Here is a 72,089-nt window from a genome sequence, read left to right as displayed (position 1 = left end):
ATCTCCCAGAGATGTAAGTTTCAAATCACATGGTGCTTTTTTTTTTTTAAGCACTTGAGCTCAAGCAGGAAGAGATTCCTTTTACGCTGGAAAGGAATCAGGGATTCGGGTCGCATTTTAGCTCATCTTTCATTTTCAAGCACTCCTCAGACGTTAATAAGCGTAATCCCCTAATTTGGCGAAGAAACCCAGCCCCCCAATACCGGGCTTTTTCCTGGGCTCTAACAAAGAGAGCAGGTCCGCCCCAAAGCGGGGAGGGGCTGCGGACTCCCCAGACCTTTGACCACCCTTTTGCCCCAAGCTTCAGCTTTTCAGTTAGGAAGTTAAAGAGAAAGAAAGAGAAAACATATTTAAAATTCAATCCCAAGAGCGTCTACGCATCATTAAAGACAGACCTTTGTTCCGTCACTTTCCGAACTTTAAATGTGAATTCTTCTTCTCAAGATTACTGCTGGATTTTGTTCTTCTGGGGAAAAAAGAGAACACTTTAAGCACCCTAAAATGAGGCTTTCACCTGATACTAATTTTCTTCTTAGTTATAAAGGCTATTGTTTGTTTGAACAAAGAGAAATAGGAGCTATTAGCAGCTGTTTACATTATAGGAATGAGGGCACCGAGGGGGGAGGGGAGGAAACCTCCTTCATTAACGAGCAGGGGACGTTGATAACTGGGGAACTGCAGGCCCGAAAAAGGAAAGACAATGCTCATATTTTCTAGTCCTTCCACCCATCCAAGGCGCTATATTTACCATCTCTTAAATGCCACTAACACATTTTAGATAGATCTAGGTTGAGTGTGAAATTTTAGATTAAACAAGCAGGTAGAGTCTGATTTTTAAAACAAAAACAACACACCACCCTAGAACTCTGGGATCAGGCTTGTGTGGAAACACTCACTGCAGGGCCAGGCTGAGCACACAGGGCGGCCGGGCGTCTGTGCCATGTCGGGGTCGCCCCCCGCCCAAGGAATCCTGGCCTTTGAGGAGGCGCCGCAAACCAGGCTCTCGATAAATATTTATAGAACAAATGAGTGAATGAATTTCACTTGAATTAAACATGACTCCTCTGTGCCCAGCATAATTCACTTTCATTTCAGTGATTGGAAGCTTGGCTGAAGAGTGTCCTTCTGAAACCTTAGAGCAGAAGTTTCCTGTACTGCCCAGCTCCCTGGAGAGCCTCCAACCTGGCCAGAGGCCGAATGAAGCCCTAACGCACAGCCCTTCATCTGAATATTTTTATTAAGGAAAAAAAAAAATCGCAAGCGATGATATCCGGTGACTGGCTTCTGCCACCCACCCATCTCGCGTTCCACCTGGTCATGTGCTGGTTTCAAACTCAGGGCACAAGCAACACAAGTCAGAATTGTTTCTTTTTTTAATCTTTGGGGAAGAAACAGAAATGGAGGAGAGGGAAGAGTAACAGGGGCGGATTAAACACGAGGCAGGTCCAGGCTTTTACTATGACTGTTGCTAACTCACCAGCTAATCAAAGCATTAAATGCAGGCGTAATTTGTCCGCGGAGGTCCCTCCATTGTTCCCTGAAGCATCAAGGGGGGTGGGAGTGGGATTCAGTGTTTACATCCACGAATCCTAAAGGCAAGGCTAATGCCCTTTGCCATTAAAGCTGCGGACCTTGCTGTATCTCTCTTGAATGGAACAAGCTACGTTTTGAAGGACTATTGTCTTCCATGTGGAAATATTTATTTGCTGGCCACTGCAGAGCTGCCAGGAAGGGATAAAGCATCTCCTGGAGTTTCAGAAGCCAGTCTCCAACCGCTCGATTATGCTGTGTTCTTTGCCTCTCCCTCACGACTTCATCCATTTTTTTTTTCTTTTTACTATAAGAGACTTTCATTTATTGCTTCTAGAAAGCCAGGTGCATTGCAGTGGATCTCTTTGGCGGAATCCTTGTTTCATTATGGAGCACCTAAGGTGTGCTGGCTAGTGGCAGCGGGATGCAGAGAGGAGGGGCCCCTGGCCCACCTCTTCGGGGCCACCTTGAGCTGGGAGGGACTCAGCTTTTCCATGACACACACTGACTTAAGTCCTTCAGAGATTTAAAAATCCCCTCTGTGAGCCCAAACTTTCCCGTTGCTGGCCAGAAGAAGAGAGTTCCCAGGAGTTTCGGTTCCTGATGCTCCAGGCAAACAGCATTTGCACAAAATGGGCCTGGGGGGGGAGGTCTCAGAAGTGCCTGTTTTGCACGGTTTACAAACACGCTCAGGTTGCACTTAGCCCTTGTGCTTGCTTTTAAAAGTGAAATGCTGGCATTTTGCATTTAATCCACACTAAAGCTCTTTGGTATCGGGACTTAAAAGGTCTTCCAATGGCCAAGACTTTGCAGCTTGGATAACATCTTTGGAAAGGTTAGATGAGGCCATTTTCTAAAGCCGTTGTGGGCACAAACACAGGACTTTCTGCCCTGCTGGAAAGGCGGGAGGAAACGGGGTTCTGCCGGCCCAGCCTCCGCTCCCGTCTGTCCGCCTCTGGGTCCGCGGGGAGCTGCGGGCGCTGCAAGGCTGCGGGCACTTGCACGAAGCATCCCGGCTGCACCGAGGAAGGCGGGACCACCTCGGTCCGCGTGGCCGCGGCCTCCCAAGAAACCGAAGCCGGATCCGGAGCAGGCCGAGGAGGCGCGGCCCAGACCTGCCAGCAGGGGGCGCCGCGGGCCCCTCCGAGACAAAGGCCCACAGCCCAGAGCCGGGAAATGGGGGCGGCGCCCGGGGCCGAGGTGGGCTGCCAGGGGGGCGGGGTCTGGTGGCCCCCTCCCAGCGCCGCCCCTCCCCCTCTCGAAGCCGCAGCCCAAGCCCGCCCGCGCCCCGGGGCCCTGACCCGGTGCAGCCCGGCGCCCCCAGGGAGGGGACGAGGGATGACCTGGTGTCTTTCCTAAGATGGTTCCCGTTGGCTGCGCGGTCGCGGGCATCTGCCCCCGTGTCACCGACGGGCTTCCCCCCAGGCGCAGCGCGGCTCCACTAGTGGCCGCGAGGAGGGGACCCCGGGTCCGCATGGGCACGGCCGCCGAGGCCTGCGTGCTCCCTTAGGTGTCCGGGGGCACAAACCCCAGCGTCCCGACCCGGCGAGCAGGCCGGGCAGGTCCTCCCTCCCCGGCCCTGCCGGCCCCGCCGGCCCCTCCCAGCGGTGACCTCATTCCCAGGCTGGGGAGCGGGGTGAGACCGCCGCCCGGGCCCGGGCATTTGCAGGCACGCGCAGCGCGGGCGGCCTCGGCTTGTCTTTAGAGACACCGTAGTTTTGTGTGGCCCAGGCCACCTTCCCGACACTGGAGCCCAGAGCACTGACAGACTCCCTTCAGTGCTGTGTCGCGGGACGCCCAGGGCCTTTTCGCACTTTGCACCAGGCGAGAGCAAACCCTGGCCGCCGCGCAGAGACCCTCCCCGCCGTCTGCACACACGTCCCCAGCCCGCGGCCCGCGAGGGCTGAGGCTGCTGCCCGGCTCCAGTGCGAGTCGGGTCCAAAAGGCTTGACCGGATCTGCTGAGGGAGACCAGGGCCTCGGGGGAAGCTGTGCGGAGTCCTCAGCTCCCGCCGGGTGCTCGGAGGACAAAGAGGGGCCTGTGAGTCAGGCTTCCCTCCAGCCAGTGGGAGACACACCCGGAAGTATCTTCTCCCACTCAGGCCACACCTGTGCCAGCCGCGGTGCTCCCTGCGCTGCGGCCGCTAGGAGTGCCCGGCCCCTTTGTCACGCTGCCCCAAACATTGGGGAATCTAATACAAACGTTACTTTCCCTGGCCACATAGCCAGGTCTTTCCCAACTTTGAACGGGTTAGCTGGAAAAAAAAAAAAAAAAATCAAAGCCAAGTTTGGGGATTAAATTTCCTGTGTAGCTCAATCCGTTACAACGGAAATCCAGAGGGGAAAAAAGAATTAGGAACAAACTTCTTCGGTGCTTTTCGCCTGTGCCCCAGTGAACCCGAGGCACCCCTCCAGAGCCAGGGAAGATCTGAATACTGTGATTATGACAGACTGCATTGGATACATTTTCTTTTTTAAGATAAAAGTTTTATTTCACAGAGAAGCACAAAGCCGCCACTGTCGTGAACAAGCCAGGGCCTCGAAGGGACTCAAGGACCTTCCAGAGGGGAACAAAAGGCATTGGCTCTTGATTAAGGAAAGTCATTGGTGGCCCAGCCACTGGGCCTCTCTTTCCCTCCTGCACTCCGGCCCCTGGGCTCTCCCTGCAGAATTCTGGGGGCGACAGCCCCGCTCTTTCCCTCTCAGACCCCTTACTCTTGCTAAATCACCCCCAGGCCTCAGCCAGCCCCTGCCCCTGGCTGTCATCCCCGTTACCCCCCAGGGTCCTTGGCCTCCTTAATCGACAGAAATTGATCAGAGGCCAGACAAGAAATTCAGGCAAGGCTTTATCGGGGCCCCTGCTGCAGCACGAGGGAGTGAGAACAAGCAACAGATTCCCTTGCTGGCTCACTCAAGTGGGGCGGAGCTGGTTCCTTGCACGGGGTGAGGGGTCGGGCTGGAGGGGTGTCTTAGGTGGTCTGCCCACCCCTTTGGCGGTGTTGAGTGCAGGGGGCATGTGCGGTGCCCTGCTTTTGCTCCCAGCTCTTCAGAAGTGGCAGTTGGGCTCTTCTGGTCTTTTTGTATCTTGTTGTACGTAATTTGCCCCAGCTGCACATGCACAGAGTTACTTTTGGTCCCTTATAGTTTCTTTGTATTTTGTTGCTGGAGGAGAAGTTTGTCCAGGTGCAAGCACTGCAGCAAAGGGTCCCAGGTCCCAGGTCCCAGCCTGGCTCACCCCTGCAGGACTGGGTTCACCTCCTGGGTTCCCACGAGATTCTCCCCATCACCCCGTAGAGCCCCAGCCTTGACCTTCCTCCATGCTTCCTCTGGCCATTGCCAACTTGGGGGGACCCCACTCAAACATTCGCTCCCACGACATGTATGGATTGAGCCCCGAGTACAGTCTGAGCACAACTCACTGCCCTGTCTTGGGGGCTTCCATCTGCCCTTTCTCTAGTTCACCCTCAGCTCAAGTCCCAGAGCCAAGTAGCCTGCAGGGGAGGGCGTCCTGGACCCTGACGCTTCCAACTGCCCTGAGTCTCTGTCCATCCTCACAGGTGGGCTCTACCGTCTGACCGTCTAACTGACACCGGTCGTCCCCGATTTTCTCCAGGTTTCTGGAATCTCCAGTCCTGGGCAAAGGAGGCAGGGTTCTCTGACTGCTGGTTCAGGGAAGTGATTAAAGCCTGGCTCAAAATTCCTTCTCTTTTTTACCCCTCTCTCCACCAGTTATCCTCCAGAGATGTCGTTTTTAATTTCATCCCAGGCGCTCATTCCTCTTCTTCCTACAAAGTGAGCACCCTCTCCAAGCCTTAAACAAACAAACAAACAAACAAAGAAGGACCTTCCCTTTCCCTTCACCACCAACATCTTGAAGGGAACAGTTTCCAAGCTGCTTCAGCTCTGTTGACTTAGACCCCTAGAATCTGGCTTCTCACTGAATCCTTCCGTCCTTGTACAAAATTGCTGTCTCAGGGAATTCCCTGGCAGTCCAGTGGTTAGGACTCGGTGCTTGCACTGCTGAGGGTTCAATCCCTGGTCAGGGAACTAAGATCTCACAAGCCACGCGGCGCAGCCAAAAAACAAACAAAAAAAATTGCTGTCTCAAAGATCAGAGTGACCAAATAGCCTATGTTTAGTTTTAATTCGGGTTTAGTGTTCAATGGGCAAGTCACTGTGTCCATCGTTAAGCACTCTTGTCACCTCCAGGACACTCATCTGAAAGCAGCCTCCTTGTGGAAGGGGTGGTGTGTCCTGGAAATACCAAGGGCCTCCAAGGGGACAGGACCAGAAGTGGGGTTTAAATCCAGGTATAAAACCAGAAGTGTAGACTCTGGGACACCAAACCTCACAATCCCAGGTACATTAGTTAGCTATTGCTGCATAACAAAATATCCCCAAACTTAGAGGCTGCAAACAATGAAAAACATTTATTGTCTCACACAGCTTCTATGGGTCAGGAATTCAGGACTGGCTGAGATGGTGTTCTGGCTCGGAGCTGCTGCAGAGATTGCATCAAGGTGTTGGTTGGGGCCATGGTCATCTGAAGGCCACATCCAGGACCGTCGACTCACATGGAGCAAGCTGGTCCCGCATGGTGTGAAGTCGGCACGGGGCTGTTCGTTCATCCCCACAGCTGGCGGCTGTCTCCCTCCAGAATTAGTGATTACAGAGGTCAAGGCAGAAGCTGCAGTGTCTTCAAATACCACACCAGGCACATCACAGGACATCGTTTCTGCATTGCGTGTTCAGTTACACAGCATGGGCGGGATTACCAAGGGCGTGGATACCTAGGGGCAGGGTAGGTCAAGGGCCATTTGGGGGCCCCAGCAGGTGAAATGAGCCTCTGGAAGGCGGAGGGAACACAGCTTTATAGGACTACCTAATTCATAGTTTTCAAACCTTTCTTTATCTCTCTCTCTCTCTTTTTTTTTTTTTCGGTACACGGGCCTCTCACTGTTGTGGCCTCTCCCGTTGCGGAGCACAGGCTCCGGACGCGCAGGCTCAGCGGCCATGGCTCACGGGCCCAGCCGCTCCGCGGCATGTGGGATCTTCCCGGACCGGGGCACGAACCCATGTCCCCTGCATCGGCAGGCGGACCCTCAACCACTGCGCCACCAGGGAAGCCCTCTTTATCTCTTTTTTGAAAGCTGAACGCTTTTATCGAAATCCCTTATGTCAGAATCACAGTTTACACACAAAGAAAAATAGAGCCTCCCTCGCTCGAGCCGCGCGGACGGCTGGGTCCCCTCCCCAGCTGTCCCCCACCACCACCATCAAGGTCCTTGAAGCTTCTCCACAGGACCAAGATGTCGACCCAGAGAGCGTGAGGAAATGGGTCCTGCCTGCACCGCCGGGGCCACTGGATGTTAGGAACAGTTTGGGGAAAGCAATTTGGTGACAGCTATTAAAATTTAAGTACACATGTCCTTTGTCAGTTTTACTTCTAGGAATCCATCCCACACATAAACTTTCATAGGTGCACAGAGATGTAGGTACAAGGCAAACTTTTAGAGGCACTTAAATGCCTGTTTATAGAGGACTGCTTACATAAGTGATAGGACATCAGGCTATTACGTGCCTATTAAAAAATTAGGGATTTTTCCATGTATTAATGTGGAGACATCTATTGTTACATTAGAAAAGCAAGCTGCAGAATACTACTTACAGTTTGATCCTCTATATGTGCACATATAGACTTCACGGTCAGAAAGAATTTCTGGAAGGTGGTAATGTGGTTTCCCTTTGGGAAGTGAGAACAAGGAAGATGTAGGTCAGTGAAGGGATCAAGAGGTTTCTTCTTCCGCCTCACCGTGTGGCATGAGGGATCTTAGTTCCCTGACTCAGGGATCGAACCTGGGCCCCCTGCAGTGGAAGCGCGGTCCTAATCACTGTACTGCCAGGGAGTTCCAAGAGATTTCAACTTTAACCTTACACCATTTAATATTTTTTAAATTGCTTCTGACCACCTTTTGAAGATTCACTTTCTTCTGGTGAAATACAGTTCATATACCATAAAATTCACCATTTTGAAGTGTACAATTCAGCAGTTTTTAGTTCACTCATAAAGGTGTACAGCTATCACCACTACGAATTCCAGAATAAGATGGACTCATTTTACAATAAACATTGTTGAAGTAGAATGGGAAAATCTTCGATTATTATCTCCTGGTGTCCACGCTTGCTTTGGTGGGCAGGTCACTTAAAAGGACGGCCCGTGGAGGGGCAGTGGCCATCGCATCCCCACTGGGACCTCTCCCCACACTTCAGACTTTTGAAACTCTTTCTGGAGGCCGTCCCCCTACCTCATTACACACCTCCATCCACAGGTGCTCACGTTGTGTACTTTGTTTGCCGGGCGCCTCACTGATTCTGGATTTCTCTCCACCAACTGCCATCGTGCCATCCATTACCGATGGTCACAGCCAGTGATTTTAACCAACCCCACCACTGCTCATCCTTAGGTATGTTCCTGGACATTGCTGATCCTCCTAGGGACTGCACCACGGGTTTTCTAAGCCCTGAGTGCAGGGAAGCAGGAAACACTGCATAGATCCACAACAGGATGAGGAGGAGGTATTCACCAACACAGCCGGAGCCTACGCTTTCTCCATCACTGCTGCGATAGTGAGTAAGGATGACCCTCTGTCTTCTGTTTCAGTCCTCAGGCCCCTCAGATCTTCGCAGCTGTGTCACCTTCCTTCCCAAGTTCGGTCCTGAAACCGCTAGTGACAGTCCAGTCTTTGGGAACGTGGGCTATCAGAAGGCCAGGTTATCCTTGGTCAGACCCTGGCCTTTTCCGTCTTGACTGAGTCTACCTTTGGTGTCTGGGTTCTCCCTGGTGACAGCTGCAAACCCCCCATGCCCAAGCTCTCCATATCGGGGTTCAATCCCTCCCACCAACCAACATCTTGGGTTTCCCCGAGGGCCTACTGCATTCACGTCTGTGGGTCCCTTCCTCGGGCCCAGCTCCGACACAAGCCCTGGACCAAGGCTCTGGACCTGTGGCTAAAGGCATTTTCCCCTCATTACCCTTTCACATCGTACATCAAGCCCCTAGTTTGGGAACTATTGGAGCATGAAGCCCTTCCCTGGAATCACCAGGTCCCAATCTTATTTCCACATTCCTACACCAAGTATATAAAGGTGCTTGGATTCGTAATCCTGGTGCGTGCAGAGGCTGGCCTGACGTGCCACCAAACAAACCCAGAGGGACAGCGACCACTGCCTAGTGGTTGGTATCTGACGCACAGAGAGACTGTGCGCCATTTATAAACGCCACGCAACATGTAATGAAATTGCAGAACCTGTGAGGCTCAGGACACTTAAATGTGTTCTGAGTCATCTTGGTGCCTGTCTGCAGAATCTTAGCAGGAAATGTACTTGAGGAAACAGAGAAAAAGGAACTCAGAACAAAATAAAATGTCAGTGAAACAAAATGTTTTTGCTGGTTCATCTTCCAGCCAGGAAGACCCCAGCAGGACTAGCTGATTTCTTGTACGTTTTGAAGGGCATTTGTATAAATCCAAGGGTAGAGATCACTTTAGACAGAAGAGAAACCAGAATATATAACTACGAATGTTTCAGTACTATCAAATTAAGTTCAGATTGTTTTGGTTAGTTTACTTCCTTATCTTCACACAAGGGAAATCAAGGGAAAACTTTCAAGGGAAAATTTGGGCCCCTAGACCTCATCCTAGTGGGTTGCTGGTTTTCTAGACTCTCTTTTTTGAGATTGCTTTTGCCCATCCCTGCAAATTTAGATGATACCTTTTCTTTTAACCTGAAATTGTGCAGGCTCTCTCTGTTCCTACACAGAAGAACGTGAGCTGCCTCAGCAATGCTGAGTTGTTTGTTATATCTTTTTCTAAATTAAAAACAAAGAAATAGAGTTCAGGTGACTGTAGGAATGGAAGCCCTCAAAACTGCTTTTGTGAGGACTGCCCTGGTGGTCCAGCAGTTAAGACTCTGCACTCCCAATGCAGTAGAGCCCAGGTTCAACCCCCGGTCAGGGAACTAGATCCTGCATGCCGCAACTAAAAGATCCCGCGTGCCTCAACAAATATCCCGCGTGCCGCAACTGAGACCCAGCTTAGCCAAATCAATCAATCAATCAATATTTTTTAAAATAATAAAATAAAAATTCCAAAGACCTTAAAGGTATTGCTTTTGCATCCATTGGGAAGAGGCATTGGATCCCCCAGTGGGGCTCTGTGGACAGAAACAAGCACGTGCCGGTCAGTTGTGGTTTTCTCTGGGGAGCAGTGCAGACTCTCCTTTGCAAAACAGAGACTCCTCACATCTGACTCGGGAGGGACAGCTCTCCAGAGATGCACACGCACCCGGTCATAATCCCTGCTTCTGTGCTCCTGAACTCCCTCCCTTTTATTTACAGGGAATGATATCTTTTAAAAGCCTGTGGGTGAAACTCAACGCTCAGCATTGAACCTGAAACGTGGTCCAGCACTGTGACCCGAGGCAGCATCCCGACCTCCTGGCTCGTGGTCCCTCCTCTTCCCGCTTCCCCGCTTCACCCCCTTCTGCATCCTCCGCGCTCCTTTCCTGTCCTGGGTCTCCCCACCGCCTCCTGTTCTGGAACCACGTCACCGTCCACAGCAGCTCCTGCTTCCACGGGCCTTGTGACAGCCCTCCTGGGATGGGCAGGGCAGCACGTCGTCTTCACCGAGAACCGCCCAGCGCCCCCCATGGCCAGGCACGTGTGTCCTCTTTCACAAACGGGAAACCGAGGCTTGGCAAGGTACTTGCCCCAATCTCAGCTCAACAGAGGCCGAGTCAAGACTTGAAATCAAATCTGTCTTCCGATTCCGTGCCCTCCACCTTTGCCCTATCACCTCCGGTTGGCCGTGCATTTTCTGGAATAACTGCAGCTACGACGTAGTGAGCAGTCACTCAGTACCAGGCGTGGCCTTTCTGGGGGCACCGTGGTTGCCTTCCCCTCTCCTTTACGGACTAGAAGGCGGGCTCGGATGGATGCGCTTGCCTGTGGCGGCCCCTCTGTGAGAGGGGAGGTGGGCTCGTCCTGGATGGCCGGGCACCAGGCTCCAGGCTCTGGACTCCGCTCTTCCTCTCTTTGCCATGAGCGGAAACTCACTGCGTGGAGACCTGGGTACCAGGCCATAGTGGAGAGACCGAGCATGCAGCCAGGGCTCCGTCTCTACCTGCCCTCCTTGAGTCTTGGTTTGCTGGGCAGTGGAAGAGGAGGGTCTCCCCTGCCTTACACAGTCATCGCCCGGTTGCCCCCAGCAGGCTTCGGGGCACTTAGAAGGCGCTCGTGAGCCTTAGGGCTTTTCATCGCTCTCTCTGACAGCCATCCTGCTCGCGGACGCTAATCCTTTGGTCCCTACCGCAGTCGCTTCTTCCAGAAGGACTTTAAATGTTTCCCAAGTTCCTGAGCGGGGGCGGCTAGCAGGGTCGAGGGAAGAGCACTGGTTGTAGCGACATAGAGAACGGCCCCTCCCCCGTGCCTTGGCGGCTGAATGCCACCGTCAAGTTCCCTTTCTGCACCATGTGGTCCCTCCAGCCTGCGCCCACCCTGGCTGCCCGTCCTTCTGCATCCCCACTGCAATGACCCTGGGCTCGGAGGAGGCCCTCCTGGAATCAGGTGACGGGCGCATCACAGGCGTCGGTGTGAATATTGGGGCGGGACTGGATGGCACCCTCTTCCTCTCCATGTCCCCACGTCTCTGTCGGATACGTATCTAAGTGTGAAAGAATCTGTTTGTGTTTAGAGCTGCCTCCTTTGGAAAGGCTTTGGTCAAGCTGTCTGGGCAGTCAGGCTGGGAGGGGAGCTGGGGCGGGGGTGGGCAGCACCCCGGGGGGGCAGGGGGCCTTCCCCGTGCTCCTGGGGGTGCACTGCATGGGTCTCCCGTTATCTTCACGTTTCTCTTCCTCTTCTTTGCTTTTCTCTTTGCTTCACCCAAATTAAATGCCCACGATCATCTACGCTAGTCCACATATACCAATATGGAAATCTCTCTCATCCTAGATGGAGGAAAGGATTCTGTTTCGGGTGCCTGCCCTTGTCTGGGATAGTCAGCACAGCCCAAGACCGGCCAGGACGCGAGAACACTGGCCGCAGGGGCACCGGCCACCAGCCGGAGGGCGCAGCTTCAGACACGTTGGCACTGAGCACCAGATGCCTGCATTAGACGTGTCCCCGGGCTGAAAAACACAAATCCCGACAGCAGTAACTCCGTGACAGTCCCCTCCACCGACACACACACGGGCATGTGCGCGCACACACGGGCACGCGCGCGCGCACACACACGTTGCTTTTCTTGCATAATTTACTCTTCCCTCTGACTCACAGCATTTTTCCCTAGTGCGTAACTGAAACCAAACACCTCCCATTACACACCCTGGGAGCACACAACTCCTAAAGGGAGATGCTCAAGTGCTTACATGGTAAAAGTATGTAGTCATTAAAAATAATGTTTTGAAGCCAGAAATTACTTATGCACTGACAGTTTACAAAGGGAGACTGAACACCTTTTTTCCCCAGTTATTCACAGTAATGTCCTACTGTTACCATAGATACAGATCCACCGAGGATGGCGGACTCCTTCTCAGAGATCCGTCCACTCCCTCAGCCCCAGGTCAACAGGAGGGCATGTGGAAGGGGGAAAATTCAAGGGCCACAGTCAACCAACCCCTCCAGCTTCCCTGTTTTCAGTGGATGGCAGCTGGGCTTCAGGGGACTTGCAAATGTGGACTCATACGAGGTTGGCAAAAGTGACACACTCAGAGGAATTGACCGTGACTCGAACCAGGTCATGCCCCCCACCCCTGGGCTCTGCTCAGTGGGCAAGCCCTCACTTGGCCGGCAGAAGCCTTGTGCTCCCCTCCAAAGGCAAAAGCAGTCGTGGTTTTTAAGACTTGAAATAATGCACCACCGTGGCTGTCACACTGTACTGACTCTTGTCAGTTCTGTATTCAATGTATTGTATTCTCTGGGAAAAAAATGATTTCAGAACAAAACAAAACAACAAACACTGGGCAAGTTAAGAACCTCTGGAATTAAATACAAGGGGAATAGCCTAGGCTTCCAGATGATGTGACCAAATGAATAGAAAAGCATTCAGAAGAATAGGGCAAATTCAGAAGTCGGTGGGTCCAGGTGAACATGGACCCCAAACTCTAATTCTGGGTTTTGCTTTGAGCTGTGAGTTAGTTCAAAAACCCAAGAGTTTCGTGTTCGTAATAAATGTATCATGTTGATACCCATTACAGCTTGCTTCTTATTCTTTTATCTGCTTAATTAAGTCTAGGACTACGTATTTATGGCATTCAAATTTGTCCTTTGAAGTGATGAAAAAGTTTTGGAAAAGGCTAGTGTGGATGGTTGCACAATGTTGTGAATGTAATTAATGTCACTGTACACTTAAAAAAGGTAAAATGGCACCTTTTATGTTTATATGTCTTCCACGCTAGAAAAAATATTTTAAGTAGCCACCCAGAGATCGAAAAAATGTATTTTGTTTTGCTTAACTAAAATTAGAAACAGAAAAGGAAACCAGAATGGTATGGTTGGTTATCATGTATTTTGTTAGATGCACGTAACAGAGATCACTTTATTTTGCCCAGAGCAATTCAAGAATAAAATGGATTTACCTAAACAAACAAACCTAAGTTGCCCTTTGAGTGCCACGGTTGGAAACAAACAACAGAAGGCAGTATCTGCCCAGTGGAGCGTGCTTCTCTTTCTGCTGTGTTTTAAGGTCTGTGAGGCTGTGTTGCCCAGTGGCCCTGGGGCAGGGATGCTCAAGGTTTCAGGTGTTTGATCCCAGTCCCTTGAGTTTGACTCCACCTGCCCCATCACCTGGGCAGCTAGTGCTGCTGTCTCTGCAGGATGCCATCCAGGCGACCCACAGCTGCCCTTAATAAAGGCCAGTTGTGTCTGAACCTGGTCAGTATTGCTTCGAAGGGTCCTAAAATGGCAGGGTTGGGAAGTGGGGTTGTGAGGACACTTTGCTTCCCCCAGAGGGGCTGGGGATGCGATACGTGGTCTGTATACCTAGACCGGCGTCTCTCTGAGATCTGCGTAGAATATCAGAGATCTATTTCCACTCCTTCCACCATCTCTCTTCCAACAAGAAGCAGAAAAAGAGTTTGCTAAGAGTGCTTACATAATTGAAATATTCTACTAGATACCATGACATCCTCCATAGATCCTGGCAAAGTCTCCATTAGTAGTGAAGAAAGTGAAGACGAACGTCTGAATAGAGGAGAGATTGTACTGATTATAATTATCCGCTTCACATTCCTGGGCGTTTACGGAGGCTTTTTCTATGAGTTTATATTAAAGATGCTCTTTGTGGCTGTGACTGCTATTTGCGTATGTGGACATGACTGAAAAGGCTAAAATGGGACCAATCCTTCCTTCCATTGAGCGTATGCATGAGGATTTTAAAAAACACAGAATTTGCTTGGAGAACAAAATCCGCCCGCGTAATGCCTTGCTGTGGCTGTACACCACCCACTGTGTGCAGCGATTTAACCTGATGGGTGAAAAAGAAATCGACCTTTGGTTTTCAAATGGCAGTTCAACACCGACACGAACCAAGACCAGGAAAGGGTGTTTCATGGTTAAAGGCCGTTTGTCTTGCTGTTATGAATTGTAAAAAATGGTTAAAATATGGACAGTTGGAAGTAGAAGGATGGATGGGTGGATGGATGGATGGGTGGATGGATAAATGGATGGATGCACAAGGACAGCTTGGTAAACGTTGAACTTTTTAAGGAACGTAACTAATTTTATTTGTAGTTTTTTCAAAACAGGCCATTTCTTCATCTTTTAAACAGTTCACAAGAATTCAATCAGTACTACATAACAATGGTAACTATGGAAAAAATATACATATATATCACGTTGGATCTAGTGGGGAGGCATTCCGACAGCAGTTTCCTGATGTATTTTGTGATTTGGGAGAACTTGCTAAAAAGCAACATTTTAAGAAAGTAGAAATCTTTTCCAAAATCACATCTAAAATCTGCTTTTGTGGTCAACTTTATTTAACTTCCTGATTTAGGGGGGAAATGTAGATTTTAGACCTCCTTAGAAATTATATGTAATAACTGAATATATTTTAACCTTTCAGATGCACTTATAGCAATTTAATATATAAGAAGTTACTTTGAAGACAAAAGTTGTTATGAAAATGATAGAATTAAAACTCTATTAGACACAAATGAATTTCCATGTAGTTAAGCTTTTCAAAGTATTAATGGATCCAGGCTTATTATTTTTGTTTAAATATTTTTTTAGGCTTTATCTTCCCTAATTAAAAGATATATTCTTGTTTATCCACATGCAAAAAAAAGATGCATATACTTGACTTTAACATTAAAATTGATACTCTACGTAAGCTATTTTGCACAAATTCCTTACCAAACTAGATTTATCTATCCCAAGATGATAAAACAAAGAAGGTGATTGGGGTAAGATGTTCTGGTTTATTAGTGCAATCACTGGGCTGTGAGGGGACCTTTCAGAGCACGCGTTAAGAGTTTCAGTAATAGGTCAGAGGAGAAAACAAGATGGGTAATTATGAATTATTTTTAAGTCTGTGAGCCCCTTCAAGACAAGGCTTGTGTCTTTCCTTTATCCCAAATCCCAAGATACAGGATGTTCCTTCAAAAACATTTAAAATATGGATGGATGGATGCATGAACAAAAGGATGTATGGATGGATAGATGGATGGATGGGTGGAGGGATGGATGGGTAAATGGATGGAGGGGTGGATGGATGCACCGGGACAGGTTGGAAGAGGAATGAAACCTATCAGACTTGATTGATCAGTGGCAGCTTACAAATGGAAAGGAAATTTACATTGAATATAGAGTTATTCAGTGTACTTAGCAACAGTTCTCAAAGCATGACCTATACATTATGTATGTAAAAAAAGATTGGGGCATTTGTCAAAATGCAGACTGCTGGGATACTCTTCTAAGTTAGAATTGTACAGCAGGGTCCAGGAAAGTGCATTTTCAGAAGCTCTCTATGCATAGCAAAGTTGAAAATCACTCATAAGTAGTGTTACAATATAAAGGAAATAAGACATCTTCTATATTTTTATTATGTTTTCGATTTCTACGCCATAGGGTAACTAAGAGAAACAGAAAAAGGAAAAAGAATTCTCTCATAGGGATGACACCCCATAGGCATGGACTGGAAACAAACAAAACTCAGACTGGTTACCCAAGAATAGACTGAACAAGGCATTCTGTACCACAGTGTAGGAAATACATCTCTTAGCCTAAAGACACTCTCTGCAATAATTTGAGGATTATATTAGCAATGTCTGACATTTCCATATAGAGGAAGAGTGAATAATTTTATGAAATGATACTTTCTTTGACAGAAAAAGCATCTTGAACATTTTAATACAATATGAATGGAAATTACTCAGAAATCCCATAGTCTGCTTCCATCAGTAATAACGAGGGCATGCATGTCAGGAGAACAGAAATGTATTTCAATTCAAATGCCTAGGGGCTCAGAACGTTTTGTACATTTAAATTTAAAAAACGCATAGGTGTACGTTCAATATGAATCACTAGAATTACAGGGTAGCTTATGAATTCTGTGCATTTCAGAAACATATTCCCTGAAGCTGATGAGTTTAACACCAGTGTGTATGATTCAAACTATAGCTTCAACATTTATCCTCAAAACATTCATGGATGCGCAGTATATTTTCAGCATCTTCTCTGGGTCATTCTCCATGAGACAAGCACGGTGCCGGGCATGTGTTTATTACACTTCCATCTGTCCTCATGGTCTTCATTTCCTCTCTTGCTCAACCTACACGGCTGCCACGTCCAACCCTGCTGAAACAGTGTATCAGTGGTGACAGTACGGAGGGTCAGATATTTTTTGTTATGTAATGTTGCAGATCACAAGGCACGTGCACATTTAGAAAATGTGATGCTGCCCCTTAAAGCCTGTTAAGAGATAGACATCACACAGAACCTTTTCAAAGATTAAAAGACGGGTGCATTGCAAGTGGAAAATTTTCAACACGGTACGCCAACACAAATATCCAACGCACAGACAGTGAACGAAATTCCATCTCTCCCAAACACTCAAACTGTCCTCATATCAGATATATGGAAATTTATTTGGCACAATTAACCCTCTGAGTCTATTTCCCTGTTTGTAAAATGACAATAATCCCTACTTCCAAGGCTGACGGATATTCACCTGGCCTGCGGCTGCTGTGTCCATGGCCACATCCATCGTCCATATCCATATTATTCTGGTTCGTTGTTACCTGTACAGGTTATTAAATATTTTGAATATCAACATGCCTATCTCAGACACTTGTTTAAATCAGACGAAATCATTGTAACCATTATTTATCGAATAAGACATTGTTCAATAAATTGGAGGACTTATAAATTAAGCCCTTAAATGATATTATCACGTCAGAATAACTCAACTTTAAAGGTGAAGAAGTGGGACCCAGGTGCCCTCACCTCACAAGGGGCAGCGTGGGTTAGAGCCTGAGTTTCTCTCTCTCAAGCTCTCCACCGTACCCTTTGCTCACAACCTTGCAGCCCCCACCTATTTCATGGGAGCGCTCAAGTGCTGTCTCCCTCTTTGAATGTCAGCCAGTCTCCTCCACACCAAGACTCCCTCTGGCATCAAAGGTGAGAAAAAGAAGCCTTTCCAAGCTAGCGCTCATGCCCGGGCTATTGTGAAAACGGTTATTTTCACATTGAGAATGAGTGAAGAGTGTCATGAAGTCAGTGACAAAGTATAGACAAAACTAAAAAGGGGTGTCACCTGTGACTGCGTTTATAGAAGGGGGCGCATCTGAGAGCTCTTCACCTTGGGTTGGGACCTGGGCGTCAGCAAGCTGGACCGTTTCCAGAAGTCAGAGACGAAGGTGGAGGAAGATCTGGAAAAGGTGACCAGCACAGCACACGACCTGAAGGCCTGAAGGTGGTCAGCCTGGAAAGGGAAAGGTCTGAGGAGCATCGCGATGGCAAATTCGAGGTCATCCCTCCACATGGGAAGGAAATTTGACTTATTATACAAGCTCTGGCCTGAGGGCTAGGGAAGAAGGTTGGGGATGCGGATGGAAGTCACGGTGAGGTTGGTTTCAGATTAACGTACATTCAGATTTTTAAAAAGAAAGACTTTTAAGTTGAAGCTTGTTTCCAGTGGCCTGGAGAGTTCTGTCACTGGACTTGATTAAGTCCAGGCCAGGGAGTACTTGGCGGGGCTGCAGAGCACAGGAAAGCCTTTGATCTATGTTTGGGTTACATGGGCTCCCAATCTTGAGATCCCAGGAATCTGAACTGTGAGCAAAGAAAGATGCTAATCTTTTCAACTTGATATCTTATGCTCAAGACCTGCTAACCATTAAAAGTTTCACGTTGACTCTTGAGTTAAGGGTGGCCATTTGGAAAGACTGCTGGCCATCAAACATTTTCCCGTGGGGAGAAAAGTAGCTGTGCATTCATCCATTAGATAGTTACCCAGGACCTACTATGTGCCATACGTTGTTCTGGCCGCTCGGATTACATCTGTGAACAAAACACAAACCTCCTCGATCTTGTGGGTCTTACATCCTAATAGGAGGACATAGACGATGCTCAGTAGTTGTAGAGAACAAGTAAACTACATTGTGTTAGAAGAGCCGTGAGAAAGGAATGAAGGAGGAACCAGTGCACGGGGGTGCAGGTGTGGAGAAGCCATGACAGGTAGGGTGGACGGATGGAGAGGATGAGGACTCCATGGGTCCTCTTGCAGGGAATTCTGTGGATTCGGAACCCCTAGAACTTTCACACTTCCCTTGATTGATGCTAGTCATTGGTCTCAACACTGTCACTAAACTTTCTAAGAGTGGCCCAGATGAAGAGCAAAGCTTATCCAGTGGAATTGTTGCTATTGGGGTTTGTTGCTGTTGGGTTTTCTTCCCATGCACTTGCTGTAGGTCAACACGAGTGTCAATAGACAGCAGGCAAAGAGGAGAAAGAATTCAGGGTAAGTCACAGATTGAGAGGCTCACACCGAGCTACTACCCTGCCGTGTCCTGAGAACTCCAGCCCTGGAAGTGAGCCTCATAAGAGGATGAGGGGCTGTGATCGGTGTGGAACTCTGCTTCAGTGAACTGGTCCCATACGTTTGGAAGCAATGTGGCCCCATGTGCCTATGCCATAAAAAACGTTCAGCTCCTTGGGCCTTTTCATCTTAACTTTTAAATATTTGCACAGTTTGCACATTATATATATTTGCACATTATAAGAGGTACATCTATTGAATGCCTGTAAATATTTCAAACAATGCAAAAGTAAAAAGAGTAGAAAATGAAAGTGCAGGTTTCTCTAATTCCCATAGATTCACAGTTACAAGTTCTTTGCATGTACTCCCGTTTGGAAACAGCTCTTTCCGTGTTTAAGTATGTATATATGTTTGTAGGGCTAATAGTGCATCACGTGCATGTGTATGTGTATAATAGTATATAGAGGTATGTGTGCTACTTACACATGTAGTGTCTTATTGAAATGGAAAAGGGCTCGTCTACATTCTGCTCTGTGACTTAAACATCCGTTATGGACACTCGTGTGTGTCAGTGCAGTACACAGCCACCTCGCTTTTATTTGCAACATTGCATAAAATTTCACTCTATGACAATAGTATAGTTTGTTTATCTAACTTCTTTCTGATGGAAATTTAGATTTTTTTCAAAAATTGTACTGTTAAAAAAATTCTGCAAGAGATGTTATTAGACATACATGTAATGAAAATAAGACTCTTGTCATGTGTTGAGTGTTTTTAAAAATAAGTTCCTGAAAGTGGAATTGCCAAATCAAAGGTGTGCATATTTAACATTCTGATAGATATTGTTAGTTTTCCTCCCAAAAGTATAGTGTCACATAACAGGATGTGCCTACTTATTCACATACGTGTTCATCAAAAAGTCGTATTATTATTTTAGTCTTTACCAGTCTGATACGTGAAAATTAATATCCAGTCTCTTACTTTGTATTTCTTTCACTGTCCTTAAACCCCATTGGTGATTTGAGTGTCTATTTCTAGGGACTAGTTGTTGGTGTGTTTCGCATCTCTCTCTCAAGTTGCCTTTTTCTTCTTAATCTTTTGATCTTTACATATTAGAGAGATTAATACTTTATCTGGATAAATTACACATTTTTTCCCATTTGTTTTTTATGATATCTTTGGCCAAATTAATTATTTTTTCCTTTATATTTTCTTGGTCTTGCTTCAAACAACAGCAATAAAACCTTCTCCACCCGTCAAATTAAGGTATTCTCCTCTACTTTACATTTTTATTTTCTAATATACATTAACCTATCAATATAAATTCTTGGGACGTCCCTGGTGGCGCAGTGGTTAAGAATCCGCCTGCCAATGCAGGGGACACGGGCTCGATCCCTGGTCCAGGAAGATCTCACATGCTGCGGAGCAATTAAGCCCGTGCACCACAAGAGCCCACGAGCCACAACCACTGAGCCTGCGTGCCACAACTACTGAAGCCCGCACACCTAGAGCCCTTGTTCGGCACCTAGAGTCCTTGTTCGGCAACAAGAGAAGCCACCACAACGAAAAGCCCGTGCACCACAACAAAGAGTAGCCCCCGCCCGCCGCAACTAGAGAAAGCCCGCGCCCAGCAACGAAGACCCAACACACCCAAAAATTAAAAAAAAAAAAAAAATATATATATATAATTTCTTTTGAGTGTTGTAAGGTAGCAAGCCAACTTTTTCCTCTTCCCCTAAAGATTATCCAATATCTTTTACTGTTTATTAATCAAGCTTCACTCCTTTGATTTGAAATCTAATCTTTATCATGTAGTTATAAAACCTAAAAATGTGCGTGGGCTTTCTGTACCATTTATTTTGTTCCCTGAATCATCTGCCTCTCTGTCTGTTGGAGCGGCTCTGTCACAGCTGGCCCCCTGGAGCTGGGCTTCCCAAGGCCTGCATACCTTTTTGTGTGTGTGTGTGGTACGTGGGCCTCTCACTGTTGTGGCCTCTCCCGTTGCGGAGCACAGGCTCCGGACGCGCAGGCTCAGCGGCCATGGCTCACGCGCCCAGCCGCTCTGCGGCATGTGGGATCTTCCCGGACCGGGGCACGAACCCGTGTCCCCTGCATCAGCAGGCGGACCCTCAACCACTGCGCCACCAGGGAAGCCCCCTGCACACCTTTTGCTCTCACTCTTGTCTTAGCTGCAGGACGTTCTCACTTTCAAATTGACTGAGGACTTTTCAACACAAAAATGAGATTTGAATTGAACTTGTAGTTAAAGGTTAATTTGGGGAGAATGGGTTTTTCTAAATATTGAATTTTGTCATGTAAGCACAAGCTATAGCTCTTCATTTTTTTCAGGCTTTTATTTTCCAGTAAAATTATTTAGCTTCTGGCATATACATTTCTTATATTCAATGTCAGCTGTGATATAGTCCTTACTGCTCTTGTGAATCATTATATATAAAAAATACGATAGAATTTTATGTGTTTATATGTATGTAAAAAAGATAATTTTTATATACTTGAGCCACTTTTCTAAACACTTAATATTATACTTTGACTAAATTTTTGGCTTTTCCTAAGTCCACGACCATATAATCTACTCAAAAAGATCATATTAACTTTTAATTTTCACATTATTTTTTTCTTGTCATAATAACAGAACCTCCAAAACAGATCAAAATAATACTACTAAGCTCTGTGGTCTGTTTCTCTCTTGAATCTTCAATCACTTTCTAGAAATGTCTTTATAATTTTAATGAATAAAGGTCTTCATCAGGAATGGCTGTGAAATTTTTAACTGTTATTTTAACATCTATCTAAAGGATCATAACATTTATTTCCTTTAATCTATATGTGTAGTGAATTACTATTGCTTTCCAAGAATGAAACCGCCTTGGTTATGGGATATTGTTTTTTTAAATACATTGCAGATTTGTTTGGCTCATATTTTAAATGAAAAATTTTACATTAATTTTCATAAGAGATATTGATCTGAAGTGTTCTCTCTCTTTTTTGTTTGTTCATTTTAATCTCTGTTTGAAATGTCTCTATACAGTATGTACTTGTAATGAATTGTCCTGCTCTGAGATTATTTAGATAACCGAGGAAATCCCTGTTCCTTGGGTTTATCTAATAGAATTTTCCTTTAAAACTACTAGATAGATCTTTGATAATTTTTTCATTTTGTATGGCTTTCAGTAATTTTCCCATTTATCCTATAGAAATAATAGGAAAATACAGACCGCAAAGCTGTTCATTGAAGCGTTATTTCTATTAGTGAAAAATTGAAAGCAACCTCAATAACCAACAGTAGGGGAATCGCTCTATAAATGACCTGGGTTGTTTGCGAGACAACCATGCAGCTCTTGTCAAGCATGTAAACTACATGCTAAAACAGAGGATTCAGGACACAAAGGTGAATGTGTGTTATCATTTTTTTTTTTTTTTTTTTTTTTTGCTGTACGCGGGCCTCTCACTGTTATGGCCTCTCCCATTGCGGAGCACAGGCTCCAGACGCGCAGGGTCAGCGGCCATGGCTCACGGGCCCAGCCACTCTGCGGCATGTGGGATCTTCCCGGACCGGGGCACGAACCCGCGTCCCCTGCACTGGCAGGCGGACTCTCAACCACTGTGCCACCAGGGAAGCCCTGTGTTATCATTTTAATCCTGTAAACAAGGCAAGTGTGAAAAAGAAGGGCATCCATGACATGATCTCTTGGGATTAGAGACTGTCTGCTTCCTTTTCATCTTCCAAGCTTCCCATAAAACAGTGTAGGGATGTGAGAGTGGGCGGCCCAGTTCTTACTCCGGCTGCAGGCCTGTGACCGTGGCCAAATCCCACAACCTCTCTGTGCCTCAGGGTTCCCACTTATCAGCTGCAAGGCTCAAACATCCTAATATAATCATATAAACACAAAAGAGTTTCTGGCACGTAGCAAATACTATGTTAGGTATTTCCCAGTTTTTAAAAAACTATTAAAGGACAAAACAATGTTAATTGTTTTCTTCCTCAAATGCATCCCATAAAAACACCTGCTCCAATAATTGCATCTGGAGATTCCTTAACTAAAAGAAGAAGAAACTTGCTGAAAGATAAGATCGAGGTGGGAGATCTCAGCTGATAAGATTTCATTTAAGAAGCAAGAGGACCTCTTTTTCAAAGAAAGTATCTTTAAACCAGAAAACATTTGCACAAAAGCCCGGACTCTGGAAAAGTATGGAAGGGAGAAGATGACAGGAGAATGATTTGTGGGGGCCGAGAAGAGGAAATGGGTCTCCATTTCCTTTAAAAGGCAAGTCTTGGTAGAAATGAGCAAGTGGGCTTCCACCATCAGTCAGCCCTCCATGTCCCCAGAGCTGAAGCTGCACCGTTTCTTCACTCTGCTCCCAAACACGCTGCATCTTTCCTTTCTGTGTATTTCACCATCTCGATGGGGAAAAAAAAATGCTCCCTTCCTGGAGCAGAGAGCAAATAGTCTGACAATAAGGGCAAACAGTTTTATGGCAATTTGGACCATTAAATCAGGGGACAGAGCTCCCAAGCATTTTCATTTGGCAACAGTCCGGAATGATCCAGGGGCCACAGAGTCATATGGGAGGTAAACACAGTCTTTGGCTGTGTTGGTGATTTCTGTGTGGACAAAGCGCAATATTCCTGGCCCACGGGTTTCCAGCTGCCAGGACTTCTGGACAAACAGAGGTTGTGCGGTGATTGCATCCCGTGGCCCTCACCTGGGGGCAGAAAGCTCTCCGTCTCTGGACGCGCAGGTCTCCTGCACTGGGGACTTGAAGGTGGTTTGTTCTTATCTTGTCTGGAAATTAACACCAACCAGGGCCCAGACGCCACCCTCTGAGCCCCCAGGGCTGCCTCTGTGAGATGCGGGAACTGCTTTGTCTTGCAGCTCATTTCCTGTTTACCTAATGGTTTTGCAGGGGAAAAGGCAAACGTCTGTGAGAAAATCCTAATGAGGCCCGTCTTCCTACAGTCTGTCCACCCGCCTTGCAGGTTTCATTAAGTTAATCCTCAAGATAGCTCGGGGGCTGTTCCTATTTACAGACAAAGAAATGAGCACACACGGAAGAGCTGGATAAAGACGGTGGCCGTCCTCCTGATACAGGACGCGGCAGCAAGGCTGAAAGCAGGATCTTTAACTGCTACCACCTCTCAGTCCAAGGCACTGCAGAGCACAGTAGGCGAATCAGACTAAAATTACGAATAAATTCCAGGCCACCCGTGGAATTTGGGGGACAGAAAGGATTCACCACGGTGGCTCTGGTCATCAGAGAGGACACGGGCCCTTAGGAGGGCGTGGTCAAAAGGGGCTTGGAAAAGGCTGAAGGTACCAGAAGGTGTGTTCCTTGCATTTGGTAGTCTGGCAGAGAGCGGGGGCAGGTTTCCCCTCTCAGAATAAGTGGCTCTGGTGGCTGGTCTCTCTGTACGGAGCTTTGATTGATTTAGAGATGAGGTTGATGGATGAGCAGTCGTAGCTCTGGTAGGAAACAGCCCTCGCAGCTGGGACCCCAGACCTCATCCACGTGGAGTCCTGAAGTTGACGGCAAACAAGCCCAGAGTGGGGAGCTTCAGGAAACCGGCCCAGTTGGCACCAAACGTGCCAGCTGCGGGGCCTTGGGGAGCTCACGCCAACCCACGGGGCTGCCCCCTACCTGGGCCTCTGGGACCTGGTAACATTTCTCTGGGACACAATTCCCACTTTTGGGAAATGAGGCATCGGAAACCAATTCTCTATAAAATTCCTCACAGTTTTGAGTTCTGAGTCAAGGGTGAAAAGCAAACCCCAAGAACGCCAGGCCAGGTTCTCAGGGAGGTGGGTCTTGCATGGAGGCCTCGGGGCTTTCTGTAGAGCAGTGGGGATCCCCGAGATCCAGGCAATGAAAACAGGGTCACTATGTCCAGAAGGCTAGTCCCATGGCCGGGCTTGGGCGGGCGGAACCGAGGCAGGCACAGTGGCCCCCAGAATAGCTGGTAGGGAGCGGCGAAGAGACGACAGGGGCCCGGAAGGAAGAAAGGGGGTGATGCAGAAAACAGCACCAACTGGGCTTGTCTCAAAGGCGCAGGAATCCAAGTGCCTCGCGGCTCCGTGCAGGAGGAGGGTGCTGGCTGCAGCTGAGAGGTTAATAGAGAGGTGGTTTAAAAATAGGCCTGACAGTCGTGTCCCCTGTGATTCTGCTCTTGATGCTTCATGGGGGAAGGTGGAGAAAAGCGACACTGGTTATAAGTAGACGCCCAAGGAGCTGCAGAAATCAGAATTATCTTCAGCTCCGTTTTCCTGAGCTCTTAACCTACACCACACAGCCTGCCAAGTGTGGGTTTTTTTCAATTTTTTAAATTGAGATAAAACTGGCATAACACAAAATTAACCATTTTAAAGCAAACAATTCAGTGGCCTTTGGTCCATTCGTGATGTTGTGCAGCCGTCACACTCTTTCTGGAACTTCTTTGTCACCCCATTAAAAGCACCCTAGGCCGCTAAGCAGCCTCCCCCCAACCTCCCCCCACCCACTGGAGCCTCCCATCTGCTTTCCGTCTCTATTCTGGATATCAGAGAAATGATCTCATATAGTTTGTTGCGTTTTGTGACTGGCTTCTTTTACTTAGAATGCTTTCAACAAAGCTCATTCACGGTGTAACGCGCCTCAGAACTTTAGTACTTTCTACAGTCCAATAATATTCCACTGTGTGGCTGGAACACATTTTGTTCACCCACCGTCTGCTGATGGACATTTGGGTTGTCGCCCCCTTTCGGCCGTTGAGAAGAATGTCACTATGAGTATTTAGGTCATGTGTTGGGTATTGCACGCGTCTCACTGTTTTCAGAAAGTCTCCAGGCAGCCCCGTCTTCCCGGTGAGGAAGTCAGGTGAACAGGCCCCAGGAATCTGACCCCGGACCCTGTGCTCTGAGCCTCCATCCTGCCATCTGATGGGCTTTCCCTCAACGAGCCTGCGCAGGAGAGGAAGATCCTCAGCCTCAGGATGTGGAAGCCTCATTGTGCGGGGCTCCCTGGGGGGTTCTGGACCTTGCTGCACCCTGACCACTAGAATGCAAATGCCCCGTCGCCCAGCCATCCTGCCCTGGGAAAGGCCCTGCCGTCTGGAGGGAAGTGGGGACCAATGGGCCTTGGGAAAGACCTTCCTGTGGAGACAGGTGGGTCAGCCGGGTCTCGGAGAAGATTCCACCAGGAGGCTGTGACTGCGACCTGCTCTAAATTAAATTTAAAGACAAGCTTAAAAAGAACGAGGGGGGAAGAAATCAAGGACGTGCTACTGGAGCAATTAGAGTTTGGGGGTCAGTGCATAGAAGCGTGCGCCCTGGAGGGGAGGAGGATGTTCTGGAAGCCCTTCCCAGCGCCCAGCTGCACCACAGCCTCGAGGCTGGGCAGGTCTACGTTGGGGGCGGGGGCGGAACCAGGGCGTTAGGGCCTGAGGGTTTCTCACTGTGTTTTACTGCTCACGATTTCAGCACCTTTCCCGGACCGAATTATTTGAATTATTCGAGTCTCTTCCTCCTCTAGCAAATGTAAGTTCCGGGGACAGTGCTTGCGGGATCCTGGCTTTGCTGGGCAGCCCTGGAAAACGAAGGACCGGTGAGCGTGATGGAGCTTGCCAGAAGCTCGGCTATTTATAAGACTGGTGGTTGTGAGTCTTCCTAAGAAGCTCAACAGACCCCTTTTAATAGCTTTAGAAAGGAATTAATATGCCTCAAGGAGCAAAGGAAAGATTCCGAATGCGGCTTGCTGCTGGTAAACACCTTGCAGGCTCCAATCCTGGGGGCACGGTGTCCTTGCTGCAGTTTGCAAACTAAGCCCCACCTAAAGGAAGTTTCTTATTTTACCAGAGCTTGACCTTTCCTTGGCTCCCGCAGGGGGTGACCGTCCCTGTAACTGTTAGCATTCCATTTCCTCCCCAACACAGCTCCTCTGAGGCCGAACTGTCAAGAGAGCACTTCTTACCAGTTTATTATTTGCATTTAAAAATGGCTCTGAGGCCATGATGAAGTCATCTCAGATGGCTTTAGCCCACACTGAGCCCTTTTTTCTCTGGACCCTTTAAAGCACGAATAATCTGTGCCACACAGTTTAGCGCATAATTACTGTTCTCTTACTTTGTTCCCTAATTGTCTCGTGTGTGTGTGGCTTCCCTCCCCCGTCTCCCGATCTAAACTATAATATTATCTACTCTTTGAGAGACAAAAACTGTACTTTATAATTTCCCCATAGTTTCTCCTCTTTCCACACTACACCCTAACATGGTGCCAGCCGCATGTTAAGACATAAATTTTGATTATTAGGTAGTTGGCAACCAATTTAGTTTCAGGATTTGAAGAAAAAAAAAAAAGCGTGGTGAATTTCAGGGACCGATCATAGAGGATTCTTTGTTTCCTGTATTCAGTGCACGGCCGGAGAGAGGCCGAAGTCGGGAGAAAGCACATGTTTCACAAAACCGGTGATTTTAGGAAAGACACACACCTCCCGGGTAACAGTTTCAAGCAATTGTTGTTGCTTTCACAGAGTCACACAGGCAATCAATCACACGCCTTTGGGTCATTTTAAAAGATTTAACTGCATAAAACTTGGAGACAGGGATCATTTTTAGAGAAGAATAAGGAAATCATTTCAAATTCTGTCGCTGGCTCTGTGCACATTCCTCCGTGATTTGTTGTCTCAGATTTTCCCCGTGTCCTGGGAGTCAGAGGCCGGCCGGAAGCCGGCGGTGGGAGCCCTGGGTCCTTAATGTCCATAAAGTGGGATTTGGACGGGAAGCCGCAGAGACTCCCAAGCCCCACTGTCCCTTTACCCTGGCCAACTCAGTTTCAAACCAGCGTGGCAGCTGAGCCCGGGGATGGTCACTCTTACTGTGATGCCTCTGCTGCTTCCGCGGACTCTGTTTTCAAGCCCGAGACTCCTTCTTAGACATAAGCCTTCTCTGCGCCGGTGAAGGACCCTACAGCTTCCCACCAGTCGGGGGTTTCTAGGGGCAGCTCCTTATCTTGATGGGGAAGGATTTGTGTGTGAGAACGCGTCTGAGGACAAAGAGGGGGCTCTGTGAGTAAATCCAAAGTGTTCCCAGATAGGGTTCTGTTTTGATCCTTATCTGTGTAACCCTATCTCAACGGGGGAGGACTCATTTCCCGAGGTTCCATTAGCACTCAGAGACCATCCAAGCATAAACCCCTTGGCAAGATCAGAACGTTCGGCTGAAACCTTCCAAATCTCCCAGAACTGGTTCGAAAGTTTGGCTGGATTTTAGAATTGGCCAGTTTAATATTTTGACACAATTTTTACAGATAAAACATTTTGATTCGATTTGTGAGGTTTTTCTGTTTGGGGTTTCAGGGTATTTTGTTTCATTTTTATAGCTTCCTAAAAGCAGCCTGACATTTGGGGGGAAGTGAACTAGTTCTGGGTTGAGAGACTTTTCGTTTTCATTAGTGATGGGGCTATTCATTATTCATTAAACCTCTACGTGCACAAGATGCTTGTGTTGCACATAATTAAAGTAAAAAAAAGGACAATAAAAGCATTTATTTCAGGCTCTAAAATGACAGTCCGTGCTTCATTGCATAATCCTAGTACGTGACCTCAGCAAGTCCTCTAAAATGACATTATGAGGAGCCAGTTCAAATTATTAGTGGCTCATACAAGCACAATGTGATTATGTTTTTTTCTTTGGGGACAAACAAACAGGTAGTTGTCTTGTAATGAAGATGCCCTTTAGACCTTTAGTCATGGAGAGACTGCTTTATGCGATCAAGTTTTTTAAGAGCTGTTTTAGAATTTGTGGTTGGTTAATTTTGTGTGTCAGCTTGGCGAGGCTGTTACGTCCAGTTGCTTGGCCAAACGCCCGTCTAGATGTTCCCGTGAAGGTGTGTTCTTAGGTGTGATTAACATGAAATCAGTAGTCTGGGTAAAGCCGATCACTCTCCATAGTTGGGCCTCATCTAATCAGTTGAAGGGCTTAAGAGCCCAGACAGAGGTCTCCCAAAGAGTGAATTCTCAACACTCCAACACAGAAACCCTTCCTGAGTTTGCAGGCTGCTGCCCTGTGGAATTCAGACTCAGGACTGCAATCTCCACGGGGCTGCAGCCTGCCAGCCTGCACAGATTCCAGAGACTTCAGCCCCACACCATCTTGTGAGCCAACCTCTTAAACCTGTCTCTGTCTCTGTTTGTATGTTTCTCTGGAGAACGCTGACCAATACAAATATCGTATGGTCAGATGCTCTTAAATAAGAGCATTTAGGTTAAAATAAGCAAAGAATCCTTCTCCTTCCCAAGTAGCTTGAGTTCAAAGAAAAACAGAATATACATCTTCACAGTTGGAAAAGAGAGGTTCATGTCACTCAATAATTGTAAGATTGGCACATGTACAATTTTTTCATGAACAATCTTAAGAAAAACAGTTTGTAAAGTAAAATATTTAGAGAAACTAGAGGTAACCAAATGTTATTTTAAACAGCAACAAAAAGATTTATTCAAACCTGTATGTAGATATAGACAGTGTAAGTGGTCAGATATTAGCAGTTAACTTGCCTGGAAAGAACTACTCCCCCCAAAAAAACCCAAAACAAAACTCTATAGTTCGATGCAGAAAAAAAATATGGTACTTGTTTGCTAAAAGTAAACAAAACTTACAGCTTCATTGAAAACAATTTGTTTTGTGAACAAGAGGCTTTTTTTGATTAGCCTCTGTCCCACGTCATAACGAGTTTGTAAGAGAAGGCCAGCTTCAGAGCCCAAGCAGAAGCATTTCAGATTCTCTGCTCAGGAGGATGAACCCGTGCAGATGAACTAATGGCTCAGTGAACCCAAAATAAGTATAATTGACGCTAATGGCCTTCAGGTCCATATATAACCTTTCCCAGGGAGGCCTCTATATTGTTGGACAAGAAAAGCATTTGCCCCAGATTATCTGGGATGCGAATGCCAGCCAGGTAAGTAAACATCCTAGGAGAAGCAGTTTGCCGGCACTCCCCCTGTGATTGCGTAAAATGAAACTTCATTTGCCACATAAATAAAATTTGATTAGTTTCTGAGACGTCTCCAATTAAAAAGTAGAAGTAGAAATTTCAGTAGAAGCCGATATAAAAAAAGGAGATAATACTTTATATTTACATGGCTTGTAAATTTTACAAAGCGCTTTTCCCCCTTACTTGTCTTTTTTTCACCTTTAAAAAAATTTTATTGAAGTATATCTGATTTACAATGTTGTGTTAATTTCTTCTGTACAGCGAAGTGATTCAGTTATACATGTACACACACTCCTTTTTATATTCTTTTCCATTATGGTTTGTCATAGGATATTGAATATAGTTCCCTGTGCTCTACAGTAGGACATTGTTGTTTATTCATTCTCTATATAACAGTTTGCATCTGCTAACCCCAAACTCCCAATCCTTCTCTCCCCTACCCCCCTACCCCTTGGCAACCACAAGTCTGTTCTCAGTATCTGCGAGTTTGTTTTTGTTTCGTCAAAAAGAATGAAATAATGCCATTTGCAGCAACATGGATGGACCTAGAGATGATCATACTACGTGAAGTAAGTCAGACAGAGAAAGACAAATACCATGTGATATCACTTATATGTGGAACCCCTCACTATTTTTTTTTTTTTTTTTTTTTTTTTTTGCAGTACGCAGGCCTCTCACTGCTGTGGCCTCTCCCGTCGCGGAGCACAGGCTCCGGACGTGCAGGCTCAGTGGCCATGGCTCACGGGCCCAGCCGCCCCGCGGCACACGGGATCCTTCCGGACCGGAGCACGAACCCATGTCCCCTGCATCGGCAGGCGGACTCTCAACCACTGAGCCACCAGGGAAGCCCTCCCCCATTTTTTTTTTATCTTGACCTTTACAATAACCTCAGGTGGTAGGAAAATCGGGCATTTCTATCACCTTTGAAGAGCATAAAAGTGAGATTCAGAGAATCTAAACGGACTTGGGCAGGGGGCTAACAGCCCTTCTCCGCAGAGCCCAGGGTGGGGCTCCCGATTCCTGACTCCCAATCCAAAGCTGTTTTGTAACATGTAGGGTTACGTTAGGCAGGGGCAAAATGTGATTCGACAGTGCTTTTATTTCTCTGACTAGAAAGGGGCCTTTGAAATCAGATGGAAACAGGAAAGGATGAGAAGATACATTTACCCGAATGTCACGGGGGAGGGGCCCTGAGCACGTATTAGGAAACTCTGCTACTTCAAGGAGGAATCACGAAACATTTCTGTGATATAACAGAGGCGTGTCTGGGAGAGTGCTGACTGCACCCCTGTGCAAGACCCCAACTTTGCCTCAACCCCCAGCCTCCTTGCCTTTGCCAAAGCTGCCCTGAACACGTACCCCTAGGCGCTAAGTGGTGGCCATGAGTCTCCTTAGTGGATGGGTGTTGAGATGACACCTTCCCCCCTTCTATGGCTGCTAGGTGTACACGGGGCCCAGTTCTTTCAGGCCTGAGAACTGTCACTGACAGAAAGTGGCCCTGGGTGGAGGTGACTAACAAAATGTGTTACCAATAAGAACTGTGAAAAAATATTCATCAGTTTAACTGAAAACTCTCCAAAGAGAAATAAATGTAGAGAAGCGCAGTATGTACCTGACGAATGGAAGAGGAAAAGGGAAGCTAATTCCAGTTTGTTGAAGAAGCACAGCACAGCCACGGGAATGGGAGATGGGTTTGTCTTCCCGATTGTCAGATAGAGGTCCTGTGATCTCAGCAGAAGATGGATGGTCATTAGCTAAGCAGACAGATTGGAAAGAAATTTGATAACCGTACAAGGTGCAGAGATTCTATGACATGCAAAACAGTAGACTAGCATCATATTAGCCAAAAAAAGACCCACACTGTTATAAATTGCTTTTAGAACAGGCATACATGAAAATATGTAAGTAACAGCTTAGGGAAAAACCCAAATGAACTTTTTGGCCAACCCAATACCTCCTAACTAAATGATTCTTGTCTTTTTCTGTGACATCAAATCCACCTCTAACTTATATCCATTTATATACTCCTGCAAGTTCCACTTTCTGGTTTTCCACATCTTTGACTTGAACAAATACACACAAAATTAGGATCGTCTCTAATCTGGGCATCAGAGTATCTCCATCCTTTCTCTGAAGTTGGCCTTTCAGCTTCAGAGACAGCGTCTTCCCTTTCACCTGGAGCCAGACTGGAGATGGAAGCAGAGGTGTGCGTGCCTGAGGCCCATGACAGGGCAGGGGCAGGGCTCTTGTGGGAGCGTGGAGACGTCAAGGCTGAGTCAGTGCGGTGATCTTAAGCAAAGGGTGCTGGACCCTAAATCCTCAGGGCCGCCATATTTGGAGACTTTCGGCAAATAAGAGATGCTGCCGATGGCCTCCACTGCTCTGGGAATGAAGCGACATCACACCCGATGGCAGACAAGCATTCCAGGAAGTTGGGTGACACTTCAGCTGTCTTAGAATGAGCTCTGATTGTCCACAGGGTGACATCTAGAGCTGCCCCCCTGCCCCCCATGAGTGTACTGGCTTCCTGGAGATGGGCTTTCACGTCTACAATATCCCCACACCCCCACCTCAGTGACGATCTCCCAAGAATCTGCTAAGGGCCAGTATCTGTAATCCATCAACAGATATTCAGAATTTCGGTACTGATACATCAATCCATCGTTGTCATTGGTTGAACACTCACTATGTACTACATTAGGAACAGCTCTCATCTGCTTTCTCGTCTCCCACCCCTTATAACATCTCCCACCACCTTATAAGCAGGAGTTATTGTTTCCACTGGGTAGAGGAGAAGCTGAGATTCTTGAGGAACTAAGTCATGTGCTTCTCACTCCTAGTAAGACACACAGAGACTCAAACCTAAACTCATCCCCTTACTCCACAAATACTCACTGAGAACCTGCTATGATTCTAAGTGTGAGGTTTATTTCATTGGACCAAAGCCTTCCTACGTCTTTGCGCTTCTTTGAAGGATGAGGAAACTGAAGGCCAGAAAAGTGACGTTCCTGATCGGCTAAGCTAGTGACCGGCAGATACAAGATCAGGATCCAGGTAACTAATTCCAGATCACTTATCACTGTTTTCCTAATGCGTCTGTATATTTTATTATTTGTCTTATATAAATATGTCTGACTACCTACATATGAGTCTTGTGAGTTGTTTTCAGGCGTCCTTAACAAGTTCCTTCTAACTTAATAAAGAATCTAAGAACACTTCCAGCTATTATTATTCCAGTTGGTTATCAGAGGAGACAAAACTAATTTCCCATTTCCAGGCCTCTGTCTTAATGAAGTTTATTTCTGTCCAGAGTTCTATGCATTTCACCAGCAATATGGGGGGATGACATAAAAATACGTGAATAATTTCTGCCCTCAAGTTGGGAGTTAGGAGTGGTCGGTTTGGAAAGAATGAAATAGATAAACACAGACATACATGAAGTGGTTTGAAATTGATTTTCAGGTGGACTCTAACTTCTGAGGGGTTCCTGGAATAAAAAGGGAAGGTGGTAGGTGATCAAGCATCCAGGTTCTCAGAACTATTCATTCTATCTTTAAGAAAGTGTGTGACATTTTGGCTTTTATTTTATTTATTTATTTATTTATTTTTGCGGTACGCGGGCCTCTCACTGTTGTGGCCTCTCCCGTTGCGGAGCACAGGCTCCGGACGCGCAGGCTGAGCGGCCATGGCTCACGGGCCCAGCCGCTCCGCGGCATGTGGGATCTTCCCGGACCGGGGCACGAACCCGTGTCCCCTGCATCGGCAGGCGGACTCTCAACCACTGCGCCACCAGGGAAGCCCGACATTTTGGTTTTGAAGCCCAGAATGTGGGGAGTTCCCTGGTGGCCCAGTGGTTAGGATTCCGGGCTTTCACTGCCATGGCCTGGGTTTAGTCCCTGGTCGGGGAGCTGAGATCCTGAAAGCTGTGTGGCACGGCCAAAAAAAAAAAAAAGAAAAGAAACTCAGGATATGAACTCATATTTCCATTGACAACCTATGAAGCATCAAATACACAAATTGAATCCTGTAGACATAAGAGGACAGATAACAGAACGTTGACAACAGTGAGCTGGGAGTAATCATGGAGGGCTCCCTGCAGGAGGTCAGTCTTAGCTCCACCTTCAATGTCGTCTCTGAATTGTCCTGTGCTCTCTTGACAGAAAAAAGAAGAAATCACACCTAGTCTGAGGGACTGCCTCCTGCCGGTGATCAAAGGCTGTGTCTCTTTTCTGTGGTTTCCACCCTGTCCTCGCAGGTACACTGAGAAGAAAGAGACAGCAAGAAAAACCAAACGCAGGGAGGAGCACAGAGAAAAGAGGGTTTGCCCGAGGAAGAAGATGCAGAAAGTGGCGAAATGCAAGCACTCGTCCCACGTCTAAGGGGACCTGCCAGGGGGAGCCCAGGCTGTATCCCCGAGATGAGATGCAGAGTGCACTGCACAGGATCAATGTTTAAGGAACTGTGTGTTTCCTTAAACCGCGTGTATCCCACTTTCTAGGGACACCACCATTGTCCATAATCTTAGACTTTCTAAAAGTCCACAGCCTCTTCCAAAGGTGGAAATTCCCGCGTTTGGCAGCCTGGTAACAAATACAAATGACCAGCTAACCAATGGATAAATGCAAGGGAGCATCGACAGTCACAAGGATAACATGTTCAGCGTTTTTGCAGAAGAGATACTCAGTGTTAAATGAGACAAATGAAAGGAGTGAAAACTGTCTCCACTGATCTAGTCCGTTGTCTGAACTTTCCAGAGTCCACTGAAGGCTAAAGCCCCCTACCTCCCCCCACTAACCCCGTGTGAATGAGGACATCTGTAACGAATCTGAAAGGTTACCCGCTGAAGCTCCTGCACTCGCTCAGTGGCTTGCTGGGCTCTGGGATGTAAACAGAGAAGACAGGTAGGACCCCTGTGCCCGGGGTCTCTCTCCACCAGGCCCACCATCCACGTGAAGCTCTTGGTGAGCACAGAGGACCGAGCCGCCTGGCGGGACTCCCTGCTGCGTTTGCCTTGCCACGTCCTTTCCGGGTCACGGTCCACACACGGCCGTCCAGCAGCCCTTCAACCCCTGGTCGCCCCCCAGTCCCAGGTGGGACCCTTGTGCTTTGTGAGCGTCTGCAGACCATCCCATGGGAGGGGGAGGTGGGTGTGTGCCCGTCAGCGCCCTCACCTGCACCCGCCGCTCTGCAGCAGACCCTGAACAGGGGTGGCCAGACCACCCGCGTGTATCCCGAGCCCCGGGCCTGCCACCAGCACCCTGCCCAGCACGGGTCCTGCGGGAAGCTCCTGATTGCAAATCCCAGAGTCCAGCCCCCAGGTCCAGCTGGAGGGCCTGCTCTGCACAGTCTTCAGGTGCCAGGGGAGACATCCTGGCACCTGGAAGTCTCCCCGGGAAGAGGGTGTACTTAGAACATGACTCGGGCAGTTACCCTGCTGGGAGAAAAGTTGAAAGCTTCCGCTGAAGCACGACTTTACCAGCAGGAGCCTCTGGGCCGGGGGCTCAGCTCAGCCTCCGCGCGTGGAATCGCGTGGTTGGAAGGACCCGCTGGGCATCGTCTGTGCCACGGCTCCTCACGCCTGTTCTGGAAGCAAGATGGAGACCAGATGGGGGCCGCCCTGGGCAGCACAGATGCGGACAAGGGGAGGGCAGGGCCGGTTCTCTCGCGGTCCCCAGCCTGGTCCTGCCGGCTCGGGAGGGATCTGGAGGGAAATCAATTGACTTGACGTAAACTGCTTTCAGCCTGAGGCCCAGGGAAGACCCCTTGGATCCAAACAGGGGCAAAGACTCTCCCTCATTCTCCTCCAGTTTTCTGAGAGCTTGTGCATCTGGGGCAGTTACATAAGGCACCACACATGTCAGGTGTGCGGGAACCTCTGGGGGACGCTCAGGAGGAAGGTCGCAAGAGTGCCCGTCCAAAGCTGGGGTGCCATCCCCGCCAAGCCCTCAGAAGGGCCAGCCTGAGGTCAGTGTCAGTTGGGACTTCGCAGTCATAGAAGATATTTCCCTGCTGCTTCACAGGGAAGGAGAGTCATAGCGGAGATCCATGGAAACGTTGCGTGTTCTGGGCATGTGACAGATGGTGAATTAAGCATGAGCCGAGTCCTCCATTAGGAGGACAAGAGGCTGAAGTCAGTCCGAACCAGCACAGCCAGCTGTGCAGTTTGGCTGCAAGAAAGTAGTCAGAAGAAAGTAAGTCAGTTGGGCTCACTTTTGCCCCCAAATTCTTCAGACTCTTGGCATGTGCTCTGAAGTGTGTATTGATTTCTGTCCTGCTCGGTGGTGATTGCTTAAATGTCTCCAGCTGGGGCCTCGGCAAAATGGATGGTTAAAAATAGGGGGCAACGTGGTCAACGTGGGTCAGACAGAAACAGCTACCCAGGTAGGGAGAGAGGAAAAATGTCTGTCAAGAAGAGAAAAACAACCCACTTACAGCCATAGCGTCCAAGGACACCCTAGCCATTCAGTTCCTGAAACTTTTCAGTTATGTCTGAAGTTTCTGGAAAGAAAATCTTGGCCCCAAATCTAAATTGCCAGCCTCAGAGCCCGTTCTCCTGCCCCACTTCTTTAAAAACCAACTCATTCTGATGCAGGCAGGAACCAGCTCATTCTGGCTGTTTATGGTGTTTACACCAGTGAAACAAAATGTAAGAATATTTGGAGCCTCTCTGTTCAGTACGTGTGTGTAAAAACAGTTCTGGTCAACCAGAGTTCTAGGCTGAGATTCACTGATCAGTGTCACCAACACAAAACCAAAAGAGCTGGGCCTGAATTCATCCACACCCACCTCCCCCAACCTCTACAGAATTTTTCAGTTTCACATGACTTCTGCTGAAAGGCCTGCCCCCGTGGACTTCCTAAATGGTACTGAGGTATTTTGCATGTGTCCCTGCAGGGATTTCACGACTCATCAAGTCTGCTTTACCTCTTTGCTCTCCGCTTTCCCTGCCCTCAACCCCCCTGCACACAGATACGCAAGCTTTTATTCAGGGTAACCGGGTCCCGATAGTGAACCACCCGTGTGAATGAAGCGTGTTTTTGCCACCCTGAGAGCCGCCTGGTGACAATGGTCTCCTGCCCTCTGGGTACGACCTCTCCCCATCATCTCAATGGCTTAAGTTTTTACTTTAGGATCTTAATGTTTTCAGAAACTACCTTGTAGTTATTTTAATTTTTGCACTATTTGTAACAAGAGACTGTTACATTGGCTGTCCCCCCCGTTTCTTTTTCTTTTTTAAAAAATTTTATTGGAGTGTAGTTGATGTAGAATGCCATGTTAGCTTCAGGTGTACAGCAAAGTGAATCAGTTATACATATACATATATTTATTCTTTTTCAGATTCTTTTCCCATACAGGTTATTACAGAATATTGAGTAGAGTTCCCTGTGCTATACAGTAAGTCCTTATTAGTTATCTATTCTATATATAGTCGTGTGTGTATGTTAATCCCAAACTCCTAGTTTATCCCTCCCTCCCTCCCTCTCCCCATTTCTTTGATGGAACAACTGAGGAAATGTCAAAAGTCTAAGCTGGGGTTACAATTCCCAGGCTTAGGGTATCTAGACTCCGCCTCTTCCTCTCACCTTCGTGTGTGTAGATTTCCTGATAGAACGAGCTCACAGACAGCCGTCTCTCACTGCAGCCTATGGGATCACTCTACCTCCGTCCTCAGGGCCGTGAGACATCCGTCCCACCTAGACACCAACTATTACCATGGGATGCCAAGACCAAAACTTCCCCGGGGTGTCCTGTATTCTCAGCCAGATGCCACATGCACTGCTATCCTCAGAGGGGATTGAGTTCAAGCCAGGAGAGACTGGAGATAGGTGTCATCTGAGGACAGTTGTTCCCAGGAAAGCCTGGCTAAGGAAAATCCACTTAAAAGAGAATGAAGGGCTTCCCTGGTGGCGCAGTGGTTGAGAGTCCACCTGCCGATGCAGAGGACACGGGTTCGTGCCCCAGTCCGGGAAGATCCCACATGCCGCGGAGCGGCTGGGCCCATAAGCCATGGCCGCTGAGCCTGCGCGTCCGGAGCCTGTGCTCCGCAACGGGAGAGGCCACAACAGTGAGAGGCCTGCGTACCGCAAAAAAAAAAAAAAAAAAAAGTGATTTACGGAGGTGTCCCTCACACTAATTCTCGTTAGAAGTTGCCATTGACCTGGCTTAGCCCCACAAAGCCTGCAAGAGAGGAGTGTGGGTGATCCCATGGCTAGAGACCAACCGCTCCGACCTCACTGGGGAGAAGGATGCAGAAAAGCAAACCAATCAGGAAAGAGCCCGGGAGGAGGTGTGTCACTCAGGATCCCTCTCCTTTTTTTCCCCCCATGAGCCCCATTTGTCCAAACTTTATATTATAAAATGTTAATCGTCTATTCCTCCAATAAGCTCTGAAGCCAAAACAAACAAACAGGAATCTCTCATGTGTAGATATTAAAGCTCTCTTCAGTTTTCTTATTCACTAACTTGCCACCAAAATTAAAATACTGTGTCATTTCTGAAGACCAGAGCAACCCTGGATTTCCCCTGCAGCCCCTGGGACAAAGGGCACCAGCCGGAATCCACAGCAGAGACGCAGCCCCCGCATAGGTGTGGGAGGGCCCTGCTGCGCTCCAGCTGAGAAAGTGCCACCTCCCTTGGACAGAACATTCCAGAAGGTGGTTAGGATGCAGACATCTACTTTCCATGCCTCCCACTCCGCCCCTGATTGAAAAAGACGGCCTCGTGCAGCAAAGTACTACTGAAATCTCTCTCGTCTCTGCTGACCCAGACAGAAGAATGTTTCCTCTGGGTGTCAAGTCTATACTTTATATTTTATTCTGTGCTTGTATAAACGTTTACTATTGTACACTTTTTATACAAGATGCTCTACTTTCAATCTTCCCTATCCCAGTGCATGGCTTGGAGCCCATAACTAACAGGAAATGTACCTACATGGGGAACCTCATCTCGGTGCCTCTGTTGCTACCACGTGGCTCTGTCCTTGAACTTACAGGCCCTCCCAGAGCTGCCCTCTTGGGGCACAGTGTGGGCTCCTGGAAGTCTCTGACCTTTTTAAAGCCTGTAGCCCCTCCCCCTCCTTCACTGCGCCGCCCCCAGCATCCTGCCCAGGGGGTGGGCACGTCTCTCACCTAAGCACCTCTCATCTGCCCCGGCAGATGGACCCTCACGACGAGGCTGCGGACACGTGCACAGTGTAAGGGGTGCACGGTGAACACCTGCAGGGCTCCCAGGATCAGAAGGCAGCCCAGGGATCAGCGATGGCTGCATTCCCGTTCTGCTCGCGGCCCAAGTGGCAAATGACCGGTGTTTCAGAGCCCCTACCGGAGAGCCAGGCTCAGAGCCATTGTCCTGACTGTTATTCTGGGCCGAATTGGGTCCCCGCAAAAGATGTTGAAGTCTTTGACCGCCCCCCCACCCCACCGCCCCGTACCTGTGAATGGACTTTCTTTGGAATTAGGGTCTTTGCAGAGAATAAGTTAGGATGAGGTCATTAGAGCAGACCCAACCCGGTGTGTCTGTGCCCTTATAGAGAGGGTGCATTTGGACACAGAGACGGACACGCACGGGGAGCACATCAGGTGAAGGTAGAGGCAGAGCTCACAGCGATGCGTCTACAAGCCAAGGAACTCAAAGATTGCCAGAAGCCACCAGCAGCCAGGGCAGAGGCCAGGAGCACAGTGCCTGCCACAGTCGGAAGGAAGCTGGATCTGGACTTCCAGCCTCCAGGGCTGTGAGAGGACGGATCCCTGCCGTGTGAGTCATGCAGCCTGAGGCCTTTTGTTACAGCAGCCCCAGGAAGCTCATCCAGAAGTGGGCTCCCTCAGCACGCGGGGAGCCTGGGGGTCGCTGGCCCGGGTGGGCACGCGCTGTCCCCGGCCACCTCCCCTCAGTGGTACCCAGGACCCATCCAACCACTGGCCACGGCAGAGACATGGACTCGCATTGTATAGGCAAGGAGAGGGGTCCTGCCAGAGGACTCATCCCGGGGCCTGGGGCCAGCGGGCAAGCCAAAGGGAAGGAGAGTCCCTCCCAAGTGGGCCCAGGGACAGCGAAAGGACTCGGGTCCCTCTCCAGGGGAGACAGCTGGTTAGAGACACACCCGCCCGGTTGGCTGCAGCGAATTTGGCCTCAGGCAGTTTCTCCTTCTTTAGTCCTGGCACGGGTGGGATTTTGTGTCACGTCAGCTCCAAGCTGTGCCCTGAAGCCCTCACTGACTAATTTCTCAGGCCCGTCGTCACCTCCGCCACTCCTCAAGTCCCCAAGGAGAATATTCCCCTGTTTCTTCTTTGCTGGTACTTAGAAACCCTCTATGTCACACACCATCCTCCCTGCCCTCCCCGAGGCGGGGCCCAGGCATGTGAGTGCACACAGACCCCATGCTTGTTGAGAGACCGTTTACACCTACAGGGAACAGCAGGTTTTTCTTCCTGGCATCTTCACATAGACACACGTTCTTCAAGGCGCACAGAGAAAGCAGCCCAGGCAGCCCTCTTGGATGGCTCCCCGCTGCCTGCTTGGGCGGGTCTGGCACAAATTACAACTATATTTGAGTGTTTTCTTCTGGGGTTTTTTCCCCCCTGGACAGCTTCATTTATACAAATATCAACATCTCACTATTACTACTACAGCTAGCATCGCCCTCTGAATTCGGCAGTGCCCAAGTCCAGCGCACGGCTGTGTAATGTTCCTGGGGCAATACACAGGTCCCTCGCTCAGCCGGGCACTTTTTTCAGGACTTGGGAATGAATCCTTGTAGAGGATCCATTTTAAACCACAAGCCTGAATGCACAGTGAGAGCCAGTATCTGGAACAGCAGATGATCAGGTCACACTGCAAAACAGAAAATAGGAAACATTAACTTTTTCCTGTGTGAAAAATATTTTAAAATAATGGAACCAATCTGATAGCACATCGAGAAAATCTTTACTACTCTGAAAAGCTACAAAGAAGAGCTCAGTCATTGTAGGGTTTATTTCATTTTTTTTCTCTGCCTGAGTTGCACTTTTTCCAATTTTGGAACATCACTACCTTTGCAAGAATGGGTTTTGCTTTACAAGCATTCTCTCTCACACGTTTGCCTTTTTGCAGGTACTAATGTCACGTTGAGACAAAGGAAAACACCAAGTCATAAATCAGGGTATTAATGGGCAAAGTAAGTCCACGGTGCTGAGGAAGCAGCCATTCCTCGTCTTCCTCAGGTGCAATCGCAAGATGGGCAAGATTGTAGTCTTCTGACAGCTCCACCCACCTGAACGCCGCAAGCACATGTGAGATAGTTATCTTGGGATTGCTCTAGCCAAGGAGTAAAAGGAAATCTTAACCAGAGCTGTGACATCCCCCCAAGGATATATTTCACCGGCCTGGTGGCACAGCGGAAAAGTGGGCTGCGACTTGCAAATGACCTGAGCAGATCCCCCTTCCGATTGGCTGAGCAGCCTCCCCGCCCACTACCTGAAACTTGAGCTCCCCGCATAAATATCCGCAAGTCACACTGCAGGGAAAGACCATCTCAGAAATGCTGCCTGCCCACAAACAATTTCCCCCAAGAAAGGGATCTTGTAGAAAGTACAGGGAGACAAAGGGACCATTTGGAACACACACGTTGAATATGAACGATTTCTTTAATCAAATGATAAAATTTTAAATAAACCTTCTTGGGCACAAAAACACTAAAAAGTCTGCATATTCTGCAAGCATAATGAATCACCAAGTTGTTTTTTCAAGCCTTCAATTTTAGTGAAATTGACCTATAGTTCAAGCTAAAGCCTATCTTTGGCTTCCCACTGCTGCCAAAGCTTTTGAAAATTTAGAAGGCAACATTCCAGCTCTGGAAAGTCTGACGCCTTCCTGACACCTAACATTAAGGTTTGAGAGCAAGATGAGAAGCCCGTGCACAGGTGCACCTCTGAGTAGCAGGAGATATCAAGATCGCAGACCAGGCACCAGCTGGGCGTCAGACGCCTGGCGGATCTTGTTAGGAGGCTGCACGTCAGTGATCGGATCCATTCCCCACAGGAACCCTGACAAATAATAGGAAAGATGGTGTCCATTTTACAGATGCAGAAATGGAGGCTCAGAAGGGCTAAGTAATTTGCCCAAGATAACAGAGCTAGGAGGCGGCACGCATGGAATTTTAATCAAGCCTCTTGCATTTCAACTATGACCAAGACCGTCTTCTTTAAAACATTAAGTAACTACATGTTAATGACAAATTGCTTTTTCATTATTCATGAAATAAACTGCCAGTATTGTTCTCACCTTTGGGAAGGAATCAAGGACCACAGACAAAAAGACTTTCTCATTTAATCCTTCCTGAATATAGCACGGCCGGTGACCACACAAATGAAAGGGCTACCTGCCCAGAGTGGGTCACTACTGCTTTGTGACACTGCTTTCCCACATGACTCAGTTTACAGAGCGTCCTGCCATGTGTTTCTACATTGATTGTTGTAAGAATTCTTCCCAGTCGTACACAGCAGGTATGAGTCATTTTTCTCGTTTTGCAAATGAGGAAACTTAGGTTCAGACACGTCAAATGATTCACTTAAGATCACGCAACAGGAATCTGAGCTTAGATGACCGTACTTGAAACTCCACGATCTCTAAAGGAAGTTCAACCTTGAGGAGGCAATACCCAAAGTCTTCTCAGTTCTATCCGTTCTAAAAGTTTATTCGTAAATTCACATTTTCTAAGGATTTTTGGAAAATATTCTGGGGAAAATTCTCATCTGATACTCTAGTTCCATAGATGAATTATTTTTATACTGTCATTTCCATTTAAAAGGGAAATATACAATTGATGGATTTAGGGTATGAAGCCCCGACCATGAGGGCACAGGTCACAGAAAGCAGGTCCCTTCCAGCGGGCAGCAGGGCCTCTGAGGTGTCCTGTCCTTCCTGTCGTCCCCGAGTGGACTCCTCACTTACCCATAACTAACCTTTTACTGCAAAGAAAACTGGGATCCAATCATGACCGGGCAGCAGTGGACGCCAGTGGATTCCTTTAAGTCCACAAGCACTGCTGGTCTTCCCGTGTGCACACGCACCCCGAGGCCTCACTGCCCCTGCTCACACCTTACCTGGTCCAGGTGCCTGGGGACTCTGGAGCACAGCTGTCGTGTTTCTGGATGGCACTGCCCGCCTCTCCCTGTGGGGTAAGTTCTGAACCACACCCTCCCGACACAGCCTGGTTCGGGGGTGGGAGACGGTCTGTCTGGGTGGCAGGTGGGAACTGGAGTCCAGACAGGATGAGGGGACCTGGGGTGCCCACCAGGAGAACAGCCAGCACACTGTGCGGGGCAGAGCGGGGCAGGGGTGTTGAGTCTGCTCAGGCGGCCATGATAAACCCCATGGGCTGGGTGGCCCGGACGGCAGGCATTCGTTTCTCAAGGTTCTGGAGGCTGAAAACCCAATGCCAAGGTGCCAGCTGAAGGGACCCCCTGCTGGTCGCTCTGCTGCAGACGCCACCTTCTCACCGTGTCCTCACGTGGCCTGTCCTCGGCACGTGCACGTGGAGTGCCCTCTCCTCTTCTTATAAGGACACCAGTCCGACCAGATCAGGGTCCCACCCTTCTGACCTCATTAATTACCTTAATTACCTCTCTAAAGGCCCCACCTCCAAATACAGTCACACTAGGGATTGCATTGAAGCTGGAGATGAATTTAGGGAGTATTTTCATTTTACTGTCCAGTCTTCCAATCCATGGACATAGGGTGTCTTTCTATATATTCGGTCTTCTTTAACTTTTCTCAACAAGGTTTCATAGTTTTCAGTGTACAAGTCTTGCACTTCTGTTGCTAAATGTATCCCTAAGTATTTCTTGTTGATGCTACTGTAAGTGAAATTGTTTTTAAGGAATAAGGAAGTGTGGTCATTAATTAATTAATGACTGAAACAAGGATGAGACCCAGCCCAGCCCCCTGGGGGCTGTGCATCTGAGGAGGAAATACAGTTAACTCAGCCCTCTGTCAGATACTATGTATATGCACATACCTTCCACCTCAAGTGTGTTTCCTAAAGTAAATCCTGAAGATATTTTCTGTGTACGTTTCATTCACTGTAGGAGAACGGAATGAATGGGACACCTGCTAAAGCAAGCAGGGCGGGGAAGACACTCGCGGCGGGGCGGGCGGGGCAGAGATCTAAGGGTCTGGGGATAAAGCAAAGGACACACGTTTTGTGCCCTGAGATCGTGCATCTTTATGAGGCCCTTTAACCCGTGATGGACAGGGTTTGGTTTGCTCTCCCACACAGTTTTCTCAAATGTAAGGATGAATCGCCCGTTACAGTACAAGCGTCAGAACAGCTACTATTTAATGTCTAAAGAAACTCCCAGCCTGCGAGTCTGCCATCTCTAACAAACCCCGGAGGACTGCCCTCATGGTCACCATCCACCCCCAAGAGGCTTAGTGGCAGTGTCAAGCTTCCCAGCTGGCGCCCACTAACACAAACGAATATTTTCACCCTTTGCACGCACACGCTGGGTAATTTCTTCCCTATATGTAGTTTTACATACATTTACAATTTATGCGCCGCTATCTCCCTCTGCCTGATTACAGCATATTAGTGACATTTTTGTTCGCCAGCTATTGAAATCTCAAGTGTGTAATTAATATGGGTGGTAATGGTTCAAATCCATTTCTATCAGTATCTCTTAGAGGTTGAGCTGCACCAGACAATGCGTTGCCGATTTCCCAGGCGAATGAGGGGGCCTCACTCTTGGAGTAATGTCATTCCGAAGAAGGCTTGGCACGGAGCAGGGTAAACAGCTCAGGAGATGTCTGGATAGCGGCAAGGAGACATGTTGTAGCACTGAGCGCAGTTAAGTCTCAGTGAATTCCTGGAGGAGACTGTATGCTCCATTCTTGGAAACGCCTAAAAGAAAACATAGTGGAGAAAAAAATAAAATAAAACAAACCCAGGACTTCCCTGGTGGCACAGTGGTTAAGAATCTGCCTGCCAATTCAGGGGACACAGGTTCGAGCCCTGGTCCGGGAAGATCCCACATGCTGTGGAGCAACTAAGCCCATGAGCCACAACTACTGAGCCCGCAAGCCACAACTACTGACCCCGTGTGCCACAACTACTGAAGCCCTCAAGCCTAGAGCCTGTGCTCCGCAACAAGAGAAGCCATCGCAATGAGAAGCCCGTGCACCACAACAAAGAGTAGCCCCCGCTCGCCACAACTAGAGAAAGCCCGCGCACAGCAACGAAGACCCAATGCAGCCAAAAAAAAAATAAATAAATTTATTTTTAAAAAGTAAAATAAAATAAAATAAAATAAAACAAACCCAATGCAGACAGAGCCGAGTTAAGGCAACAAGGCTCCATAAGCCAACATGGGACGGATGGAAGCAGTAAAAATACAATACCACTATTCTTAATAATTTAAAGTCCCTTCCTTCTCATGCTTTTAATGATAACATCATGTAGAATTTTGCTGAGGCGTGTTTTCTGAGGTTTAGAATTCTGGCCAATCTGTACATGTCAAGATTCATTGCACAGTTTTACGAGGCATACTTGAGACTCAAGGGCAGAGAGACAGAATAAAATAAAATTCTCTACCACCCAATCTCCTGATTTCCGCGGCAGCCTCATAATTACTTCCAGGAAATCTGTTTCCTCCCAGCCTTTCTCCCTGCCTGTTGTTAGAAGGAGGTGGTGGCCCAAGGAGGACAGCGTGGAAACCCTCATAAAACAAGGCCACCAAAGAAAGGCAAAAAAAGGGAAGAATCAGATTCACAACTGATTCTGTATTTAGAAAGATGAACAAAACAAAGCAACTCCACACGAGGCCACACTGTCCTTGCCTCTTCACCCGAGGTAGATGCGTCTTTAGCCTTGCTGTTTCTGTCCAGTGAAACACGACGATGACGGGACGGATGCAAGGTGCATGTTTACGTACCGCTTGCTTGGTTATTTTCAGCAGGAAGACCACAGTGTTGGAAGAGAAGCCGGTGAATAAACTAAGGAGGGGCCCCAATCACTTCCAGCTGAAGCAGGTCTCCGAGTTCCTGGTTCCTGACACATTTTGAAACAAAAGGAAACGTGCCTCTTTCTGGGTCCTGCTGTCTGCTTCTTTGGAAGTCTTTATGTTTGAGACGTGGCAACAGAAAGGAGCAAAGACAGTCACTTGTGAAATTTACTTCTTCTCTCTCACCGAGCAGTTCTTTTCCAGGGGGGACCCCTGACCTCCCCCCCAACCTCCTTGGGGTGCTTGACTAGGACTCATGGGAGATGTGGCAGGTCCTTCCCGCTCGGATGTGACAATATATTGTGATGGGGACACCCCCGGCGCGTGGGGAAAGGGGTCATGACGTTAGGATGAGTCCTGGGCCTCTGTGAAGGTCTCATGGCTACAGGATGAGGCATCTGAGCAGCGCTGTGTCCCCTCCTGCAGGCAGGACAGACTACAAACCACACCGCACTCTGACCCTCACGGGACCGCAGGACATCCCTCCGTGACCGCAGCACCTCCCAGCCCTTCTAAGGAAAAACACAGGCTGCTAGACAGAATAAAGTTAGCGACCCGCAGACGCCCGGTCCCGAAGCGGAAATGGAGCCTGAGATTCTGTGCCTTCTGCCCAGACTCGGTGACGAGGGACCCGCGTGTCCTACCTGAGGCCTTTCCCAGGGACACGTCCAGGGCGAACCCCTGCTTGCTCCGTGGCTCAGGGTCCAGACTCGCTGGGAGGACGCGCCGTCTCCCGGATGTCGTGGGCTGGACCCTCGGAAGATGGATTGGGCTGATGGACGGCTAACTGTACCCTGCAGGGTTTCAAGTGGCGCTGGTGTTCAGACAGGGGCTGGGGACACAAAAGCACAGGGGGCCTGCCCTGGGCTGGGGTCTCCGGAATATGTTAGGACTTCACCTGCAGGGAGGATGTTTATACAGCATCTCCAGAGGAAAACGGGCACATGGTCCCTTCTCTTCCGGATCCAGGTCTCTTTTTAACTTAGGGGTCGTCACAAAACCATTTCTTTCTTTCTTAAAATGGTTTCTGCAAGTCAGACTCAACTGTTCAAGAGCATTGCCTTGATACTGATCATAACCCTAAATTTTTGAGTCATCGATTCTTAGCACACACACACAGGCACACACACAGGCACACACACTCACACACACAGTCACACACGCACACAGACACACTCACACACATGCACACACACACAGACACAAACACGTGCGTACACATGCACACGTGCACACGCATGCATGTACGCATTCACACGCATGCACACACATGGAGTCTCCAGCGCCCAAAGCTGTTTAAGGTATTTAAGCTTGTAGTAACTTCAGCTCGTTCTTGGGGGCAGGTGGAAGCTGTGAGGTGGAGCTACTGTCCCCATTTGGCCCACAAGGAAGTGGGGACCCGGGAGAGGAGGCTGGTGTTCCTACATGGTACCATTGACATTGACGGGGGGGGGTGCGGTCTGCAAAACCATGCTTGTCACATTTTACTGCTTTACAACATTTACTGAGTGTTCTGTGCACCAGGCACTGCGAAGCAGTTGATGGATAGATTTTTTTTTCAGTTAAAAAATTTTTTACTGAGGTATGATTGCCATGCATTATATTAGTTTCAGGAACACGACACGATATTCGTATAGATTGTGAAATGATCACCACGATAAGTCTAGTTAACGTCTGTCACCATACATAGTTACAGAATTTTTTTCTTGTGATGAGAGCTTGTAAGATTTATTTTCTTAACAAGTTTAGAATATGCAATACAGTGTTTTTAACTATGGTCACCATGCTGTACATTACATCCCCACAACTTATTTATTTTATAACTAGAAGTTTGTACCTTTTGACCTCTTTCATCCATTTCTTTGAAGAGAGTAAGTGGATAAGCAAATGAACACACATGATGAATGCCCTTGGCCTTGGGGGGGGGGCGGGGTCAGGGTCCTCCACCTGCTCGAGGCTCAGGTCAGGCTTCCTGGAAGAGCTGGGAGACGTTTGCTGGAGACGCCGTTCCCTCTACGCTCACTTGCTTCTCTCAGGAGGTCCTTCCCTTACATTTATTTCAGCCCCCAAATCCTCCTCCAGCCCAGACCCAGCAGCCTGCCAGGCCTGCTTCCAGAGCCACAGAGGGAGGGAAGTGAACTGAGAAGCCAGTTCACACTCAGCTGCTAATGGCGGTCATGATTTCTGAGGTTGCCCGCCCCTCCCCTGCAGGGCTACATGTCAAAAGTGCCTGCCAGCATAGAATAATTCTTTCATCCAACTAACTGCGTGTTTAATAATGTAATTTCACAAATCAGTGGCAGATGAGCCACTGGATTTGTATATTTCGCAGATGCCTCTGCCTGTTCATGAAACAGTCCTGGTTAGAAAACACACACGGTTGCTCATTCACTCAACAAACACGTAACGAGTGTCTCAGTGTCGTGAGGACAGGCTGCAGAGGTAAAAATGTACGGCATACCTGTGCAGAAGAGTCCCCCAGTCGGAAGCGTGGAGCGGAGATGTACACCGTTAAAGATGTCAGGTGCTCTCCAGGTTGAAATCGCAGGGCGCCTCAGGAAGCCAGCAAACCACAGGGGTTTTCCCTGCTGAGCACAGATGTCCAGGCCTCCCCTCCAAGTTCTGCTCAGCGAACCGGAGCCTGATGCATCTTCGCTTCTGTGATTCCAGCCTCAGGTCTGGGCTGGCTGTCTGTGTCCTCTTGACTTGCCTTGGAGGGTATCGCCAACTCTGGGTGACGGTGCATTCACCAAAGCCATGGGCTGCATCATCACACAAAGGGCCAGACAACTCTGCGGGAGCCCCGCCTTGTGAGAGCCTGGTACCTTCCCCCCAACTGTTCACCCCCCACAACTGCCCAGGGGACGGCCCCGCACGTGGGTCCTTGCCTGGGGGGCTGGCTGCACCCACAAATGCAGACATGAGGTTGTCCTGTTCAGATTTCAATTCCTCCCAAGGAGGGGGCGTCACCGGCCCCTCCGCTGTCCCGCTTCCACCGGTCCCCCTGCTACCTGTGGGCAGCACCAGCCTGCTCGTTTTAGAGGTGGAGCAAGGTCGGAGGTAGATCGGGGATGTCGCGCAAAGAGCCCGGATCATCCTGTCCCTCCTTTATCCGGCGGTGGGGTGGGAGGGAAGGCAGACGCGGGAGGGCGGGCAGCCCTCCCCCAGAGACCAGGTGGAGACGGGTCCCTGTACGTCAAGTGTAAAGGAGATGTGTCCTAGGTGTGAAGGATATCAGTAAATGCTTAATATTTAACAGCTAATATTTTCATTTAGGCCTTATTTATGCTACAACAGATTTCTTATCTTGTTATATGCAAATCTGACCCAATACTGGGCTCTGTTCACATAAGCTGCTTCTCGTGCATATTGGATCAGGGACGGAGGCCTATGGACTCGGGTGCGGGGCTGAACTGGAAATCAGGAAATAGGAAGTCCAGTCCTGGGAGCGTGATTAACCTCTTTGAGACTCAATTTCCATATCTTAAAAATGATGTGAGATGAATGATCTCTGAGGTACTTTTCAGCCCCAGAATGCAACGACATGGAGCATAATTTGACTATTTAAAATTAGTGTAGGCATCAATCAGCATTGCGGCTTTGCTTTTATGACATCATGTTGATCATGGACATATCATTTATTTGGTGCCAATGTTTTTAAAGGAATACAGCCTCCAACTAAAAACATTGTTTGAGAAAAATATTCAGCTACACCCCAGGAAACTGCTGATTTTTGACCATCTTTGACGTCACAAAAGGCAATTTCATGTGGGTCAACCTAATATTATCTCTTTTAAAAGGATTTACTGGGCTTCCCTGGTGGCGCAGTGGTTGAGAGTCCGCCTGCCGGTGCAGCGGACGCGGGTTCGTGGCCCGGTCCGGGAGGATCCCACATGCCGCGGAGCGGCTGGGCCCGTGAGCCTGCGCGTCCGGAGCCTGTGCTCAGCAACGGGAGAGGCCACAACAGTGAGAGGCCCGCGTGCCACAAAAAAAAAAAGGATTCACTTTAAGACGCGATTTCAGATATAATGCGATTTTTAAAAATTCTGTAGAGAGCTACAATGAACACTGAGAAAAGAAAAAGAATGTATCATAAAACAGATCCACTCTGACTTTTCACACTTCTCATTTTATACGTGAAAAAATGAATAGAATGAAGATTTTTCCTTTCCTTCGCCTCTACCCATTAAATAATCAGACCACATTGCAGAGTGTTGTATTGTCTGAAGCAGCTCTTACGTGTTGTATTTAATCACGCTTAAGAAGTGGGTGATGGCTCCATCCCAGGGTTACAAAGAAGAAACTGAGGCACAGGGGAGTTAGGGCGTCTGCCCCGAGCCCCGGGTGGTGTCTGGGTTCAAACCCAAACCTCGGGACTCCAGAGGCCTCGCTCTCGCCCCTCCGCTGGCTGCCCAGCACGTGAATACCAACTGCCGTTTATCACACCCAAGCTGGAGGGTTTGAGGTCCTCGCGTCCACACGTGAAGGACCCACGTCCACACAGAGCTGTCGCATGGCAGATGGGTTGCTGTCCTTCTTATGGCCTCTGGTGTCATCTCGGAACCAAGGGAGCTGGTAGAACACTGGCTCCGGGCGTCACCTCCTGGGAGTTCCCTTCCTGGGCATTCGTGGCCAACCTGAAGACCTCACCGCATAAGCCCTAAAACTTCTGCTCCAGGAAGATTCCCCTGGGAATGGAGGCAGGCCTCCCTCTCCCTCACAGGGCTTCCTGGAAGTGTCTCAATAACATGGATTCTGTCAAACGGACAGTAAATTCCCATCAGAGAAAATATGATAACTTGGCAAACCCCCAACTTTAGGGATCCAGGGTCCAGGTGCCCATGTTGATTTACCGCAAAGGGGTGTGATAAAGGTAGAAAGGGACTATTAATCTTTGCAGCTGTAAAGACAACAGTTACTGAGACCTGGGGACAAAGAAGAATTATAAAGGAGATGAGGCTCCGTGAATGAGTTCGGTAGAAAACCGCTAAGAGTTTGTGTGGTTGGACTGGCGTGGTGAATGTAACATTTATTCAGCAAATTATATTCTGGTGTTCCTTCAGTGCTACACTCAGTGGGAAATGTCAAGGTGACCTGTTGGTGCGTGGACCCTTGCGTTTGAAGCCTTCTGGGGAAATGAAGTGCAGCTTGACAGAGAAGCAGAGTCCTGGGAACCTTAGGTACCTGCGAAGCTCTGTTGACCCTTGGGAGTGGGAAACTGACCCTGGACACTGGTTTATACAAGACTTAAAATATTGTCTCTGCATTGAATCGCATGTACCTATTTGATGCATTGCAACATTCATTTGTTTACAGTGGGTGGTAAAAACTTTGCCGTGACGTTTACAATGGTCTGGGCATGTTTTGGGTGTGGAGGTGGCCAGCAGAAAGAAGGCTCCTTGGAAAAGGCTTAAGGAAGTAGAGGGCACTCGGACTGGACCTTGAATGCTGAGCCAGACGTGGACGTGTGGCCATGAGGGCAGGAAGCTGGGCAGAAGAACCAGATGGGCCGAAGAATGGCCTCTCCTGCTGGCCAGTATGCGGGCCAACCCAGGGCTGGCGGCCGCTGCCGGTGGGAGCCGCCTCCAGGGGCAAAGGTGACCTTGCTTTAGCTCTCGCTGTGGAGAAAGAGATGCTTGGCATCAAATCCTATGCCCTTCCTGTTCTAGCGTTGGACATTGGCCAGGTGACCATTTCTTCATCTATGAAATGGGGTGATGGTCTTACTCCCAGTGTGTGGTTACCAACAAGACTAAATAAGATAACCTGTCCCAAGGACCCAGGACAGTGCCCGGCACTGAGGAAGTGGCCAGTATGATAGACCTCAGTACCATCTTCACCAGCTTAACCAGCTTCTTCACTGTTTTCATCAACATGGCCTTTTGTTGGGAAAGCCCAGAAAGGCATAATGGGCCTCAGTCTCGAGCTCTGAGCGTTGGAAGAACGTGATGTGTGTATTTTGTAGGGTGGTGGGTGATCCGGATTAAACATAGCATTACTAAGACAATGCTGTGAGTGGTGGTGCTGATGGTAATACACACGGGAGAGGCAGGGTAGCAAAAGGACAGCAAAACTATTAAAAAAGGGCTTCCCTGGTGGCGCAGTGGTTGGGAGTCCGCCTGCCGATGCAGGGGACACGGGTTCGAGCCTTGGTCCGGGAAGATCCCACATGCTGCAGAGCAACTAAGCCCGTGCGCCGCAACTACTGAGCTTGCGCTCTAGAGCCCGCGAGCCACAGCTAGTGAGCCCAAACGCCACAACTACTGAAGCCCACGCGCCTAGAGCCCGTGCTCCGCAACAAGAGAAGCCACCGCAATGAGAAGTCCACGCACCACAACAAAGAGTGGCCCCCGCTTGCCGCAACTAGAGAAAGCCCGCACGCAGCAACGAAGACCCAACACAGCCAAAAATAAATAGATAAAATAAATAAATTTATTTTTAAAAAATGTGCCGGATTAGCTTACTGCTTTTAAAAAAAATTCTAATCAGTCTTTTAAAACTAATTTTTATTTGATTTTCAAAGACTAAGCCAAGTTCATGTAGGCACATCATTTACAACTTCTGAACTATGTAGTAAGTTCATCTGCTAACACCCGAGGGCTGGAGGGGAGGAACATGGCTCGAGCCCAGATGGTATCGTTAGTCTTCTTCATGGCAAGAGTAGTATATGGGTTCATGAAAAAAATTATTATTAACAATACCATTTCCCAAGCAATATATCCTCAGCCTAAAAAATTCAAACACAGAAGAAATGTATTGTCATAAGTCTGTTAAGTCCTGTGAGAAACTCCCAAGTCCAGAGTCTATCACCTCCTCTTCACACCTGCACCTGCTCTGGCCTCAGAGGCACCTGGCGGTCACCCTGCACGGCTGTACCTGCAGCCTTTCCTCCGCACCCTCGGATCTCCAAGGGTGACACGCAGACCAGGAGCATCAGCATCGCTGCGGAACTTGATGGAAAACAAATTCTCAAGCAGCCCCAGATCTGCTGAACCAGCTCTGCCCGCTGGAGGGGGGCGGTGATCACGTTTCCACAAGCCCTGCAGTGACTTAACACGCGTGCGAGGCCGCCAGGGATCCACACTGAATTAAGTGTGCAAACACAGACATCAAGACCCCGGGATTCTGCAGCCTGGGCTGGGTGTCCTTCCTGACTCTTCATCTTGAACTAGACTTTTAAGGAGGAAAAGAGACAAGTGTTCAGTGAAGAACTCCCTAGGATATGGGGAAAAAATAGGACACTAAATGAATCTAGGGTCATTAAAATTTTAAATTACAAAATTGTCCTGAGATGTTTCTTACCTGTAAAATACACACACACACACACACACACACACACACACACACACATAAAGGTACACAAATGTGAAAGAATAAAGAATGGCCTCTGCGTCTCCACTGCTCAGCTTAAGAACGAGAACACCACCAGTCCAGCCGCCTCGGCTGCATCCTCACCCGCCCCTTCCAGCCCCAAGCCCATAAGCTAATACTTCTCCAGGTTAAGGAGAGATCAGTCTATGGGCAAATCAACTGAAGACTAAGAAACACACAACAGGAAGGAAGCTGTGAGGAGAAACAGGGACACAAAGGGACCTTCTGAAACGTCTGGGGACCAGAGACCTTGGAAGCAGAGGCAGAGGCAGGGGGGTTGCACCTGGAGGGGATGGTCCCCCCTCAATGCAAGGAGTGGGGAGCCACAGATCCTGGGGCGGGAGGTGCCAACAGGCTGGGATGAGGACTCGGGAATTTGCTGGCAAGGCCTTTGGGAAGCGGAAGGCATCCCACTGGGATGTGATTCTGACTCAGTTCACTTTGCAGCCGTGCAGCCATGTATCAAGTCAAATAAAAATAGCACCTCGACAGCTCCGCCATTGATGAACCTGAGTTCCATCCCGGTTTTTGGCCATAGGTGTTACTTCTGTCTGGCTCTCTCCGGTGTGTCTAAAACTCTCTCCAAACACAGAGAAAACAAAGACACTCGTTCAAAAGAAGATTATTTAAACCATATTCTGGGAGAAATTTCACCTGCTTACGTCTATGCCACTTATCACGTGACTCAGAAATGTCCGTTGTCCAGGAGTTTCACAGAATCCACTAGGTCTGTGCGCGTCATCTTTTTGAAGATGAGGATGTCATCTTTTTACAGGATTTTCAAGTAAAACGTTTCCTTCAGCCAACATAGGCTCTGACTTTGCTCTCCCAGTGTTCAGAGTGCAAAGATAAGGAAATGGTAAAAAGTCAAACTGTCTGTTCTTATCAATGTACTGAACATGTCAGATCTATTTATTTTTGGAACCATTTTCTTCATTCCCTATTATTTCTTTTCAACTTCTACATTATTTGCCATATAGTTTTCTAATTCCTAGAAAATAGGTAAGATGAAAGGGGGAAATCGTGGCTGAATTTTGCTCCACAGAAGAGTTACTTATTTATTTATTACACTGTTAATCTGCACTCAAGACACACAAATGCATTTGTTCATTTGTAAATGCATTTGTTTCAAATGCTCTTATATGAGGTTATGCATTATTATAATCATCTGGAGTTTTCAGATATTTGTGTGATATAAAGACAACCCTAAAAGATGGTTATTTCTTGAAGTTGCACAAAAGTTCACACAGAGGCAGAGGCAAAGTGAATATAAACATATTTCATTATTGGCAGGCGAGGGCTGGAGAAGGGAAACTAAACAGATAATATTTCACATTTTCTCTGGTTGACCGAAGGTTTAAAATAACCCTACTTAGCACATCTGAGGGTTAAATGAAATGCTATTACATATGTGTATATAAATCTAAATAACGCCGTGGATGGCACAGAAGAAGCGCTCAGAAACTTGGCCGGTTATGAATTCTGGCTCTGTATTGGCTAGGGAAGAGAGCTCACGGGGTGAGGAGGACAGTGGTCTTGGGGCAGAAGAGGAGAGAGGTGGACCGAGAGGAACCCAGCTGCTGGAGCTTTCCCCTCCCCGCCTGACAGAGCCCTGCCGGACGTCCAATGTGTGCTCAGCTGTCAGCCCTGCCCCTCTACCCTTGGCCAGGGAAACTAATCCTCTCCGGCCACCCCCCAACTCCCCCACAGGCCCGCCTTCCTCTCACTGTTGGGACGCTGACCCATTTGCATGAATACCTGTAGTCACCCGGATGGGAGCTGCCTGACCTGCTCCACGGCCACTTTGCCTGGGGAAGCCTCCTGCTCTCCCGCACAGCACGACTCTGCCTCTGGACCACTCCTGCCCCCTTGCCCCGGGACGGCATCACCTTCCTCGTGACCAGTGTCTGTGTCCTGATGTCTGTCTCCCCTCCTGGTGGCCGGCTCTGTGAGGGAGGGACAATCTTCTTATTTACTGTGCGTCCCTGCCCCTGGAAGTGTAGGTTGACTCGGTAAAGATCCCCAACTCCTTGGTGAGTCCTTGAACTTGGACTTTGTGTACTGCTGTTGAACGTGACAGAGTAACCATTCTAGACAGGTCCATCTACAGTGCCAGCTAGAAGGCCACACTGATTGCATTTCAGCAAGGACTCTTCATAGGTGACCAGTAGTCAAATCAAAATCCATGGCCAAGGTGATGCCACAGCCATTGCTGGAGAAACCTTCCTTTGTGTGAAATTCTAATGTTGCTTTTGTGTGGATTGACAGAGTCTGAAAATGTTCATTTAGATATTAGTATTGTCCTGGGAGAGATTCTGAGTCTTTAGTATTACAGATGAATTCAATCAAATAGCATCCCACGAATTAACTAAGACTAGATCACCACTCTTCATCCCAGTGGAGTATTTTAGTGGCTCCAGCCACAATGGTTAGCCATGAAAAATCACACATCTGGATCACTACCATTTGGGATGGGTTTGCTACTGGGTGTAGATTTGGCAAGCTACTGGGTGTCACACAAACATGTTCCGCTTTCTACATGAATAGCACGTGGTCATAGGGTGGAGAGAAGGGAAGGCTCTGAAAAGGGCTGATCGTGAGCCAGGGGACACAGGGATGCAGCCACCTGCCCCACAAGTCAGGTGTGGAGGGAGCTGAGGCCACCTTATTTTCACTGTCACAGAGGTTTGCATTTTGGAGACAAACATCTTTTTCCACTTTTAATCCTGCCATCAGCACCACTGAATATAATCCCTAATCCCTAATGGGAAAACAAAGAAGCAATAAACAGGTACATTGGATCTACCAGCATCATAAAACCCAATTTTTCTTGAGGGCTTCTCTCTCGTGGTTGTCTTACCTCCTTTGCCAGGCTTTAGGCAGCAGGTGACCTCTGGGATCCCCTTTCAACTCCATAAGGCCCCTCTCAGAGGATGATCTACTCCTTAAAGAAAACCAGCAAACACACACATGTTCTCAGTAACTATGTTTTTATGCCATTTCTGTTTATTGACCTATAAACTGGGCATAAAAATGCAGACTGGGAGGCTTAAACAACAGATATTTATTTCTCACAGTTCTGAAGGTTGGAAGTCCAACACAAAGGTGCTGGCAGATCCAGCATCTGTTGAGGGCCCTCCTCCTGGCTTGTAGAGGTCCATCTTCTCCTTGTGGCCTCACACAGTAGAGAGCAAAAAAGAAATCCCCTGGTCTGTTCCTCTTCTTATAAGGGCACTAATCCCATCATGGGGGCTCCACCTCATGACCTAATCACCTCCCAAAGCCCCCCCCACCTAATACCATTAGGGGTTAAGTTTTCAACATCTGCCCCTGACGGGGATGTAAACATTCAGACCAAAATGAACCTTGACAAATTACAATCAGTGAAAGAAGCCAGATACAAAAGGACACGTAGTGCAGGATTCTTCTTGTAGCAGTGGTCCCCAACCTTTTTGGCACCAGGGACTGGTTTTGTGGAAGACAAATTTTCCACAGACTGGGGTGGGGGATGGTTTCAGGATGATTCAGGCATTACGTTTATTGTGTACTCTGTTTCTATTATTATTACATTGTAACGTATGATGAAATAAGTATACAGCTCACCATAATGCAGACGCAGTGGGAGCCCCGAGCTTGTTTTCACTTGCCACTCACTGATAGCGTTTTGATATGAGTCTGCGAGCCATTGATTTATTATGGTCTCTGTGCAGCCAAACCTCTCTGCTAATGAGAATCTGTATTTGCAGCCACCTTGCAAGTCTTGAAGCACAAATGCTGCCCATTAAATTAAATTATGAAACACTGAGAAAAGTGATAAAATAGTGGAAAAGGCAAAATACAAAACAATATTCTATAACAAGAATGATAAGGGAATATGGGAAAAACTAAATGTTAATGTGTTAGTAGGATATAGTTGGATTTCGGATGAATTTTATTTATTGAATTAATAATGAACTTTATGGAATAAATAAAACAGGGATAAATATAACTCATTTCATCGGTATGTACATATACTTATTGTATATAGACATAACATATACGTGCATACACACACATAACACACATAGACATGCAGCAAGTTACACAACCAGAAATTATGGAGCTCATCTGGTTCCACTGTAAGGAACTCTGACCAATAGAAGTTACTGAAAATGCCAAATGGGCACCATGGAAGCAAGGGAGGACCTGCATCTGGAGTTCTGGAATGTTCCCCAGCGGTGGGCCGGCCCCTCCCATCCTCCCAAGGATGCAGGTGCAGAAGGCATGAGGGTGTGGGGTGTGATGCGGCAGGGCTGAAGCTTCAAGGCAGGAGGAGTTTGTGCCGAGGTGTGGATTCTGTGGGCACAGGCCACTCTAGCAGTGACAGAATTCTCTGCAGGGTGGAATTTACTACTGAATTTGGTGGCTGTCATGGAAACCTCTTCTGGCACCTATGTTTTCAAAACCGTGGGAAACAGACCAAGAATATTTGCCGGATTTCTTGCTGGGTCAGTCCCGTTCTGCTCTCATTCTAGGGCCCAGCAGCACTTGAACCTGAGGGCGGCACCATTCTTCTGAAGACTCTTCCTGTCTCTCTCGCCCCTTCCTCCACCACGGTTGCTCCTGTCTTGAATTATCCCTCACTGCTGGCACTTCTTGAGAAATGCCCCTGCCGACATCACCCCTCATGGGAAGGGCCCTGACTGCCTCAGATGCCTGTGCACCATAGCCCAGGGCACGTTGAAGGAGACCCCCTGCGCTCTGCCACGGGAGCGCCCCTCTTCCCAAGCTTCAGTCCATCCTTCATCCATTCCACTGCCCAATTCCTCATGGAGCAGAGAATATCAGGATGGAATCTGAGGGGTAACGGTGTCCTTAGTCACACAGACACAGAAAGAGGCAACCCAATTGTCCCTCAACTGGTGAATGGATCCATAAAATGTGGTTCATCCCTACGATGGAATGTTACTTGGCAGTTAAAAGGAATGCAGTACTGACACATGATACAGCGTGAATGAACCTTAAATATATGATGTTAGTGAAAGAAGCCAGACACAAGAGACCGCATGTATGACTCCATTTATATAAAACGTCCACCACAGGAAATCCATAGGGACTGAAAGTAGATTGGTGGTTTCCAGGGACTGAGGTGATGGGAGAGTGGGGAAGGATTGCTAATGGATCTAAAGGGTGTTTCTTTTGGGAGCAATGAAAATGTTTAGAAAGTGGATAGAGGTGATGGCTGTACAATACTGTGAACGCACTAAATGCCACTGAATTGTTCCTTTATAACGGTTCATTTTATGTTATGTGAATTTTACTTCAATTAAAAAAAAAACTTAGATTTAAGGCTCAGAGAGATTTAGGGGTTGGAGGCTAAGGGTTTAGGATTCAAAAGGGATTGATTAAGCGACTTAGAATTCTAAATATATTTCCTGTGTCATTAGGTTACCAGTTGGCCTCTCTGGGCTGACTTGGAATCCAACGACAGTGAATAAATCACATTGTTCCGAGTTTCAAATAGCTGATTTACAAACAAACTTTCGGAATAAAATCCTTTCCTTTTTAATTGTTGAGGACCGTCTGTAATTTAGTCTCTGGAATATAGTCAGTCTTTGGCTTTTGTCCTGAATTCATCGATAAAAAGACATCATAGTGGGAATCTTTGGGGAAGTGAAATTCAATTTAATCCATGTTTTCTATTTGTTAGGTCTTCCGGTAATTGGTAAATGGGGAAGAAGTTTGAAGTTCTTGGTTAAATAGAGGTTTTTGGATTATCTGTGAATTTCAATTATCCATGCTTCACCTGGCCCCCAATTAGCACTAATAATTGAGTTAACTGAATAGAAGTCATTCCCCATCATATCAGTTTAACTAGGGGCTTATTTCTTGTTTCACTAATGGAGACCCCCAAGCACAAAGCCCCTTTCTCTAACCGGCACCCATACCCCCAGCCCACAATTTGTCAAATTAACGTTGTTTAACGGGCACAAAGTTAACTGTATAGTTAATAGTATGAAACAAATGTTCTTGATAACAAAACATATGTTGCTAAGAAGTGTAACCAGAAATTTCTCAAGCGCTCTGGGTCATCCTGGCATTTACAGCCAGAAGGTACTGCACAGCGGATCTGAAGCAGAGTTAGAAATCTTAACCAATGTTTTCAACTGATTTGTATTTTCACTTTGCGTTGAGATGGTTATTGTCTTAATTTACCCCCGTTTAGAATAAGACAGCTTTTCAAAGTGCCAGTTCGTTTTAGCATGCTGCCCGTTTTCAGACGCGGTGTTTATGTTTACACACCACAATCCATGGGACTTTCAAGGTTTCAGTTTCTCTCCTTGGACACATTTGTATTTATATTAAACACAATAAATATCTCCCATTCCAACAGCCCCCTTCTGACCTCCTTTGATCTCTGAATCCCAACACCCCTAAACGCGACATATAAATTAGCCCAGCCCCTCCCGCGAGCCGGGGAGCTGAGGGCAGGGTTTCATGGGCTCTGGGCCCTCTCTGTCTCTCCAGCATCGTGTTTTTCCATTGCCATGGAGATGTAGTTCTGTGGATGGAGCACAGCAAGCCCAGAGAAGGGAAAAGTCCCTGCTAGGTAGAATTACTAACTAAACAAACGATCATGGTGCCAGGGTGCCGGGGAGGGGTGCCCAGGTTTTCCTTTCCTCCCCACAATCAGATTACAGGTAAAAGTGCAAACACTAGAGAGGAGAGGACGCAGCTGCTCTTTTAAAGGCACAGCAGACACGTTACTCTGCAGAAGACACCGCAGCTGGGGGTGAAAACGTGGAGGGTTTAAGGCTCCTTTTGTGAAGATACGGCTGTCCCAAAGCCCACGTCGAGGTCTTCCCGGTGCATGAAGAAATAGAGCCCAGCAGTGGGGACTCCAGGAGAAGCCTGCTTGAACAGACGATCCATATTGTCCTGTGTGGGTGAATAATAACCCTGCTCTCACCAACACCGCAAGCAGGCACTCGCACGGGCAGTTTCTTTCAAGAATTAACAAATGAATTAATAGATGGTTCTTTACTATGGTTTCTAAAATAAGAAAACTGCCTGTGCAACCATCTGAGGATCAGATAAACAGCCTCCTAAGTTTTGCTTTTCTCAACAGTATTTGTTTCTTTTATTTGCATTTCTTTTTAATGATATATTGGATTTTGGTGGAAGCATCACTGATCAGTCGCTAAGGGACATGAAAAAAAACTGGAAGACATAAATCTCTGATGAGGAAGTAAATGGGCATTTTCATGTAAAGGCATCAGTGATTTTTTTTTTTTAGGTTGGCAATCTGCAAAGATTTTCTAAATGCAAAAAATATACAGTAGCATCTAAGGATTAATTATTTATTCTGTTACTTTGGTAAATATAAACTGATCACAGTCTGACATAGGAAATGTGACGGTAGTTGGGAAATTCTCTCTTCCTCATCCAACTTTTGTGACATGTCTCAGTCACTTTTCTTGCAAAATGTAATTGAATTCTGTGTGCATTGTCACTTTTATATCAAGTGTGCACATTGCTGTGCTCTTACCAACTTTTCATTTCTATTTGATTTAAGGTGTGCAAACCCTAAGCTGTCTCCAGCGATCTCAAGTCAACAAGACACGGGGGCCGAGGTCCTGGTATCTTATATTCAGGCCATCCAATGCCTTTTAAAAGTGATATTAATTGGCCTGTTAGTCTTAACAATCACTGAGTATTTTTTGGTATTTATTCAATATAATTCTAGATATTGGATTTTTTTTTAAGACAGCAGTTTTTCTCATGCCCAAAGACTGTTTTTTACCCCCATTTTCAACTTTCATTTTAAAGAACCAAAGTGACTTTAACGTCCCTTAGAACTTGTTTCCGGGTAACAGAGATCACAGTAAAAAAAACATGCTAAAGTCCACTTAATTTTCCTTTTCTAAATGCAACATAGTTCATTCTTTCACGTAAGTCTTTCCCCTTCGGTATGAAGACCAAGTTTCTCCTGATAAGATCCTCATCCCAATGTCAAACCTGGTTCTTTTAAATGGGCTTTTAAAATATCGACTTCCCCGAAATCATTTCAGGGCTTTTGACAGTGCAAAACTGACATGCTTGGAGATCTATTTATAAAAGAAAGGAAGTCTCAGTAGAAACTTCTCTGGTCTTGGTGACATATCATAATATTAGTGCAGGTGGTCATTAGTTGGGGATTTTGGGGAGAAGAGAGATGCAGAAAGGGTAGTCAAAATTACTGATATTTGACAAATATTCATCTACACAGTTTAAACACCTGTTTCCTAGCAAACAGGAAAGCCCCATCTCTACTCTTGGTGGGTTTTTTTTTTTTTTTTGGTAAGATATGCAGTACAGAAAATAAGAATATAGATTAAGAAAATGGATATGCCATAATCCTTGCCATTTTCTGTCATTATGGCCCTAGTGAAATAATTACTTTCATTACTGTCAATAATGTAATTTTTAAATGATCTCTATAACATTCCTAAGGGTTTCTGATAAGCATTTTATGTACGTATGATGTGGCCTCCTGGATTCGGCCTATCCCACCAGTGTTCCCAGATGTAATATTCTAGGAATTTGCTTGCTTTCAAAACAAATGGGGGGGAAAAAGCCTCCCGAGTACTGACCAGGAGCTCTTACCTGCTGCCGTGCTGAATGCAATTTCCACTTAGCTCAGAAGCAGCTCTGTGAGTGGAAAGGCCTCCGATTCAGCATGAAAGGCCATGGACCCCGAAACGCTCAAAAGGCTGCCTCTTTTGCACCCCAGGATCACCCAGACCTCTACTTTATCCCACTCTCCCCAAACTCCTCTGGCCCATCAGCACACAGAGAACTCTGGCTGAATGTTCACTAAAAGCAGAGTTGTCTTTGTTCAAACACTTCTGAGTGTTTTCCTGGTGAAAATCAAGGGTGAGGTCTGAAGGTTCACGTGTGTGTCTCCGGGTTAATAACCTGGTGTCACTTGGTGAATGCTGCCACGAAAACTTGGCCTCTGTGGCCGTGTATCTCAAGGCCCCGAAAAGAGACCCCGTGAGGTCAGCTTGTAAGTGGCTGACGTTTCTCAAAGGCTATTAACAAGAAATGGCTTCGGATTCTTAGAAATCAGTGGTATCCTTTGAAATTGGTATTGTTATTGAAGTAACAAAAGAAATCCCCTGGGAGCCATTTAGAAGCAGTTTGTTATGACCAAAATTCCCGGTAGTTTAATTGTACTTTTTCTGTGAGCCTGTACACTGTGATATAAAGAATGACCCAAACACTGTGCTGGTTGCGAGTGTGGGGTGTGTGCATGATACACTGTGTGTCTCATGTTGCTGCCGTCCTGCTAGGGCCAGCGGTGTGTGCACCCTGCCTCACGGTGTGCAGTTCAGGGGACCCCCTCGAGTGCTCTTGTTCCGGGACGGAGGTGCCCAATAAACCCGTGATACCATTTGAGACAATAAGCAATTAAAAATTAAGCTTTAGGGGGCTTCCCTGGTGGCGCAGTGGTTGAGAGTCCGCCTGCCGATGCAGGGGACACGGGTTTGTGCCCCGGTCCGGGAAGATCCCACGTGCCGCGGAGTGGCTGGGCCCGTGAGCCATGGCCGCTGAGCCTGCGCGTCTGGAGCCTGTGCTCCGCAACGGGAGAGGCCACAGCAGTGAGAGCCCCGCGTACCGCAAAAACAAAACAAAACAAAAACAACAAACAAACAAAAATTAAGCTTTAGGGATCAACTGTGTACATTATAGCAAAGAAATCGGCCAAAGAAGCCTAAAACCCACCAAAATGGCAGGAAGGAGGTGGTTCGAACCTAGCAAATCATCTTTTTCAAGTAAAAAAGGGACTTTATTTTGTAGGAGAAATGTCAGCTGTGAAACTTGTCTTTTGCAATGCAAAGACCTCTTGCAAAAGAAATGTCCCCTCTTGTGGCAGAGACAATAGACACACAGCTCTTTTTAGCCTTGGAGTTTAAAATGCTTTTTCCAGTTACAAAAGTACATGGCCGTTTTAAAATCTATAATTTGGTGTATATAAGTAGCCTCTTAATAGGTTACCATGAGTGAAAACTATTATATAATTGTGAAGAGCTACTGACAAAGAATGTTATTAAGCATTTAAAGAAAGCCGGCGACCACGCTGAGGTTTTCAGGAAAAATCATCTTTTCCAGTTTTACTCAGAACAAAGGGAAGATGATCTCTTCTTCCTGGGATGTGGAAGCCATAGATTTCCCCTCTGCTCTGATATTAGAGGCTGGGCCCAACAGCGAGGAAGGATGCAGATTCGGGCCTTGCAGTTCTTAACGTTAATCATTAACTTCTCTGAAGTCTTGATGGCATTTCAGTGGAACTACAAATATGCTACTTTTCCAAGTAGCCTTCCTTGTAATTTCCCATTTTACCCCCAAAGTCTAGTTAGAAGCACCGTCCTAACGTGACTCCCATAGAGTAAGGGAAAGACTCAAACTGCCTCTAATTTTAATGGAGAATTTGAGTTAAATAAGATGGGTAAAAGGACCACGAATATTCTTATACTGAATACTTAATTTGCATGTTCAAAGCTGATCATTAATCCTATATTTTAACTCTGCAAACGTCAGGAGGTATTATTTTCTGACGCGCCTGACAGTTCTAGGGATAAACTAGACTGTTCTGTTGCAAAGCCCATGAATGGATGTAAGAAGCGTTTCTGTATCAAACCTAAAGCCCATTCACTAATACTTGGAGAATAAATTTGTTATCACATTAAGACTGAGGGTAGGAATCCTAGAACAAATTGTAACCAAAGTAGAATCATAACTGGAAGACAGTGTTTATTAAAATCCAGTTATAAACGTAATACCTATACATCTATACTCACCTTCACACGCTGTAGGGTTGCAGGATCTGTCTGCAGCTTCGTGTTATTGAAGTGAAATAAAGATAAGATTTCAAGTGGCCAAAGGACCATTGATTTGTTTTTTTCAATGTTCGAGAAAACCCAGAAACAGAGATCCAGCTAAGATGCCTGGAACACAGCTAACAAAACGATGTTTTCAAGTGATTCTAACATGAAATCAATACGACCAGCAACAGCTTACGTAATTCTGAGAAATCAGCAAATCAAATAAATAAAAAAGCTGTCTTTGGACCAAATTGTAGTTTCTAACAAGGCTACCTACTGTGGGTTAGGGGCCTGCTCATTAAGCTTTTAAAGCTGGGCTTCACTAATGCCACTTGAAGCGGGGGTGGGCTGCTCCCAAGCCAAATACGGGACAATGCTCTCCTTAAGCTTATTAAGTTTACGTTTCATACAAATGGCTGTTTGAAATGATTTGTTCATAGACATGCACACGGCTTTCAAAATAACAGTCTTCATACCCTGTAACACAAAAAGGAAAGGGAAAGGGCAGTGGAACCAGTGACGAGGAATTAGGCTGCTGATTTTGTTTTGAAATAGAACATTTGGAGCTGGTCCTCAAATCTTAAAATGACTTTTAAAAGATAGTAGGTCTTAAATAAAGCTTGTTGACAAACTAATTATTGGCTGAATGCAACTGGTCGGCCTGAACTCAGGGCAGCAAAATGTAGCCAACCCCCTCCACCTCCAACACTGGATTTTACATTCTTTTAAATCTCAACAGAATTTTCTGATCTTTCTAAGAGACACTTGAAAGGAAACAGGTTATTTGTTTAAGCTTAAGTTACATTCGCTGTGTTAAAGCCAGGGACACACGGTTATCCATCACTGAGTTGGCTGCAGAGATGAAGCATAGGGTGTAATGAGGCTCCAGCATTTTAGCCGCAGAAAATGGACCCTATCTCCTTACCCCATGGAAGGAGGGGCTGGGAGTGGGAGGGCTCACTCAGAAACTAAGGGAAACGCCTAAAAGCTCTCCTTCTAAATCCTCTTCTCAAGCCCAAGTTTTCATCTGGGACAAGCCGAAGAGCCGCTTTCATACCTTGTAAATTAAGAGCACCGTTTCCATTTTGTGTGTTAACAAAATCAATCACATCTCGAACCCCGCCAAACGCCATTTCACTATATTTCGTCCAGTTTATCTTATAAAGACGAGAGTCAAGAAGCTCAGTTCTGTAGGTGTTTCTGACTTGTACTCTCAACCAAAATTATTTTACACTCCTCCACGTAAGAAGAGGTATAGATTTCTAAAATCTGAAATTCGAGATGCCACCAAGGACATTTAAATGGAAAAACAAACAAACAGAAAAAGACTCAGATGGGGGCTATTCTGATTCTGACTCTAAAAGAGGAAGGAGCTTTTCTCAACAATTCTCTCTAAGTTGAGGGTTCCGAGCACCAGAGGAAACGCTCCCACACCAGCGGCCGTTTTTGGCAGGAAAGCCAGCAGTGGTGGGTGGACAAGTAAGAGGATCTCTCCCCTCCTCGTCCTCCCAGAGATTCTGATCAGCATGAAAACCCAGCAGAGCCGGGGCAGAAACAATGCGCAGTGTATTTCGTGTCGCTCATTTATTCCACCTCTTTCTCTCTCTCACCGTTGAAGACAAGATTTTAGTGTTTTTCAAAGAAGCACAAAGCAGAAGCTAAATAATTAAAGTCTGCTGTTACAGGCCCAAGCGGCAATTATTAACTAGAGAATATTTATGCAGTACTGTCAAAGCTTCTTTTGAAATATTGAAAATGCTCCCAGAGAAAATGCAGTACTTTTTAGCGTTTTCGAAAAAACGAAATATATATCAACTTCCCAAACACTAGGCACATCTGCTCATCTGAAACTCAATACTGCTGTCCTTGTAAGGTTTTGTATAACTCACTTCCTGTCTACATACTTACACAACAGGATATTTAAATAACAAAACAATGAAGAAGCCAGGCAAAACTACAGCACCCCTGACATCACATGTGCATTTCTTCCTTTCCTAATCCCATCTCTATGTGTTCTGAGTTGCAGAAATAATTAGCACACACAAGGACATCTTTAGACTAGTGATTGCCTATAACTGCACACAGAAGTAGGCAAGGAACCAGTGTTTATCTGGGCCTGTTTACGTTGCAAGGGGCTCTTTGCCTCCCAGAGGAAAAGCCACTTGTGGCCCCATTGCTCACGTGCTTCTGAGGTCCACTATGACTTCCAGATCAGTTTTCCCATCATAATGAACAAGCACATGGAGGCACATGTGGGCAGATGTTTCTTGTCCCTCCCAAATCCACCAAGACTCTTGCCGTATTTAACAAATTTTAGACCTTCAACCATATTTTCATTCACTTCTTAAAATACATGACTTTTTTTTTTTGCAAGTCAGTTGGTCTTTAGTTAGGAAAACATTGGTTATTTCGACATGTCTTTTTCCTCTTTTCTACCTAAGGTTAAAATACATGACTTTTGTTTCAAGCTCACAGAGATGTAATGTCATTTCAAATGTACACACTAAAAATACTTCAGTTAAAGGAAACCTTTTCCATTAAATTAAAGTGCTCTCTGCCTCATGTAGATCAAGGTTTCCTGGTTTGGAAATCTAAACTAAAAGGAATCTTCATTGTTTTATTACTTCCTTCATTGGAACATTACTGAACATATATTATAAATTATTTTACCACAGCTTTCATCTTGTCATTAGCGCGGATCTATTGTATGTAATCAAGTTTTGCATATGAAAGTGTAGGATTAAGTATCTTGCTGATTCCTGTGTTCCCTTTTATTGGGAAAGATGCACTAAGGGCCCCCTCCTTCCCTCAGCGTCTGTGTGAATTAAGTTAGCACAAGCACATACATTATGAGAATCAAAGCTGTATGCCAAAGACTATATTCAATCTGAAAACCAAGAACACATTTAAACAAAGAAAACAATCCCGTATAGAAGAATTCCAACTTTAAAAACTCCCAGGGGTTGTCATATCTCCACTCATCACTGGAAAATTACAAATGTCTTGCATCTGTATTTATAGATTTAACAGACTTGTATTTCAATGAAGTTATCACATCTTAACATATGCAATACAACACTTAAGAGATTTTTTTTTTCAAATATAAAATTAAATATGCTTGTGTTACGGAAGAATTGAGAAACATATGAGGGTAAAACACTAATCACCCGTCATACAAGACAACCACTGATTCACATTTTGTTACCTATTAAAAAAATAAACAAATACAATATGTTTTCATAATTATGTTAATATTTACATATGCCATTTTAAATCTGAATCACAGAATTCTAAAGTGGGAGAATTTATTTAGTTCTGACTTCTCATTTTTCAGATGAACCAAGTCCCAGAGAAGTTAAGTGACTTGACAAAGGTCACACAGGTAATCATGGCAAAGTCAGGGCAAGAAGCCATTCCTTCCCTCTCTCTCCTTCAGATGCCAAGCTGTCACTCTTCACACTGGCCCTTCTCTAAATGACCAGAGGACCAGGGAAGCAGGGCATACTTGAGAAAAAATAACTTGTAATATAATGTAATACCTAGGAAGATGCATTGTCTTTCAGGCCATCAAATCCCCTTTTTGTGCATGACAGACCCAGACCATTGGTAATGACCCCGCCATTTTTAAATAGCAGCTTTCTTGAGATATAATTCACATATCACGTACCTCACTTATTTTGTCTGTACATTCAGTGGCTTTTGTAATATACACAGCAGTGTGCAGCCATCACCTCAATCAAGGACCCAAACACTTCCATCACCCCACATCCATCAGCCGTCCCTCCCCATTTTCTCCCAAGTCCCCCACCCCTGGAAACCACTCATCTACTTTCTGCCTCTATGGATTTGCCTCCTTTGGACATCTCATGTGAGTGGAATCTTACAGTATGTGGCCTTTTGTGCCTGGATTCCTTCTCTCAGCATACTCTTCTCAGAGAATCATCCAGGCTGTAGCGTGTATGACAACTTCATTCCTTTTTTATGGCTGAATAGTTTTTCATTGTGTGCTTATACCACATACTGGGTTTTTTGTTTTTTTTTAAAATTCTTTTGGCCGCACTGCGCAGTATTCGGTATCTTAGTTCCCCGACCAGGGATCAAACTCATGCCCCCTGCAGTGGGAGCGCAGAGTCCTAACCACTGGGCCACCAGGGAAGTCCCATATATCACATACTGTCTATCCATTCATCGGGGGTACACATTTGGCTGTTTCCACTTTTTGGCTGTTATGAATAATGTCTCTATGAACATCCATGTATAAGTTTTTGTGTGGGCGTATGTTTTCATTCCTCTTGAGCATATACCTGAGAGTGGAATGTCTGGGTCACATGGTAGCTCTGTGCTTAACCTTTTGACGGACTGCCTGACTGTTTTCCAAAGAGACTGCCTCATTTTACATTCCCACCAGCATTGTATACGGATTTCACCACATCCTTACCCACACTTGTCATCATCTATCTTTTGATTCTCACCATCCTAGTGGGAATGACGTGGTATCTTGCTGTGGCTTTGATTTGCATTTCCCTAATGTCTAATGATGTTGAGCATCTTTTCTTATGTTTATTGGCCATTTGTATATTTTCTTTGGAGAAATATCTAGTCAGATACTTTGCTCATTTTTAAATTGGGTTATTGGTCTTTGAATTATTGAATTATCAGCATTCTTTATATATACCAGATACAGGTCCCTTATCAGTAGGATATAAGATTTGCAAATATTTTCTCCCATTCTGTGAGTTCTTTTCACTTTCTTGATAGTGTCCTTTGTCAGTTTGATTGGGTCTGATTTATCTGCTTTCTTTTTTGCATGTGGTGTCATATCTAAGAAGACTTTGCGTGTATTCAAGTTCATGATGATTTAATATATATCTCCTTCTGAGAATTTTATAGTTTTAGCACTTACATGTAGGTCTATGATCCATTTTGAGTTAATTTTTGGGTGTGCTGTGAGGAAGAGGTCTAATTCTTTTGAATTAGACCTTTTCATTCTTTTGAATGTGTGTGTCTAATTGTCCTACCACCATTTGTTGAAAAGACCCTGCAATTTTTAATATGAAGCAGGAAAGCATGACTTTTAGATGATTTCAATAAAACGTTTTTGTGTGTGTGTGTGTGTGTGTGTGTGCAGGGGGTTTTGTGGTTTTGTTTTTTTGTGGGTTTTTTTGTTGTTGTTGTTGTTTTGGCCATGCTTCGTGGCTTGCAGGATCTTAGTTCCCTGACCAGGAATTGAACCCGGCCCAGGCAGTGAAAGCTCCAAGTCTTAACCTTTGGACCACCAGGGAGTTCCCTCCAATAAAATGTTAAAGGAAGAGAATGTAGATCTGAAGTAGGAACAATACTACAGTTGTCACACACTATTTATATCCCTTTAAAAAATCTGGGGTATTGTAAAAACAATGTAAAAACTTTACACTAACTAACTGATCTCTTAATTGGTCCTAATCTTAGCTTTTCTGCAGCCTATGACTCTGTGATTCATGAGCTCCTGTAGATAGCCTGACAGAATCCTGGCAGTTTAAGTAGGGTGACCTTAGACTTATTCTCACTTTCCATTTTTGATATCTTTCTTTTCCACATTGTGTCCTTCCAGGAAATGGTCTCATTCTTTCCAGTTCTCAGCCCACAGCCTCAGAAAGGGATAATGGCTCATCAAGATTTGGATGGACACTCTGTAGGTATTTTCTTTTTCTTTCTTTCTTTTCCTTTATTTATTTATTTTTGGCTGTGTTCAGTCTTCATTGCTGTCGTTGTGCTGCGTGGGCTTCTCATTGCGGTGGCTTCTCTTGTTGTGGAACATGGGCTCTAGGAGCACGGGCTTCAGTAGTTGCAGCACTCAGGCTCAGTAGTTGTGGCGCACAGGCTTAGTTGCTTCACGGCATGTGGGATCTTCCTGGACCAGGGCTCGAACCAGTGTCCCCTGCAGTGGTAGGCGGATTCTTAACCACCGTGCCACCAGGGAATTCCTGTAGGTATTTTCACTTCAGTGAATTACTTGGGGGAAACGAACACACAGAAGGACTAAATGAGCACTTGGAGCATCATGGTAGATGCTTGAGGGAGAAAACTTGCTTAATTCTTCCCGACAGGAAGTGCAGGTCGTTTCTGACCTGAAGGAGAAACATGATTAGCAATTCTTTTTACTGAAAAAAAGGTGGGGTTTTTGGGGATATGCGTACAGTTTTTAAATGGTCAGGCTAATCTGGAAAGTTTTTACTGCGAACTTTGGTTTTCATTATTATTCTGTCACACTAGAACTGATCATTTCCTCAGTGCTGGTGGGAAGCTAGCAGAAGTAACTTGTTCTCTTGTTTCATTTGAAGACTTTTCCCCAGTAGTCTGGTGGAAGGGATTTTTGCAGGTTTTTAAAAGGTTGTCTGTGGGTGTTTATTTCTTTGAAGCCAGGGATGATCGTATCCTACAATATATTGTGGTACATCCATACAAATGAATTCTGTGCATCTGTCATATTATTCACATGGAATGATGTCATGATATGTGGTTGAAGTTAAAAAGTAAGTGTAGAACAATGTATGCTGCAAGATCTCTTTTTTGTAAATATATATATGTATATACATGTATATTTGCCTGTTTGTAGTTAAGAGGGTTAATCCCAGGCATTGGAGTTTGGATAAAGGAGGGGGTGGGGAGATAATCTTTTTACTGTATACACCTACATATGTTTGAATATTTCACTTAAAATAAGCATGTATTACTTCTGTAAGTTAAAAATTAAAAAATTTTAAATAACCCAACTCCATAAACCATTTAATCTGGTTCTGGTGCCTTTAAAACAAAATATCCAACTTTATTTTCAAATTTTTCTGAAATTATTTTGTTTATTTAAGGATGCTACTTATTCTTTAAGTCAATTTTGGTAACTTATATTCCTTAAAAATTTTTAGAAAGTTTGTTTCTTTTGGATTATTTAAGTTATTGATATACACACATTGATATAATCACTCTTTTAAAATTAAAAACATTTTCATATCTTTTATTCCTAATGGTTGATTATGTGTATTTTCTTTTTGTCTCTTGATTAGACTTGGCAATGTTGATCTGACTACTGATTTTTTTTTTTAGTGTTACTGTTCAACTCAATTATTATTATTATTTTTATCTATTTCATTAAGTTGTTTGACTTTTACCGATTTTTTCTCTTCTACTTTTTTTAGGTGGATTTTATTTCATTTTTTTGGACAACTTTCTGAGTTGAAATCTTACTTCATGTTGTTTATAATAAATGTATGCTTATTTAAGACTTTGATATGTAGAGCCGTCTCTTCTTTTTTCCTCTAAGTGGTAATTTCCAATTGGTTTTTCTCTTTAAAATCTTTAAATTTCTATTATATTACTTATATATGGTATTTAAAATTTTTGTTCTATTATTAATTACTTTTCTTTTCTAGCAGGTGGTTGGCTATTTCTGTATTGTGAATTTCAAGTTGTTTGCATGGTGGCTCAGAAGAATGCCTGTATGATTTCTGCACTTTGGAATTTATCCGTAGTTCCTTGTGGCTTTTTTTTTTTTTCTTTACAATGACTATTTCCTAACTATTTGCAGAGAGGGTATATTCTCTCTTCATTAGCTAGAGTATTCCATGTTTTATTAGCTCAGCCTTATTGATTGTGTTATTCTCAACTATTTTTGTTTCTTTAACCTGTGATGTCTGTTAGATGTGTGTTGAGTCCCTTAATAAAGTGGATGACATCTATTTTCTTGATATTTTTTAGTGCTTGCTTTATATGAAGCTCTTGTGTTAGGTATCTAAATGTCCATGACTTTAATCTTCTTATAACTTTTACCAGTTTGAGCTATCCCTTTTATTTCTTTTCATCATGAATTCTATTTCATCTGTTGCATCTATTATTACATTTAATTTATTTTTATTAATACTTGCTGATGTCCGTCCTTTTATACTGAACCTTCTTGTTTTGTTTATGGTTGTCTCTCATGAATAGCATATAACTAGATTTTAAGGCCAATCTTGGAGTCTCACTTCTCATTTATTTTCATTCCTAATACATTTTAACTCATTTTACACTGTGTATTTTCGATTTACCATGATTTCTCCACGTTTGTTAGTTTTAAACAAATTTTCCTCCTTCTGATTTCTTTTCTAGTTGTTACTCATAAATTTTGAACACATATATTGAACCTTTCTTTTTTCCACCCAACACAAACAAAAATCTTACCTTTTTTTTTTTTCCTTTTTTCTTTTTTGGCCGAGCTGTGTGGCTTGCAGGATCTTAATTCCCGGACCAGGGATTGAACCTGGGCCCCCAACAGTGAGAGCACCGAGTCCTAACCACTGGACCTCCAGGGAAATCCCACCATGTTTTATTTTCTATCTCCTGT

The sequence above is a fragment of the Hyperoodon ampullatus genome, assembly GCF_949752795.1.
Source record: "Hyperoodon ampullatus genome assembly, chromosome: 13".
NCBI lineage: Eukaryota > Metazoa > Chordata > Mammalia > Artiodactyla > Ziphiidae > Hyperoodon > Hyperoodon ampullatus.
Note: the sequence above shows the minus strand (reverse complement) of the source record.